Source organism: Dromiciops gliroides, chromosome 4 (assembly GCF_019393635.1).
Source record: "Dromiciops gliroides isolate mDroGli1 chromosome 4, mDroGli1.pri, whole genome shotgun sequence".
In the NCBI taxonomy this organism is placed as follows: domain Eukaryota; kingdom Metazoa; phylum Chordata; class Mammalia; order Microbiotheria; family Microbiotheriidae; genus Dromiciops; species Dromiciops gliroides.
In genome coordinates, this window is record NC_057864.1 from 42,760,162 (window position 1) to 42,832,250 (window position 72,089).

Here is a 72,089-nt window from a genome sequence, read left to right on the forward strand (position 1 = left end):
CCCTCAAGCAATCATTCTGTGTATCTTTCCCCTTTTTCATAGCTGAACTCCCAAGAGAAAAAAACTATCTAAACTTGTTACTTGTTACTTCCATATTGTAACCCCATCTCTACTTTCTAAGTAAGGACACTGTCACCCAAATATGACAACTTTGTCTGAAGTACCATCCCCTAACTATGGGTTAAAGCCTTATCCTCTGTCCTTCCCTCTCGTCTTGTCTCTATATTCATTCATTCATTCATTCTCTCTCTCACTCACTTACTCACTCATTCTCCAATCCTTCTTTCCATCTCCTCCTCCCTCCTTCTCCCCCTCTTTCCCACCCCCCTTATTTATATTAATCACTTTAAGGTTTGTAATGCTCTCCTCATAACAACCATGTGAGGCAAGTTAAAAAAGTCTCTCTTAATTCTCTACTATGTGCCAGGTAATGTGCTAAGTAATATAATGTAATATTTAAAGAATATTATCCCCATATCCCAAACAAGGAAGATACTATAGCATAGTTGATAAAGAGCTTGTTTTGGAGTGGTCAATCCAAACTCTGTGTGAGTCTGAGCAAGTTGCTTATTTAATCCACTGCCCCCAACCAACTCATTAAGCCTATAAATTGTCTCCTCAATTAGATTATGAGCTCCTTGAGGGCAGAGGCTGTATTTTGCCTACTTAGCAGAGTACCTGGCATATAGTAGGCATTTAATGAATGCTTCTTGATTATTGACTGAAATTCTCATTATGTTATCAATGGAAAGAATTTCTATACCAGCAGTTCCTACATTTATGAAATCACAGGTCCAGGTTTTTCAAAAATTGCTGATGAAGAATTAGAGGCCCAGATAATGTTGATTTTCAAATGATAAAATTATTTGTCCATAGATAATAAAGAGCTAGTGTCAGCACCAGGATTTAAATCCCAGTCTCCTAGATCTGAGATTAGGACTCATTTTGAAACACAACATTGCCCATATTTGTAGCATTAATTTCTATCAAATGGTAAAGTTAATATGACAGAGTTATTAAAACTTAATCTATAACAATCATTGAAGCTATTTTTTGTTCCTCACCAACGTTCTCTTTTCAGAAAGATGAGGAATTATGCAAAAAAAATAGGTTAATTAGGTTTCTTTGACTATTGGAACCTTGGGAGTGAGATGGAGTTGATGCACAAACACCCCCAAAGTGTTCAAGAAATCTAATTGAGTTGGGGCAGCTAGATGGTGCAGTGGATAGAGCACCGGCCCTGGAGTCAGGAGGACCTGAGTTCAAATCTGGTCTCAGACACTTAACACTTACTAGCTGTGTGACCCTGGGCAAGTCACTTAACTTTCATTGCCCTGCCCAAAAAAAGGACTAAAATTCCTGCCCTTCCAGGACATAGAATGGCTCTAAAATTGGGCAGGGGTACAGATTTCAGTTGGCCACCCAGTCACAAAATGGGCACAATTGCCATTTTGGGGGAAATTCTGGCAAGTGTAGGTAAGACATGATTGCTTTGCATGGTAAATTCATAGGCTCGGTGAAATAGAACCCGTGATTCTAGATGCCTATCTTTTCAGTGAGCCATGTATATCTCACCAAAGCACCACTTGTTACAACTACAAAATTGCACATAGTTAAGAGATCCAATTATCTTTTCTTCTTCCTAATTAATAACATGTTTTAATGATTTGTTTCTGAAAGGGAATACTAATTGCAACCAGTGACATTGTTAACTTCCCAAAATCAGTATAGGGAAAAGGAATATTGGATATAAATGAATGTGATACTGATTATCTCATGTCTTAATGAGAAAAAATGTGAACAGCATAGGGAGATAGCTAAGTATAGCCATGGTTCCCAGATGTTCTGAATTCTACACCACCATCATCACCAGTTCCTTGATCCTAACCCCTTAAAAATTCATCCTTTCACTAAATATGTATTAAGTACCTACTATGTACATAGAAGCTATTGTCCAATGATCCAAAGTTAATAAACGTGATCTTGGACCTCATGTACAAAAATAGCTATAATACAAAGAAGAATGTTGAGAACCTAAGACAGGTGCAAAATACTCCAAGAGTTCTGAGGAGGGGGAGACACTATTCTTGGGTAGGAGAATAAGAGATATTTGAAGGCAATTCTTCCACTACTTTATTAACTGATTAATGCTAAAAATGCAAATAAAAGGTGGAGAGAGATTAGTCTGATGTTTTTAAGCTCATGTATTCTCGGTTCCTTGGAGTGCTTAGGAAGGCATATATTATGCCTGATTTTATGGAACCAGAGAACTATAACAAAAAAAAAAAGCATGTGTTCACTAATATCCAAACATTTTTTAATTGTATGAAACTGGAGGTAGCTTAGAATAGAAGAGAGACAATGAGAGGCAAAGAGAGATTAGAACTAAAAAGAATTGGGAAAGGGAAGGAAGAAGCAAGAATACTGTCTTTGGGGGGCAGCTAGGTGGCACAGTGGATAAAACACCAGCCCTGGATTGAGGAGGACCTGAGTTTAAATCTGGCCTCAAACACTTGGCACTTACTAGCTGTGTAACCCTGGGCAAGTCACTTAACCCTCATTGCCCCAAAAAGAAAAAAGGGGGGGGGGAAGAATACTGTCTTTTGACACAGTTTCAATGTTTTCTCTACAAAATTGCTTTTATTTTTTTTCAGGGCTTACAAGGGGCCTCCGGAAGCATAGGAGACAGGGGACCTCCTGGAGAACCAGTAAGTTTATCTACAGTTTACTAATCACAGACAGCCTTTCCATTTCATGTACCATGAGGCCCTACTCTTCTGTGGCTGAGTATAATTTATATGCTGTCTTTATCATAGACATTGTGAGCTAATGATCTTATGCAAACATTTCATTATGAATAGAGATTTTAGGGCTTTTCTTACTGTTTTTAGTACAGCCAAGTTTGATATTGTTGTTCTGAAACTACTGATGGTGGATATGCTAGTGTTGAAACAAAGAAAAGTCTGTTGTATTAGATCTCAAAAATTCTTGCTTTGAATAGCTTGCTGTTATTATTATTACACACACACACACACACACACACACACACTTTTATATGGCCAAATTTATAACAAAAGACCACACAGTGAAGTCAGACCCAACATATGACAGGCCCAAAGGGGCAAACATGACAAGAATGCAATTATGTCAACACAAGGAATTACATCATGATTTCATATATGTGAGGGAGTTTACATGGAAAAACTGATTGTGAAAGGGAAAGACCTTGTCAAGCCCACTCGCTTACATTTGGTTCTTTATTGCCCATGAAATCATTCTTCTGGTGAGTCATGTCAAATGTAATTGACTGTAATGTACTTCTGAGGTTTGCGATACAATGTGATCTTTCAAGCCACTGGGCTGATCTTATCCATCAGTTGACACAAAGGTTTATAGGTGGCTTTTGTATAATTCATTCAGTGAGTGACAGTATGTGGAAAAATGCCAGCAGTCGAATAGCTATTCTTACTGAACTCTGAGGTTATTTCCTCCTATACACATTTATAATACATGTTTCAACCGTACAAACCTCACAAACAATAAATCTAGATTTAGCTCTTTGAGTAAAATACTTATTTCCTACTTAGAAGAAACTTTATACATGCAAAAAAAAAGGAAAAAAAGAAGGGAAGTTGTTCAATTTATTTATGCATTTATTGTGAATGATTTTTCACCTTTTGTACCTGCAGTCCGATTCTCTTTCCTTACCAATTCTATTTGAATCAAAATAATGCAGTTTTCTCATAATAGTCTAGGAAATTTACTTCCATTTAACAAAGATGTCTTAAGCACCCAACTTGTTCAAGACATTGAAGATACAGAGATAATATCGACCCAGTCCCTATCTTCCGGGAGTTTATATTCTTCTGAGGAGACAGACATGTGCTTAGATAAATGTAACATAAGGTGGCAAATGAAAAGAGCAAAAGATAGATCCAGAAAACAGTGCTCTGGGAATATATGAGGGGAGAGGGAAATTTTCATCTAGAGGAAAAGCAACTTTCTATATACATTTCACCATTTATAAATGGTGAGGTTAAAGTAGGAGATCTAAAATTCCTTTCTGACTTTGAGAGCACATAACAAGGACATAATTGGTATCTTCAGCATCATCACTGGCATTTAAGCAGGACTTTGATGTACAGAGTGCTTTATATATGTTATCTCATTTTGTCTTCTCAACAACCATGGGAGGTAGGTGCTATTATTAACCCCCGTTTACAATTGTGGAAGCTAAGGCCAGTAGAAGTTAATTGACTTTTCCAGAGTCACACAGCTCATAAATGTCTGGGGTTGGATTTGAACTCAAGTCTTCCAGATTCCAAGCCCAGTTTCTCTAGACTATTAAAAATCATATTGGGTTAAGTTTTAAAATTTAATGTAATTAGGGGCAGCTAGGTGGCGCAGTGGATAGAGCACTGGCCCTGGATTCAGGAGGACCCGAGTTCAAATCCGGCCTCAGACCCTTGACACTTACTAGCTGTGCGACCCTGGGCAAGTCACTTAACACCAATTGCCTCACCCCCCAAAAAAAAAATTTAATGTAATTAAAATTTTAATTAAATAATTAAACTAAACTTAAATTTAAGTTTTAAAAAAGAGTGTATCATGGGAGCTATGGTGACTAGAAAGATGGGAAATGTTTGTAGCTTTACAAAGTTCTAAGTTTTTGAATGACCCAACATCATCCCATGACATATATTCCCCTGTTAGAGTCTTGGAATCCAAAGGTGAGCACTCAAGTTATAAATGCAGGTGCCTGTTTAACAAAACCTCATTTGGCAGATAATGCACATGGGATCACACATTTTGGTTTCTAATTCTAATCATAGAAATTTGGACAATGTTGCCAATCTGAGAGGGAGCCTGAGCTTTCTTGAAAGCACCTAAAGAATGTTTAGCTATATAAGTATACTTTTATTTTAAAAAAACAAGGGTCATTCTAAATCAGCAGCAGAAACCTGAAAGAATTATTTTTTCTGAGAAGAGTCCAAGTCAGCATGGCCATGAGTGTTCAGCAATATCTTTGGCTTGGGGAGCTGACCCTATATAGATGATAGGAATACACTTGTTTCAGTATTATCCTCATTGTCCCAGCTTCCCTGAAAAGAAGTTCTGTACAAGCATGCCTCTAGAATTGTCTTTGCCAAACAATCCGGGGAAATTCCCATGAGGCAAAGTATCCTGGGGCAGCAGGCTACCGTTGTGCCTTCTCCTACTCTAGCAAAGCACAAACAGGATAAGTAACCTTTACAGATCCCTGGGGAAGTGCCTAGCATGCTGTGGTTTCTAAGTATGGATTCATTCATCTATAAAAATTCCATAAAGATGCTTGAGCACATAGCTCCCCCACATCGACAAATAGATCCGTTGATGTGGGCAATTTTAATGTTACTACAATAAGTTAATTATTCACTGTCCATTCACTTCAAAGAATACTGTTTCGTCTTACAGTCTTCCTTTGCCAAAAAAGCCTCAGAATGCATTTAATTACACCTTAGTGTGATTATACTATGTAAATACTATTAAATCCGTAAAATGAACACAGAGAAATCATTCAACTTGATTCTATACCAGACAAGACTATTCACCAAACAGAACACAACTAATTGGGCATAGCTTGATTTGTTTTGTTTTTCTTAGAAGACCACATTGAGATCTTTCTAAAATGTATGCTAATTTATTAGCCATTAGTGAAATGGAATGTAAGTCTTTGAATCGATTAGCCTTCCAATAATTTAACAGGGGTTGCAAGAGAATTTATTATCTCATTGGTCTTAAAAAGATACTATGAAAGAATAAGGATAATGAAAATGGCATACATCTATGTAAAACTTCAAGGTTTGTAAAGTGCTATTGATTACTTCATTTGATCACCCAAACAACTCTGTGGGTAGTTAGGACAGTATGTGTATTATTATCACCAATTGATTGAATGACATTACTGATGAATGCCATGGTTTGGAATATGCTATATGCTATATTTAATATTCTGCATTTATTGAAACTAATATAATATCTGATAGTCAAGGTTTTTACATTTTTTTTAATGTAGGGGGCACGGGGACAACAAGGTGATGCTGGTCTTGTTGGAGAAATGGGTCCTGAGGTAAGTTTCATTAATTTTTTAAAATTATAATATATATATATAATATACATAAATTAAATGTGACATATAACCTACAATCCATTCACTAGATATTTTCAAAATGATAATCATTTATTTTACATAAGGGGAGAACTAAGATTTTTAAATTTCTACCTAGAAAAAAATGAGCATGGTGCTAATTTTCAACTTCTAAACACCTCTTGAGAGGGATTGTAGTGTGATAGAGACTAGGGCTTAATGTTGGAGACCCTGGATTTAGCCCCAGTTTTTGATCCATACTGGCTGTGTGACCCTGGACATACCACTTCCTCTCTCAGTAGCCCCAGGAAGCTCTTTGTTAAGACTACAAATTCTATAGCCATGGCCAATGTGCATCGACAGAAAGAGTTTCCTCTGCAGGGGGCTCACTGCACCAGGGAAATCACAGGTATGGACCCTAAAAACCTCCTTTTATGGCAAATAAATGAACAGAAAGTAAATGATGCTCCCACTTCACAGGAGGAGAGTTGACTTCACTCAACACCTCCCTTCTAGGTTTCATATCTCCTTTAAAAAGGCATAATGTAACAAGCCAAATTGATCAAATAAATAAATAAACCACCCTTACTCCAAGACTAGGGAAAGGTAGGAAGGGAATAAGCATTTATATAACACCTACTATGTGCCAGAGATTGTACACTAAGTGTTTTTATAAGTTTCTCATTTGATCTTCATGACGACCCTAAAAGGTAGGTGCTATTGTTATCCCCATTTTACATTTGAGGAAACTGAGGCAGACAGAGGTTAAATGACATGCCCAGAGTCACACAGCTAGTAAATGTCAGAAGCTAGAGTATAATTCATATCTTCCTGATTCCAGGATCAAGTCTCTAGCCCTTTCAGCTCTACAAAGTAAATACTACAAAGTAAAATCTCGACTATGGTTTTTACATTTTTTTTCTTGAAAACAATAAATTGCCAAAAGGTCTACTTTGGAAGATTAATTGGAGATGACCCTAAGTGCAAACTTGGTCAGGTCCCTATCAAATTGGGAAGTCTGGGTATGACTCAATGCTAGACTTTATGGATGTCTATCATCTTTAGACTACCCTAGTTCAATTCAGAGAGGCTCATCACCAAGTTAGCCACAGACCAGTAAATGTTTTGACTATAGCAACTCCTGAATGCTATTTTCTATGTTATTTTTATTTATTTATTTAGAATTTTATTTTCCCAAATTACATGTAAAAACAAATTTTAACATCTATTTTAAAAACTTTGTGTTCCAAATTCTTTTCCTCCCTCCCTCCCCACCCTCCTTAGGAACTCAAGCAATTCAATATAAGTCATGCATGTGTAGTCATGCAAAACATCTCCACGTTAGTCAGGTTATGAAAGAAAACAGACCAAAAAAACCTTTAGAAAAATGAACTAACAAAAAAATTATGCTTCAGCCTATATCCAGATACCATCAGTTCTTTCTCTGTAGATGGACTGCATTTTTCATAAGTCCTTCATGAATGCTATTTTCTAAGGTAGAGAAGAGATGGGATCTATATTGACTTCTGGAGCTCCCCTTCAAAGTACAGGTCCCTAAATATGTCTGTTTAAGGATAAGTATAAACATTTATACTAGACAAAAAAAGGAATTCTATGGCAAAAGGACATGAAATTTTTATGGACCTTTGTTTAACTAAAAGTCATGAAATTGTTCATGGGATGTGCCATTCTAGCAGCGCCTAAAGGATTTGGGGGCATTACTTTGGGGGTGTATGCTCACTCAGGGGCTCCTCAGATAGGAGGGAAGTATCTTTGCCCTTCCTCTGAAGGCACTCAGAAGACACTGCCTCTCATACTTCTCTCCTGTATTACAGAAGCAAATGTTATACATGATCATTCTTGAATCTTTTAGCTCATAGGCACCATATTCTCTTAGTCAATGGATTATCGTGGTTATTGACAAGAAGCTAATAATTATTTTATAAATAATATGTCAAAATGTCCTCTTTTAGGGACCTCCAGGCATTGAGGGAGAGTCCGGTCTACAAGGAGAGCCAGGTACCAAGGTAACTTTCATCCATTAAGGACTTCTACCCCCTATTGAGTTTCACAGAATTGCAGTGTTTGACTAATATTTAACCAGAAATCTCAAGAAAAGGAGGACAGATGATAGAAGAGGCAAATTGCTTCAGAATTTTACCTCTTTCCCTTATGACATGCTCATCATGACAAGGGAATGTGCTCATCTCAATGATTCAGTACTTTACCATTTTTATTCCACACTTCAGGGAGACCCTGGGCCAACAGGCAGTGTTGGAGCATCTGGGGAACCAGGAATAAGGGTGAGTGTCTAACAAAAATCCATTTGATGCACTAGGTTGTCTATTTTAAAAATGCAAGAGTTGCCAGAATATCTGTTTCAATCAAATAACCTGATAAACCTCTCTGATTTATTGCAGAATAATGCTGGCCATATGTCATAATTTCTAAAAGTATGCTATACGTTGCTAATGCTATCCAGCTGCAATTTAGCAGCTTTTAGAACTCTAGAGATGCATTCAGAACTCTTTTGCCCAATTTAAATAGTGCCTAGGATTTTCCCTAATAGTAGAGGAAAAAGAGTGACATATATACCAACAAAATTAGTTTCATTTATTCATTTGTAAAATTAGGGAGTTCGACTGGACAGCTACTAAGGTTCATTTCAGCTCTACAGTTCTATGATACTGTGATTCTATATTGTTGAGTTTAATTACTGACCAGTCCAATTACAAAATCACAGTAATATAAAATTGGTAAGAACAAAGAATGAGCTTAGAGGCAGCTAGGGGGTGCATTAGCTAGAACATTTAGGTTGGAGCCAGGAAGACTTTAATTCAAATCCAGCCCCAGATACTTCCTAGCTATGTGAACTTAGGCAAAACACAAGTCGCTGACTCAGTTTCCTCATCTGTAAGATGGGGATAACAATAGCACTTACTCCTTCAGAGTGTCTCTAAGAGTCCAATTAGGTAATATTAGTAAAGGGTTTAGCACAGTGCCTGGCACATAGTAGGTGTGTAATAAATGTTGTTTCCTTCCTTGCTTATTCATCATAGCCTTCATTAACTAAATGATGCACCAGAAAACTTTAAGCACATCCTATGGACAATTTCATCATTTCATAGCATTTAGTTCTATTACTTTAAAAGGAGTTCATTTTATCCTCTACTCCTTACCCAAAATATCTTTCAACATTAAAACACCAGCAGTAATAGGAAGCCAGTTATTTCATTTTTGAGATCAGATAGTAGGCTAAACTTAGACTGACCTACTAAACTTTTAATATTAATTTCCCATTAAAGTTGTATCTCCTAGAACACTACTTTCCAGAAAACACATTCCTTTTCTCACATGTCAGCACTATTCAATACAAAACAGATCCTTTTCAGGTCACTGTGAACCCAATTTCTATTCATGTTATCATCCTAAGACAACAAAGCCTCCTATAGAGGTTTGTCTAAGGAAGATTCTAGACTTACTATTTCCAGACTACATAATCATACATAATGTAGCTCCTTGAAAGTAGTTATTGTTCCATTTTTGTCCTAGTATTTCCACCACCCAGCACAGTACCTGCTTCATAGTAGGTACCCGGTAAATGCTTGTTGATTGGTTGCCATTGTGTATTTTGTAAGAATGTCTTAGTTTCTTTTTATCTGTTTAACAGGAAAACAATGTTAGAGCAAATTCAATCTAGTTCATTTTTTATGTTTGATTCCATTTTCCATTTCCTTCCCTCTTCCCTTCTCCTTCCCCTACTCTTTCTATTCTGTTCTTTCTTTTACCTTTGTTAGCTCAGGAAGAAAATATTGATAAATTTGAATTTACCTTTGACTGGCTCAATAAAGGGGAGGAAAAGATCCACCTGTATTTTTTAAATGTAGAATAGCGGATAGAGTATCTGACTTGGAGTCAGGATAAGCTGGATTTTAAGTCCCTTCACAGATGCTTTCTAGCTCTGCAACTCTAAAAAATGTCACAGGACCTCTCTGGGCCTCAGTTTCCCCATATGTAGAATAGGAAGCCTGGATTTGATGGTCACTAAGATCCCTTACAGGTCTAAGTCTATAATATCATGATTCTATGATCTCTGTCTAGGATGTCTTATATACATTTCTGTGAGTCCTGTAGAAAAACCACTTTCTTAAAGAGCTAAGTTTTTTTTAAATTTTCATCCATATTCTGGTTATTCAAGTCATGGGACACAGAAGCATTAAAAATGTAGCATATTGAAGCATTTGATAATAATAACAACAATAACAATAATAGCTAACAATTATACAGTGCTTACTATGTGCCAGGCACTGTGCTTAGAACTATACAATTATTATCTCCATGAAGATGACAGGAGAGTAAGTATAATTATCTGATGTGAGCTTGTGAACAATTAGTTAGTTGTTCAAGGTCCAGGTTCACTAGATAACCTTTAATTGACTAAAGTTTGCTGTTTTGCTAGGATTTGACTATATTTTAGATTTTGCAATATTCTGATTTCTTAAATCAGCCATGGTGAGCAAATTAAACAATTATGATTGTAGCGAGTTTGCTATAGAAATGAAGGAACAAAGGGGATAGAAAGCTTCATAATTAATTCTTTCTTCAAATATCTGGGACATCCAGAGCCAATTTTTTTCAATTAAAATACTCATTTTAGCAATATTAGTAAAGAACTTTTTAAAATGTTTCTATTCTTCACACAAATTAGGGTGAGCCAGGAACTCCTGGAGAAGATGGTCTTCAAGGAAAAGATGGAGCAAAGGTAATAAAATATTTCTGGTGAAGTTAAAACCTAAACTATTATTTCTATTCATCATGTGCCCTGAACAAAGGAATACATCTGTGCAATAAATAACGTAATGCAATGTAACACAGTTATTTCTCTTGGTCCCCACCCTTTGCTTTTATTTTTATGTTTCAGGGTCCCATAGGAGATAGAGGACCCCCTGGAGAGCCTGGAGACCAAGGAGAGACAGGTTTAACAGGAATCATAGGACCTTCTGGTGGACCAGGAACAATTGGCCCTCCGGTGAGTACTGCTGAACTTTCTTCTTCAAATACTCAGTGAGATGATTTCTCTTTTAATGTCTAACAGGTGGAATTGAGGAATTGAAACTAGGAAGAAAGGCTAGAGCACTGCTCTTAGGCCTTTCTTGACCATATAATGAATAATAAATACAGCTGTTGCCATTCTGTAACTTCAGTGGTGTCGGACTCTTTGTGACCCAATTTGATGTTTTCTTAGCAAAGATACTAGAATGGTTTGCCATTTCCATCTCTAGCTCATTTTATAGGTGAGATAACTGAAGCAACAGAGCTAAGTGACTTGCCCAGGGTCACAAAGCTAATAAGTGTCTGATGCCATTTAAACTCAGGTCTTCTTGACTCTTGGCCTGGTGCTCTACCCACTTTGCCACCCATGGAATTATATATCTATCTATATCCATATCTATATCTTTATTTATTTATATATATTTATAATTATATATTTATATATTATTGTATATTAATATATTATATAAAGTTATTTTTATATAAAATTCCCATAGTGTATATATGTATATTGATATGTGTATACATATATGTGCATATACACATATACATATACATTAATTCTTTATTTATATATTATTATATATTTCTATTATATACTAATTGATATATTATATTAATATATAAATTATGTGTGTTGAGTATATATGAATAAAAATGAATGTATGATTATATATGTACGATATATAAATATATATGATTCAGAATATGAGAAATTTAAAAAAAAAACATGAGAAGACTTATATGGACTAACAAAGAAGCCACCAGAATGAGAAAAATACACCTACTCATTCTACATGCCTGCCATGTAACATGTATCCCTCCATCTATGAGGGAATTTTTGAGAAATTTTGTGAAATATGTTTCTGAAATCCAGGTATGGTATATCCTGGTTTGCCAGACTAGTAATTTTCTCCCAAGGTTTCTACAATTTCTACTTCTACAGGTTTCTCTTTATTAGCCAGAACCAGCTCCATTCCTTACTCTACCTTTTAAAAAATAAAAATATCATTAAGGCAAAGTTGCTCTGCTGTTAACATAAAGGCAGCGAATGTCATGGTAGTTAAAGTCCCCAAATAATGACTATAGCCTATCTCTGTGCTAAATATGTTTCTTCCTTCTGTTTGTTTCTATATATTTCGTCCTTCTGTCTAGGTAATCTTTAAACTATTCCCACTCTGGTATTATGTCAATTTCTTCCTCTACTGATCCTGACCCAAATATTCTCTAGCATACTTCTCCCCCCTCCCCCACCCCCAGCTAATAGATTTCCTCAGATGAGTAAACTGGGTTAATATTCACTATTACTTGGGAGCGGCTAGGTGGCGCAGTGGATAAAGCACCGGCCCTGGATTCAGGAGTACCTGAGTTCAAATCTCACCTCAGACACTTGATACTTACTAGCTGTGTGACCCTGGGCAAGTCACTTAACCCCCATTGCCCCACAAAAAAAAAAAAAGATCAATATTCAATATTACTCCATTACCTCTCTAATCTATCCCTTTGGACTAAGGTATATTATATTAATGTGTGTGTATATATATGTATATATATATACACACACTATATATATATGTAGATATACATATACTGTGTATGTATATATACTATATATGTATATGTGTGTGTATGTATATTTGTGTATGTATGTATATATGACCACATTCCCATCATTGATCATACCACAGACATGTGATGCAAAAAATCATTATAATACAAAGTTAAATCAATCTTATCACAGTAACATTTTTAGTTCATTTTTTAAATTAAGCTTTTAAAATTTTCTACTAAAGTGGCATTACCCCTTAAATAGTAGCATAGACCCCAGATAAGATAAGAAACACTCTGAACTTCAAGTGGGCCATTGATATTGAGGCCAAGAATAATTACTGTACTGGCTACTAGATTCTGCTGTGGGGTATAGACAGGAGACAGGAGATGGGAAGAAAGGCTCTGTACGTCTCTGTAGACTTACATGTTTTCCCACCCATGGATGAATGCTGCATTTCTTCACCTGTACAATGAGTGGGTTAGACAGGATTCCTTTGCTAGTTCCTCCCAGCTCTAAAATGATATAGATGGTTTTGTGAATCTGAACATCTGTCCGTTGCCCCAGACATAATCTGTTATACCTTCTCTTCCTCCTCCTACTTATTAAATGTGGGGACTCCCCAAAGTTCCTCTCTCATCTCCTCCCACAGTTTCAACTATTTCTCCTATAAAGATGATTACTAAGTCTACATTTTCTGCTGACCTCTCACCTTCACTCCAGTACTACCTCTCTTCCTGCCCATTAGATCTTTCCACTTATTCCCACATCAGGCTTGGTGTATCTAAAAGCAAATCCACCATTTTATCCCTCCTAAAAATAATTTCCCTTTTCTAAGTCCTTAGTCACTAAAAGTAAAACTTACTTTTTACATCTTGTTCTTTGCCCCCCCCCCCCGGGCCCCCGCCATAGCCAATCAGTTGCCAATTTAATCAGTGACTAAATTGAATAATTGCAAGGATAAAGAACAAATTTTGCAAATAACCCAGAAAAAGTTCTTCAATTAAAAAAAAGAAAAGAAAATGGGGGGGGCAGCTAGATGACGCAGTGGATAGAGTACCGGCCCTAGAGTCAGGAGTACCTGAGTTCAAATCCAGCCTCAGACACTTAACATTTACTAGCTGTGTGACCCTGGGCAAGTCACTTAATCCCAACTGCCTCACTAAAAAACAAAAACAAAAAAAGAAAAGAAAATTTTAATAACCCAAGACTAGATGGTACAGTGGATAGAGTGGAATCCAGATGATACCTCTTCCTGAGTTCAAATCTGGCCTCAAAACTGTGACACCAAGCAAGTCATTTAGCCCTGTTTGCCTTAGTTTCCTCATTTGTAAATGATCTGGAGAAGGAAGTCTCAAAACACACCAGTATCTTTGCCAAGAAAATGCCAAAAGGGATCACAAAGTGTCAGGCATGATTGAAAATGACTAAATAACATTCTGCATCCACTGGAAACCACAAAAAAAAAATGAAATAATATTTTCTGAAAAGCAAAGGCACTCAAGACATCACCCAAAATAGCATACCCTGCAAAAACAAACCTAATCATGAATGAAAGAAAGAAAAAATTCAATAAAAAGAGACATTTGAAGCAGCAGGAATGAGAAAATGATTTAACTCGCAAACACCAAAAACAGAAACATAAGAAAAGTAAACAAGTACAACTCCCAAGGAAATTACAAGTAGCAGCATAACTTGCCCCATCTCTATAGACTGTTCAAAGAAATGGGGGGGGGGGGGAAGCTAGAAAAAGAAAGGCATCTATTGGGTTCTAGAAAGAAGAAAAAACATTGTGACCATGAAGTTTTCTTTCTAAAAACACACAAGGGAATCAAGATGAAAGTAGAACTTAAAGAAACAGGAGAAATAATGGTGGAAGTGCAGACCCGAAGTGACATGGACTGCACCTGCCCTGCAGGTGAATTGTGCGTTTTCTGGGATAAAATTGAATTATGGGAAAATACATAAAAGAGAAGTAAAGTGCAAGATAGAGGTGAAAAAAATGATGTACCCTAATCAAGTCCACAATAAACAACAAAGGGTAGTTTCTTTAATCCTTTGGCAAAAAACAAAGGAATTATGGGAGAATGAGTGAGATGGCAAAGGGGAGTGATTAAAACAGGGAAAATAGAGGAGATTTGGACTCATTGAGATCTGGAATCATGGAGTCCTACTAGAATACTTCCATGGGTAGAGAAATATAGTCAATGTAGACTATACACACACACACACACAAATATATACATATATATTGTATGCATGTGTGTATGTATATATGCAAATTGGGACTTTACAAGGGAGTAAATCCTGATGGGAGACCATTTCCTCTGAAAAAAGTTTGTGGCTCCATAAACAACATCCTTCCTCTGAAGGGAAATTGGAGCTCTCAGGGGAAACCAGTATCCAAAAGGGTAAGAGGGAAGCCAGAGAGGAAATTGCATGACAAATGAGGAAAAAAATAGGGAGGGCAAGGAGTAGCCTTGGATATCATAATTTGCGATGTTGGAGAATTTCTACCATTAGGCAATGCCTCCCTGGTGAAATGGTACTTATACAAGTGAAGCTTAACATAAAAAAATAGGTGAAATTATAATATATTTAAGACAATAACATAGAAATTGGTTAGATGAGAGAATTCAAGCTCAGTACTTTAGAAGCTTTAATTCTAACTATACAGACTATGGATCAAAGAATAAAAGTTTAGAATGACGGGGGAAAGAATTCATGAAGAAAACAAGGTTAAGATATCCTGGGAGAGGGGAAGAGCATAAAAGGAAAAAACTAACAAAATAATTTGGAAGAGAAGAGGAAAAGGATTTTGCATTAGCCATTTAAATGAGAAGGAAAAAAAAAGCGAAAAGGAGAGGGGGATATTAGATCACTAAATAAAATGAAGAAAGAAAAAGAAATCAGTAAGTTAAGTAAAACTCCCCAAAGAGGAAAGGGTAACAAATAAGGAAGAAGAAAGACTGAGGGTAGGGAAAGAAAGTCTGTTGAAATAGGGTTGACTTAAAGTAGATTAAGCAAAACGAAGATGTGTAAGGACAAAGTACTGATGTAAAAGAAACATGCAAATAAAAAATTCTAGTTCAGAAATAAAAAAAGAATTACTAGAGACATAAACAAAGGAAAACAAAACCTAACTCATCATTTAACTTTTAAATGGATTACATAATCTAATAAAATGAGAGTGAGATTACATATGAGAACAAAACCTCACATTCTATTCTTTACAAGAAAGACATTTTAGAAGCAAAGAAGTACATAGAACAGAAATGAGAGGTTCAGACAAATTTATTGTGCATCACTTGACTCCAAAAAAGTAAGAGTTGCAATATGAGTTTGGAGGTAATCAAGCAGAGACTGACACTTGTTTGGTACATTAGTTCTTTTGGGACATGGATTGGTCTAGATGGTTACTAAGTGCCCTTCCACTTCTAAATTTTGTGATTCCATGATGAGATGATATCTTTTTGTCATGAAAGGTGAGGGAGTCAAAAATGATTCTAAGATTGCCAACTTGTATGACTAGAAAGACAGTAGTATCCGATATAACAAAAATAGGAAAGTTAGAAAAAAGTAAGGGTTTAGGGGAGAAGTCAAGTTTTAGTTTGCACATGTTGAGTTTGAGACATTAATCAGTTGTAAATTTCCAATACCCAGGTTGGAAATGTTCAGTAGACAGTTAGTGTTGTATAATTGGTCTTCAGGCTAAAGACCAGGAATGGAAATAAATGCTTGGAAGTCATCTGCATGGAAATAGAAGCTGATGAGCTCACCACGAGAAAAAGTGTACACACATATAAATAGAAAAAGAAAAATTGTAGATAGGGAAAGGAGGTGAGCACAAGGCAGAGCTGTGCAGTACACCCATATGTGGAGAGCGTGGAAGATGACCCAGCAAAGGACACTGAGAACAAGTACCTAGATAAGTAAGAAAAGAACCAAGAGAACAATGTCACAAATACCTAGAGAGGAGAGATCATCCAGGAAGAGGGGGTGCTCAACAGTGTCAGAAGTTTCAGAAAGCTCAAGAAAGATGAGGACTGTCTTCAGAGCCAAGTAAGTTTTATCTGTACTTAGCAAAACTACCACAGTAAGACACAATCTGTAAGGCAAAATAGATGTCTTCTTCAAAGCATCCCTGTGTCTCTGAGGAACACTTGATTGTTCATTGGGAATCCCCAAACATGAGTAGGCCCTGCTTTGCCTTTGGCAGGAGGCCATATTCTGTACCTTTTTTCCATATGAACTCATTTCCCCTTAGGGCATTCACCCTCTTCCATACCAGCATCTGGGCCTTTTGTGAAGAGCTGACTGCATAGCATAATATGACAAGTTCTCTCACCGTAAAACTATCTTCCCTTTGGTTCTATTTGGCTCAGTCCCAATAAGAGTTGCTTTTAACGTTTTTATTGGATTTTTTTGGCAAGAATAAGCACCCTGTTAGCCATCGACAGTGGTGACCAATAAATTTATCAGACTCACTCTAGTCACCTAATACGGCTATGAGAAGATGGGGGCAGGAGTCTGAACCATCCATTCATTCACTCAGCAAACACTCATTAAGTAGCTACTGAATGTAAGGCACTGTGCTCATTGCTGGGGAAGATACAAAATTTAGACAAGATACCATCTTGATCCAACATACAATCTAGGAAGATAAAATAGGATATTGGGAAAACATTGGCCCAGAAAAGGCAGCATAAGGTCCCTATTGCCTCATAAGAAAAGCATCTCCAAAAATTAGGAAGAAAAGAGAAGAGTGGTAGTGAAAAAGAGACAGGGAGAGGCTGATGACAAAACGTTCCAATTTCACAATTTTACTTGACGCTGGCCCGGCTTATCTTAATGTCTTTGGGGTGGGGGAGAAAAGGCGGGTTCAAGCATGTGTTTCTTTCATTCTCTTTTGATGGCGATTCTGGTTGGAATTTTATATGCCCTTAGGCTCAAAAACCCAATAAAAATACCATGACATGTTTTCAAAAAAAAAAAAGTTTTCATAGGCCAAGAAATTGTTGCTTAATCGGGCCTTCAGAAGTTGGAATTGTTTTCACTCATTGAAGTTTTCCTTAGGCTTTTTAGTAAAGAATAAACAATTCAGTTCAATTCATCAAATTTTTATGAAACACCTACTATGAGAAAAGTATTCTGCTAAGCGCTAGGGGAAACATATATAGTTCCTGTCCACAAAGAGCTTACCTTCTAATGGGGTGAGTGCGGGTTGAATGTGACATAAACACAACTATACGTAGATATTTGACATATGCACAAGATGCAATATGATGGACACAAAGGAAAGATCCAGGTAAGACACACAAGGAAAATTTGAGGAGGAAACAAAATATGGGGGGACCAGAGAAAGTTTTGTGAGGAAGGTGCTACCTAAGCTGAGCTTTGAAGGCAAAGCAGAACTCTAAAAGGTAGTGATGAGAAATGAGTACATCTCATACTTGGAAACAAAAGAACGTAGTGCATAGTAAGGAAGATTTGGGTTCAGATCCCACCTCTGATGCTAGCTTTATGAGCACAGACATAATTCTTAACCTCTCTGAGCTTCAGTTTCCTCATTTGTAAAATGTGAACATTAATACTTTCAGTATCTACCTTACAGGATCATTGTTAGGAGAATCACACAATATAATTTTTAAATTTAGCAAATTTTATAACAGAAAAAAATGTCAAGGCACAAGGGAAAGAAACTCTTTGCAAATTCTTGGAGGTAGGAGTTAGCATGACTAGTTTGGATCCAGTTTAGCTGAAACATAGATTTCATAAATGAGAATAATGTGATATAAGGCTGTAAAAAACAGGTTGGAGCCAGTTTATGGAGAGTCATAAATGCCAAGCTAAATCTGTATTTTGTCCCAGAGAGAAAATAGGGAGCCCCAGAAGGTTTTTGAGCAGGGGTATTGCTAAACTTTCAGAGCTGTGTTTTACCAACTACTTGAAAGATGGTTTGAAGAGGAAAGAGTAAGGAGATAGAGATGCTTTTTAGGCTCCTACAATAATGCAGGCAAGAAGTGAACAAAGTGGAAGCCATGTAAATAAAGATAATGAGTACAAGAAATGTTGTGGGGGAAGAATAAACAAGACTTGTCAACTGATTGAATTCAGGGGAAGGGTGCTGTGGGTAAGGAAGAGGAAGATGATACCATTATTTTGTTGTTTTTTTAGTTTATAGAACAAATTTTAAAGCCTTTTAAATGCTGGTGTATGTTATACTTTTAGACTAATCTTTCCTTTTCTTTTTCTTTTTTCCTTCCTTCCTTCCTTCCCTTCTTTCTTTTATGGTTACATTTTAAGTTTCAAACCATGTCCCTCCCTGCCTTCCCACCATACACTAGAGAAGGCCACCATATGAACATCTTGAGGATTGAAGTGTACCTTTGGGCTTGAAAAACACTTCAAACATGGCACCGATATCAAATTTCTCCAGTTTGTCCCAAGTTCCAGAGTCAGACTTCCTCTTAAAAGGAGCAAAAATAGTGCAACCTGCCACCCCCAACCCATACCCAATTTCTGTTTGACTTCTCCATTAAAATGTACAACAACGTCTAAAATGGGTCACACTGGACCAATTACAACAGAAAAGCAACTTGGTTGAGTTCAAAGTTAAATAGAAGTACATGTCTTCTGGGCAACTGGGTGGCACAGTGGAAAGAGTAGGGTCAAAAGGATTCAACTTCCTGAATTCATATCTGGCCTCAGATACTTTTACTAGCTGTGTGACCCTGGACAAGTTACTTAACCCTCATTGCCCTGCAAAAATTAAATTTTAAAAAGAAAGTCATGTGGGGCACTGAGAAGTCAAGTGACTTACCCAGAGTCATATAGCGAATGTGTGTCAAGACAAGACATGAATCCAATCCTTCCTCACTTCAGAAACAACCCAACAGAAACAGGACAGACCAGCTTTCTGTCTACTACTCTATACTACCTCTCAGGCTTAGAATAGACACAGACATAAACATAGACATAGATCTGTATCATTTAGCATTTTTGAAGGAAGGAGGAACAAGCAACAAAAGCAAATAAAAATTGGGGGGTCAGGCATCTCAACTCCCAGGAGGTAAATAATCCCTAATCTTCTCTATACAAGGGCATTGCCAAGCTGTCATTTATCTAGCTTTTTAAGGCTGGTAAAGCACTTTACAAATATCATCTTATTTGATGCTCCCGACTACTCTGTGAAGTAGGTGTTATTATTAACCCCATTTTATAGATGAGATGTGTGAGGCAGAAGCTAATTGATTTACCCCAGGTCACAAAGCTAAGACTACAGCCAGGATTTCAACTCACATCTTCCTAAATCCAGGTCCAGCACTCTTATCCACTGTATCACCTACCCACCTCATTTATATTTCATTAATGCACTATTTATTCAATATTTTTACTGCTCTGGTTACTTTGATGGAGCCATGATCTTCTCAATATGGAAACTCCCTCCCCCATTGCAAATAGCAACTCATTCATGCCTTCTCATCCTGTTCAATTCCTCCATCAGTCCCCTGTTAGAAGGTATATCCACCAATCCAGCTGCCATCTTCTGGATCTTTTACTTTTTATTGGATACCAGCGAAATACCTGAGCTGACCATCTGTTATCTGTTATTCTCACTACTTAATCAGTTTTGAAATATATGTGTTCCTATGGCTATTAATAAAACCTGTTCAATCCCCCAAATGTCCCTAGTTTTTGCTAGTTTTTGAGCCTGCTATTTTAATCTGCAAGTATTCAAATGTCTCACAATGGGTAACACTAAATTTAAACAACCCAACACCTTGGAACAAAGATTGTTCATGAATCACTCAAATAAGCAGAGCAATCAATGAAATAAACAAACCAGCCCAGCTCCATGAATAAAATTGAACCAAGACTAAACAAAGCAAATTATCTCTGGATTTATACACTTTAGCTCTGGCAGACCACCAAAGCCCTTCCTCTCTCCGGCCCCCCACCAGTCTTTTTGTCTCTGTCTCTGTACTCTTTGTGTCTCTCTGTCTCTCTGTCTCTCTGTCTCTCTGTCTCTCTGTCTCTCTCTCTCTCTGTCTGTCTCTCTCTCTCTGTGTCTCTCTCTCTCTCTCTCACACACACACACACACACACACACACACACACATACACACATTTGAGACAGATGACAGAGCTAGATGATAGATGAGATGATAGCAAGAGTGAGATAGAGAGATATATTCCCACATATACATTTAGAAGAAAAATCTCTGCCTCAAGGATCCAAGAGAAACATATTCTCATACCTATGAAAGAATTTAGAAGAGAAATTCTTAGAATTGCTAAACCCTTTTAACCTTAAATTTTTAGTAGGCACATTTCTGGCTTTTTCCTATTTGCCTCAGATCCCCACTGAACTAGATACATCATCTTTTCTGATGGCATTGGAAAAAAATGTAACATTTTAACATTCTCACATATTTTGAATCCAATTTTTGTGTTGGTTTCCTAACTCTATTGCTTACTAGTTGTGTGACCGTAAGTGGAGAAAATAACTTCTTGGAGCCTCAGTTTTCTCATCTACAATGAAGTTTATGATACTCACACTTCCTACCACTATAGAGTATACCAATCCTGGGCTATTTTGCAGTTCAAATGTAGTGAATAGCATATGAGCCGTTATTATAAAAGGGTGAGGGAGGAGGTATAGTATCGTAGAAAGAATGCTAGCCTTGAGAGTCTTCAGACCTGGATTTGAGTTCTGATCTGCTATTTACTAGCTAAATTATGTTGGGCAAGGACCCTCAGGTTTTTTTGTTTGTTTGTTTTTTCATTTCTCAAATGGGCATAATAATCCTGATAAAGCATGCCCTACAGAGACGGTATCAAACCTACGTTTGATAGGGGCTGCTCTATATGTAAGGATCTCTCTGAACCACATGTTGACTTAGTTTTCAAATATAATGTTATCTATGTTTTATTTTATTTTTATTTGTTTTGTTAAATATTTCTCACTTTTATTTTAATCCAATTGGGCTGTTCTCAGAAGTGTGCAGGCTCTACAGGCTGTGTGTTTGATACCTATATCTTACAGAATTGTGAGAACCAAAAGTCCTCACTTATATAAGGCACATCGTAAGCTAAAAACGCCATATAATTGAGTGGTTATTCTTGTTTGGAGGGTCAGTCAAGTCAAAGAGACAAGGAATTATTGAGTTCTAACTATTTCAAATAGATATTTCTTAAGCACTACGTGATATTTCTATCAATATTCCTGAATATGTACACATACCTAAATACATCTGTGTTTATGTGTGTGTGTGATGTTTCAAAGATCTCGGTGCAGTTTTAAGCCATTAAAACTAAAAATGTACACCAAGACTTTTGGAACACCCTGGATAGAGCACCCATATTCATAGTCCCCAAGAGTTTTAGTTGAAGCAGAATTAAAAATCTTATCAAAAAGTCTGTTGGGGGGGGGAGCAGCTAGGTGGCTCAGTGGATAAAGCACCGGCCCTGGATTCAGGAGGACCTGAGTTCAAATTTGGCCTCGGACACTTGACACTTACTAGCTGTGTGACCCTAAGCAAGTCACTTAACCCCCCTTGCCCCACCAAAAAAACAAACCAAAAAAAAGTCTGTTGGAGGAGCACAGGATAATTCTAAAGTAAGTGCAATCATCCTTCCAGATTTTAAATTCAGTTGGACCTCCAGCGATAGAGTTTAACTCATTTGTCCCCTAAATTCAAGAGCCCACGGAGGGTCTGGCTAGCCAAGCTCAGATGTTTAGGATGTGAGTCAGTTCCTTCTGTATCGGTTCATTCATTCAAAAACTATTTATTGAGTGCCTATTATGTACAAAACACAGTAGTAAACCCTGACTTATTTCTTTTCTAGACCTCTCTGGAGCTTGTCAGTCTTTGAATGACAAATGTGAATTTCCATCCTTGTTTCTAAACAATGAAATGGATATAGTAGAGAATGATTTCTTTTATGCTGTTTTAGAACTTTCAGCCTGGATAGCATGTACTTTATTTACCCAAGCCATGATTTATGTCTTGACTTATCACTCCATAAATGTAGGTCTCCCCCGAGGTTCTGTCTTCTTTTCTTTCTGGATCCTCTCATTCTCAGTGATCTCATCCAACTCACACATTTTGACTAACAAGTCTAAATGGTTAACTCCCACCTATGTATCTCCAATCCTGATGTCTCTCCTAAGCTGCAGCCCAGGGTTTCCGACTGTCAACTCTTCATCTCCATGTAAATAGTTCTCTTCTATCCCCAAACTTGTAATTCTTCAATGAATTCGTGATCTTGTCAATGTGACAACTTCCCTCCAGTGCTAACAATGAAAAACCCTATTTCATATCTATGAATTCTGTGCAACTTTTCTCCTTGTTCTACCGTAAATTTCACACAGAGGCCCCACCCAAATTACTGGGAACCTTCCTCACTTTCTCATGAAACTGTAGGAAACCAATGAATATACAGGCTCAGGTTCCCCCACCAGAGGAGCAACCCACATTTGATGATGTCCTTTATAATACTTCCCTCAGAATCACAGAATTTTAGAAATCAAAGGGAATTCAGCCAGCATTTACTTCAAATGATATCCCAACTGTAACTTACACCATAAGTCATCATCCAGACTCTGCTTGAAGATCTTCATTGAGGAAAAACTCATCACGTTTTGAAGCTGGGTATTCCACTTTTGGACTGTTCTGTCTGTTAGTAGGTTTTCCTGACATCTAGCCCAAATTTTCCTCTTTACGAATTCCACTCATTCTTTCAGATTTCCACTCTCTGGGATTAAAAAAAAGAACCAATCTAACCCTTCCTCCAATTGACAGTCCTTCAAATGCTTGAAAACAACTATCATGTCCCTCCACTCCCCAAGTCTTCCCTTCTCCAGGCTGAATGTGTCCAATTCCATCAACTGATTCGACTTAAAGCCCTTCACCAACTTGGTTACCTTCTACTCAATACCATCTAGTTTATCCATAGGGCCTAGAACTGAATGCCATACTCCAGGCATTCTGATAAGGGCTGAGTATGATGAGACCATCACCTCCCTGCCCCTGGAAGCTAAATTTCTCTTAATGTAGCCCAAGATCACATGAGCTTTTTAAAGTGGTGCTGACACTGCTGACTCTAACTTTACTTCCAGTCTACTAAAACCCCTAGATCTTTTTTTCAGTAGTCTATCCATGCCTCCCCCATCTTGAATTTGTAAATTTGATTTTTTTGTGTACCCACATGCAAGACATTAAACTTATCAGTACTGAATTTCATCTTCTTATATTCAGTCCAATGCTATCAAGATCCTTTGGAGCTTGTCCTTTCTTATGTTAGCCATCCCTCTCAGCTTTGCCTCACTTACAAATCTCATGAGCATATGATCCATGCCTTTTTTAAGCCTTTGATAAAGATGTTAGACCACACAAGGTCAAATATAGATCCCTGGAGTAGACATTGAACCATTAATGATTCTGAATCTGGCCAACTCTTGATCCATCTGATTTAAGTATTCTCATAGAAACTGTATATCTTCATCTATTCCATAAGAATAATGCAAGATACTTTATAAACAGCTTTACTAAAATCTAGATAAATGACAACCATGACATCTCCATTATCTAAGAGACTGTCAGAAAAAGAAATGAGCTTAGCCTGGGATGCCATGACCTGTTTTGAATAAAGTTATGCTGCCTCTTTCTGATCACTGGTTCTTTTTCTAGATGTTTACCAATCATTTCTTTAATGGTTCATTATAGAATTTCCCCAAGGATTGAAATCAAACTCACTAGCCTAGAGTTTGTATGTACCAGTCTCTTCCTTTTTTTGAAAATGGAAGCATTTGCTTTTCCCCTTCACAATGCTTTCTTGGTGACTTGTTGCAGTCTGTTCATGGCCTCCATGTTCCTCTTTTTTTTGTCCCTCCAGTTGTCATTGACTTTGGTTCTTTGCACATTTTATGCCTCACAGCTATACTACAGCCCTAGAAAAGTATTACTGTTGAAAAGTTGAGTCCTTGTTTCCATGACAAACTTGGTGTCACTTAAAGTATTTTGTAATTTTCTGAAGACAGTCTAGTCTGTTCTCCATCTATTTCATTCTGGACCTGATACATTGTCCACTGAGTGATCTGTCCAGTGTGTGTGTGTGTGTGTGTGTGTGTGTGTGTGTGTGTGTGTGTGTGTTCTCTAGGTTGTCCATTTAACCACAAGTCATGGTCTGCATTCTTCATCCACTTGTTTTTTTCCTACATGGATAATTAAACCAAAATCTTTTGATTGATAATGGATCTCATTCAGATGTCTTTGGAATGTGCCTGAATTTTATATACAGTACTAGGTCATCTACCAATAAGAGCAACTGGCTATCTATAGCTGGGGTACTTAAACTTTTGTTTGTTTGTTTCAGGGAGCCTTTTGGCAGCTTGATAAAACCCATAGACACCTTCTCAGAATGATTTTTAGGGAACCATAAAGGAGATTTGGGGAATTTTTCTCTAATGCTATAATCCCCGATCAGCTGTGTTCTCCCCATTCTTAGATGCCAGTACCTGGTATCTCAGTTCTATTTAAACACTTTTCATCAATTATGTTTTACAAAGAGAGATTTAATGTGAAGATATAGCAAGAAAGAGGCAGATAGGTGGTGCAGTAGATAAAGTTTCGGCCCTGGATTCAGGAGGACCCAAGTTCAAATTCGGCCTCAGCCACTTGACACTTACTAGTTGTGTGACCCTGGGCAAGTCACTTAACCCTCATTGCTCCTCAAAGAAGGAGGAGGAGAAGGAGGAGGAGGAGGAAGAAGAAGAAGGAAGAAGGAAGAAGAAGAGGAAAGAAGAAGGAAGAAGGAAGAAGAAGAAGAAGAAGAAGATGATGATGATGATGATGATGATGATGATGATGATGATGATGATGATGATGATGATGATGATGATGATGATATAGCAAGAACACCCATACAAATAATCTCCCCAAATTCCTCAGGGACACACTCTTAACTCAGTTCCTACATAACACTGATCACTCTTTGTCAGGAGATGAGCAACATGTTTTATGTTCACTCTTTGGGGCTAGTGGTTTACCATTGCATTGATCAAAGTTCTAAAGTCTTTTAAAGTTTTCTTTCTATAATGTTATCATTGTATAATTGTTCTCCTTGTTTTGCTTGCTTCATTCTGTATCAGTTCATAGAAGTCTTCCAAAGCTATCTATTTCATAATTTCTTATGGCACAGTATTATTCCATTGAGCAGCTAAGTAGCACAGTAGATAGTGTACCAGGCTTGAAGTCAGAAAGACTCTTCTTCATGAGTTCAAATCCAGCCCCAGACACTTAATAGCTGTTTGACCTTGGGCAAGTCACCTAACCTTGTTTGCCTCATTTTCCTCATCTGTGAAATGAGCTGGAGAAGGAAATAGAAAACCACTCTAGTATCTTTTCTAAGAAAACCCCAAATGAGGTCATGAAGAGTTGGACATGACTAAAAATATGACTCAACAGCAACAATTATTCCATTACATTGATATATGATAATTTGTTTAGTCATTCCCTTCTATGACTCTCCACCAATTATTTTATATTGGTATCGCCTATATTTATTTGTATATAAGTTGTTTCCACACAACATAGAATAGAACCTCCTTGTGTGTGGGAACTTTTTTTGTTTAATTTTTATCTTCAGTGTCTTCCCCAATGCTATAATAAATAGTTGTTGAATTGAATTGTTTGTTGAATTCCGGTTTCATTTATAGAAAATGCTAAGATGAACACAATTAACTTTCTTCAGTGGTACGTCTACTCATTATTCATTGGACAACGATCACACATTTAGAATATCAATAGCTAAATTAATTTTGAGAAGTAGTCCAAGAAAACTCTCTAACTCAGTGTTTTCTTCCTCTGTTTCTGATGCTCTTGTCACCATCATTTTGGAAGTAGAAGACTGCACAGGATTAGGTGCCATTTTGTATTTTTCTTTGAACCAAGCACAGCAATGACCAAATAATTATTTAATAAGTTGCCAGCCAACTGGTGATAAGTTGCTCTGTACTCTATCTGGCATAGTCCTTGGATAGTAGCTACAGTCTGTTGCCACAATGGCACTTCAAATTTAACATGTCCAAAAAATGAATTTATTCTCTTCCCCCCTCCTTGAAGCCTTGTTACTGACTCTACCACTCAGCTGAAACTACTCTTTCCACAATTACCAATGATCGATCTCTCTCTCTCTCTCTCTCTCTCTCTCTCTCTCTCTCTCTCTCTCTCTCTCTCTGTGGGGGGGGGGGGCAGGGCAATGAGGGTTGTTAAGTGACTTGCCCAGGTCACACAGCTAGTAAGTGTCAAGTGTCTGGGGCCAGATTTGAACTCAGGTCCTCCTGAATCCAGGACTGGTGCTTTATCTACTGTGCCACCTAGATGCCCCACAATGATCTCTTAATTGCCAAATCTAATGCCCCTTTTTATGCTTCATCCTTCCAAATCTCTCTGTAGCATCTGACGCTACAGACTACTCTATTCTCCAAAATACTCTCTCTTTCCTTCACTTTCTTGACACTGCTTTCTCTTCCCCTCTTACCTGTCTGGACTCTCCTTCCAAGTCTCATTTTCTGAATTATAATCTAGGTCCCACTTGCTAACTGTGAGTAAATCTATGGTTCTGTCCTGAGATCTCTTCTTTTCTCTCTTTATACTTTCTCTCACTTAGTAATCTCATTAGTTCCCTTGGGCTTAGTTATCATCCCCATGTAAATGGCTCCCAGATCTACTTATTTAACCTCTAGTCTCTCTCTCTTGAGCTTTAGACCTCCATTACCAATTCCCTACTGGACATTCCCAACTAGATAGGTTTCTCAAATTGTCAATCTGTCTGCTCTCAGACATTAGCTGCCTCAGACACAAGTCACTTAACCTCTGTTTGCCTTAATCCACTGTAGAAAGAAATGGCAAACCACTCCAATATCTTTGCCAAGAAAACTCCATGGATAGTACTGGTGTGCTGTGGTCCATGGGATCACAGAGTCAGATATGACTGAATAAATAATGTTCAAACTTGTGCCTTAAGTCCAAATACGACAGGAGATTTAAATCCAAGTGAAATTCAGGTCAGTCAATTCCCTACCTGCAAATGGCTATAGAAAACAATTTAAATTTCTAGTGAGATTTTAAGGTATTTGACAGCAGAGTCCAGAAATAATAGTTCTTCAATAATCCTAGTACATTTAGCACTATACTGAGTGCATAGTAGTTTCTCAGTGAAGGCATTGAATTAAATTGGATTGCCCTCAATTGAATTAAATTACAATCTCCCTAATTAAAATGTGTGTCCTAAAAATAAAATTTATTTTCTCCCCAAGCTAAAGATAGTATCATTGCTTTTATCTGGATCATTTTTTAATCTGTGACTCTCAATCCTCTGCTCATTATGCCATCTGTTTAAATTGCTCTTGTAACTTGTACAAGGATTATAATATTGAAAAGTTTCCAAGTTTCATTGAAATGTGAACACTTCATAAGGATTTTCTAATATCAGAAATAGTGCAAAAACTCCATGTAGCCTCTTTTCTTAATTCTATGTTTCTTCTCTCATAAATAACCAGGGGCCAGAAGGAGCTGTGGGAAATCCAGGTCAAAGGGGTCGCCCAGGAAAAAAGGTAATGTCTCACCTCTATAGGGACACTTCCTCTGAATTTTCTTTGTCTCCCTGCTCTTTTGACAAGCCCAAAGTTCCACAAGATGGTGCCATTTTCTGTAGCTACACTACAAAGACAGTCTTCTGACTCTTGGCCCGAGGACATGCATTAGTTAAGAACTCTCTCTAGAGCAAAAGTTTAAATGGAAAATGCACACTTGGATAAATAAAGCCTTCCTTTCAATTGGACTATACAACCATGCCTTTTAAAATTTGTGGGTGATCCTGGCCCTTTGCTACAGCTCCTTCTCATTCTGACCTTCTTTCGATGCCTCTTTTGAACTCACATGTCCTGGGCAGCAAAAGAAATGAGTGAAAATCAAGTCAAGCTGCTTTCGCTCGGTGTTAATGGCCCTAGGAAAGGACTTAGTGGGAGAATTCTATTGATTCAAATTACCTTTGAATTATCTGTGGATTTCAATTCCCCATTATTTCACTGGCCTCAAATTGCAAGGTTAAGGATTAACTGTGTTCTTTACCGAAATGTGCTGAAAGTGTGTGCTTTCTATTGCAAGCCCATGCAGTGTTTTCCTAGTAAGAAAAGTGGATATGCTTGTTTAATTATTATAGCGTGCTGCAATGGAAAATTCATCTCAGAGTAGAATCGAGAGTTTTAGACTTTTGATTAATATAAAGAAATGTTTTTATAAATCTGTTACTGGACCATGTCCATCCCAGAAATATATTTAACTTTAGCCTACACCATATGTCCAGTTTTTAAAAGACTGAATTCTAGAACTTCTGCCAATATACATCTAGTCCATCTGCCCTATAATCTTTGCTGGAATAGAGAAATGAAAGAAAAGAGAAAGAAACAATCCCCATGACTGTTCTGGAACATGAAAATAATACCAGCCATGGGCTTTCTTTTCACCATCCATAACCATTGGTCCTAAAATCAGCACTAAGAATTAAAAATAAGTAGGACAACCTTGTAACTAGAGACTAAACTCCTGGGAAAAGACAATAAAACTTCATCGGTGTCCAAAATGGATCACAGATACCATACATTTCCTTTCTGGCTATGGCCAAAGGTTAGATTTCCTTTGCATCCATTTCACTTTCCAGAAAGTGATTAATGACATTTATGTGTGTCTAAGAGCAGACCTGTTCTCAGGCCAGGTCAGTCAGTATTATGGAAAACACAAGGTAGATTTCAAAGAGGTTTAAAATTACATGATACATACTTTTAGAAAGTAGTCAGCAGAAGCCTTCATCACACCATTCTGTTTCATTTTACCCAATAATGGATGAGCCTGAGAACACACAATTGAAGATCTCTGGTCATCTTTGCATTCAGTAGATTTCAAAAACTTTGAAGAGTTCAGCTTTCCCAGAGCAAAGATTTTCCTAAAGAAAAAGGTTTAATTCAAAAATGAACAGAAGACATTCCTGGCTTGTTTTACCAAAATGAGCTTTCATTTTACCCTTCAAAGAATGTTTTTAATGTAATACTAAGTTAAAGCAAAGGTTCTATTTTGAGAATTCTTCTGGGGTCATTTAGGTATGTGATCAAAACCATGACTTTTATAAAATATGAATTTGTTCTTTCTCTTTTTTCAATTCCTAATGATACAAACAGGGAGAAAAGGGACAACTGGGACCAACAGGAGAAATTGGAAGCACAGGTGCTCCTGGCCAAATTGGGGAAATTGGTCCTAAAGGTGCCAGAGGAACCAGAGGTCCTGTGGTTAGTACTTGTTTATTTTCCAGGTCCATGTATCTATAACCACAAGTGGAAAAGAAAATGTGTGAGTCTGTCTCCCTCAAGCCTCATCCCTTGATGGACTTTACAGGGATGGCAGCCTTTCCATTGAAAATAATCTGCCTCTACGGCACAGGGAGCATTGTGAACATTCCACAATACTTCCATGGCTTAGTGGTTTCTGGATGTGAGGAATTGAGGAAAAAAGTCCCCCAACTAAAACAAGAAATAAATTATGAAGTAAGGTAAAACGAGAGCAGATTGTAATTCGCAACCTAGGTACGTATGTTTACCTGCCTAGCATTGAAAGCCTATTCTCTAGAATTAAGAATTCAGAAAATTATGTTGCCATTGTAGAAGAAATGCTATGAAAATAATGTGCAATTGGCATTGGGGTTTCCCAACATCCTCTGGTTATTTTGTTTAATGACATGATAAATCTTCCTAAGAATGCAAGCCCATCACTCATCTTTTTCATGAATCTCCATTAGGATGAAAACAGGTGTAGCACACTTCACTCAGCCCCATCACAATGAAAAGAATAGTGCCAACACATTTGGATGAACTCCCAAAATCACAGTGTGGTTGAGAAGAAAAAAAAATCTCAATGAGATTATACTAAATCATCTTCTATTTCAGAAACTTCCTAAAAAGAATTGCAGTGTTTTGTTTCAGTTCCATTTAAATGGCATAAATATTAGACCTTTCACTAAGATGTTTGGAGAATACTGTATAATACAGCACTTCTTATGGTATTGAGAGCTAAGAACCTTTAGCTCCATAAAGAGACATAAAAAATAATCTTCTCTGTCTTATGATTCTTTGTAAATGTCATGTTGATAATGTTTGAAAATGAACAGTTAAATCTAATGCATGTCATTCACTGAAGGCACATCTAATTCTCCATAAGTTAAGAAAGAACTAATTATATAAAATGTTTCTACGTATGTATCTCAGATCAGAATTGGATCCTAACTGAATTGTTCTGAGTCTGATGCTCTGCTGGTGAAATTTCAAGGCACCATAATGAAGTGAGGCAACCCAGTCTAGTAGAAAGACCCCTCGACATTAGAAATCACCTAGCGACTTCTCCCGTCACCTCACCCCACCCCACCTGACCTCCAGATATAAGAAAAGCCAAGACAGCTAAAGTGACTTGTTAAAAGTCATTCAGATACCAAGTAGAGGGACCAAGATTCGAACCCAGATCTTCTAACTCCAAATCCTATACTATGTCATTACAGCATACTACTTACCATCAGAAGATTTACTAAGATCCATCTTAAATTTGGATTCCTTAATTCCATCTGATTACTCTTGATTTTTATTCATTTTATCTGTTACCAATATTTCTTGATGTTTAGCCTAACTGGGGAGGGATGTGAGTGATTTTTTAAAATAAACCTCCCAACACTTGTGTTTTTAAATAACCATTGTCCCCTTCAAAGGATTCTCTTAGTAAGGATATATGTGTATATATTAATGTATATATAATATTTATAGATGCAAATATATTTATACACACATGTATCTGTTTCAATATAGCCATATTACTATTTCAGTCTACCTTTATTCAAAATCATTTTGAAACTCTTCTGAGATTGCCTTCAAAGTCTGTATCTCATGCAGTCAGTGAAGGCATATGTTCATTCTTTGAGGCTGATTTTTACTTATATGTAACCAAACATTACCTGGTACCAGGTCTGTTGAATTCAAAGGCAGATCAAGTTCATTACTACTATTTTGGGTAAAAAAGAAAATAAGAAGTATGATTATAAATTCAAGAAGTCTGTCCACTGCCTCTGAACATATTTTCACAAAAAGAAGTTCCAAAAGTCGTTAGTAGTTACAATAGGTAACTTGGAACGACAGCATTCCTATTGAAATATAATGATATTTTGTGTGTGTTAGTCCTATTAGTTTATAATCACACCTTGTATAGAGAATGTTAGAGCTGAAAGGGGCCTTAAAGTTAGTCTAAAGAGTCCAACCCCCTCCTTTTAAAAAAAATGAGGAAACTGAGGCTTAGAAAGAATCATTTGGTTGCCCAAAGTCACACAGTTAGCAAACAACGTAGCGAAGGGTGTAACCCAAGTGTTCTGATCTCTTACCCAGTGTTCTTGTCACTTACCATACACCTGTCAAAGCTAAAGGCAGCTAGGTGATGCAGTGGCTAGGACACTGGATTGGAATCTGGAAGACTTGAATTCAAATTTTGTTTTAGACACTTACTATGTGACTACGGGCAAATCACTTAACCTTTTTGAGCCTGTTTTCTCATCTGTAAAGTGAATAGGTTGGACTCCATGGTTTGGTTTCTAAGGCCCATAAAGATCTAAACCTATAATCTTGGGATATATGTTTTCTTCAGGTAAATTTACATTGGTAAAGTAACTTACTTTGGTTCCTCACTGTTTCCTCACAAGTCAGAATAGTATGTACTGTATGCAAAGAAAGAATATATATTTTTGCTTTTACTTATTACACTTGTATATCTATAAAAATGCACAGCTAAATTTATGAGGAAAATAGCATCCCTTTCCTTGTCTCTTTTTCCTTTTTCCATTGTCACTTATTTTGAAGAACAAAACATTTAGAATTACTTGGCAACCTCGAAGATCTTTAGCTCCATAAAAGGACTTCTAAAAAAATCTTCTTTATCTTGAAGAATGTCATGTCAATAATGTTTGAAATTAAATAGTTAAAGCTAATGCTTGTCATTCACAGAAGTCACATCTAATTTCCCATTTGAGAAATAATTTATTTTATAATATGTTCCTGCTTATAAACCTCAGATCAGAATTGGATGCTAACCGAATAATTCTCAGTCAGATGCTCTCCTGGTGAAATTTTAGGACATCATCGTGCAATGAGGCAATGCTGTCCAGTCTATTACCCTGGACTAGAAGCCAAGATCTCTAGGTTCTAGTGTGTCTGGTTCCAAAATTGACAAATTCTTCAAACTTAACAAATCCTTGAAGGTTCTGAATCTTAGTTTACTCCTTTGTAAAATGGTGATAATCATACCTGTCCCACCCACAACTCAGGTGAGCTGTGGTAAATTCAAATAAGGTAATCCATATAAAAGCGGTCTAACAACTTAAAATTAATAAAAACAATTCAAAATAGTATTCCCTGGTAGCCCAAGCAATACTTCCAGTAGGAGAATAGCCTATTAATGCAATCCACAGGATTGGACTAGCACAGTGCTTTGCACATAATAATCATTTAGCAAGTACTGGTTGGATTGGATGGAATTGGAATAGAAAACCACTAAGAGCTCTTCCAACCTTAAGACTCAGTGATTTGTCTTCCTTTAAATCAACCACCATGAAAGAATGGCTACCCATATCTACATAAACAAAATGGATCAGAAATTCAGTCAGATGTGTTTGAATATACTCTAAGGAGGCTTGTTTTCATTTACCCTGACAAATAACTGCAGACTCACAAGAGCAATAATTGACAATCTTTACATTCCAAATGTTTAACCTTTTGCTATGGTAATTTTCTTTTATTTTGAACTTAACAATTAACAAAAATAAGCATTCCAGTATACAAAAAAAAAAACCATGAGTTTAAAAAACTTAACTTGTTATATACAGTTTGTCTCTTAACTGGGTGAGTGAATGATTTAACAGGGCAGTCACAAAACTGTACTATGTATACATATATCCTGCACTTTTTCATTTTCTTTACATTTTTAGAAATGCTTTGTTTGTGCTTTTTTCACCTATATCAGTAGCCACTAACCTACCACCACCCCAAAGAGAAGAACTCTCTTGTAATAAATATATTTAGCACCACAATATTCAGTATTATACAAATGCCTACTGAAAACTTAGACCTTAAAAAAATACTTTTAAAAACTTTTCCAAGGTTTCTCTTGGGCACCATAGAAATCCCACAACTTACAGTATTCCTGCTAATATAACTAAGGGTACTAATACACATACTAAGAAGGAAACTAAAAGCATATTTTTTCACTTCTCCAAGTACAGAAAAATAGTTTGAATGAAAGTAAGAATAAAGCATTATGTTTTGCTTTCAGATTAGATATTGTGAAACACACACACATCTGTAAGGAACCACTAGCAGAATAACATTTAGAGGACTCATGGAGTTGGCTATATTTACTATCATTGACTTTTCACTTTGTTTTACAGGGAAATGTAGGATTAATGGGACCTGAAGGAGAACCAGGAATTCCAGGATATGTGGTAAGGATTTCCATTATGAAACATGAGTCCATTTGTTTATAAGTATGTTTATGTTTGATAGATGGCATTGCCAAGGGGAACATGCATACAGAATCCCCCGGGCATACTCTAATGACATAGTGAAACCCCACCACCCTGCATAGCAAATCCCTTCTCTGTCTGGGATGAATGGAAGACCCAATGACATGGGCATGAAACTGAGTCAGACAAAGCACTTGGTAGCAAAGTATGACATCTCCTTTTCAGTGGTTTTCTTTTTCTTAGGGCCATCAAGGTCAACCAGGACCTCCGGGATTGCCAGGACCTAAAGGAGAAAAGGTGGGTTCACTGGATTTTTGTTTCTTCTTATCTTTTAAATGCTTAGGGTAAAACATTTAATTTATGGATCCCCACCCCCCACCACCAAAATAAAAAATCAGAAACTTTCTCGAAGAATTAAAGAAGAAACTGTATTCATACTAGGAAGGAGCTAACATACCCTCTAACATACTCCCTTACCGCCATATACTCAAAGCCACTTCCTACAAACCAGTTATTGTTTAGGTCCAGACTCTGGGTCCATTGGTGCTTGCCCTCTCTTTTCTTCTCCTGAGACCACTAGAGCTTTAAAACTGTGCTGATCACATAGCTCCATCTACTAGGGCTCTCTCCTCATTGCTTCCCCATTGCGGATATTAATCCTTGGGAACTGGCATCAGAACCCTGGATCCAGCTACAAAGGCAGGGGTTACTTTGCACTACCTGGTGCTACTCCTTACACCCCCCAAAAATGCTATTCGTTAAGAGATCCTCCTTTCAGGGAATCCTCTCTTCATTCCTTCAATTCAGTCAACAGTATTAAACACCCACTGTATACTTAAAACACTTTTTCTAACCTTCCTTTTCCTTCCACTCAACTTCACTCATGAAGTAACTGTTCAACACTGTCACAGACACCTTTAGGAGCCAGATCTTTCCACAGCCATACCCCAAATGATGACATGGTATGGGAGTAGGGAGGGGAGGGTCATAGGAGGAGGTAATTGATGATTGAGGACTGTTTAGAGAATAGAGAATAAGGATGAAGAATTTTCCCCACAGAGATGTGTATCTTTCCCTAGGATTCTCAGTCTTAACAAAAAAGCAACTTCCGAAAATTTTAAAATAATAAACTCATCCTATTGTTAACTCATATATTATAGGTCAATTTTTGAAGGGGTACTTATATTTTAGGACTTAGTCTTGGAAGAGATCTTAAAAGATATCCAGTCTACCCTCATCAGTTTACAGACAAGAAAACAGTTATTCTGGTTTGGGGGTACCTGAGCAGGCTTAGAATCTAGCCAAGGACTCAAGTCTCACCTCTTACATTTTCTGGCTTCATGACCCAAGACAAGTCACTTACCCTCACATTCCTCTAAGACTAACTTTTAGAAAAAGTACCAACCTGTATTGGTAGAGGAAGTGTCTTCCTTTGGTGGTTCTCCATACTATTGAAATCACAGTTCCAGTCCCAAGCTCTATCCTCTGTGCTCCAATTTTTAGGATCAGAGACATTTCCTAATCTCTTTTAGGTCCATTAATGTCCCTTTCAAAGCCTATCAAAATAATTTCTACAAGTAAACATTCATTCCATAAACATATGTTGTGTCTCTTGTATAAATGACACTGTGCTGGTCCCTGGAAGTGTTACTGAGATTAGATAAGGCCTTTACACACCTGAATGTTCAAGCTAATAGAGAGAAAGCACAGACAAGCAATTAGGATATTTGACATCTTTATTTGTGGGATGATGATTCATATCATTAATTATGGTACATGTGTATCAAAGATTTCTGGTGACTTAGGAATAACCACTAGAGAGGTTGATGTCATGGGAAACCTTATATTTGACTCTCAATATTACCATGTTGCTTTCTATGTAATTGACCCAGATGAGTGTTTTAAATATGAAACATATGCACATTGAAATTACATACAAAATAATACGCACTTCTCTTCTTTGCTGAGAATTTTGCTTTAAAGACAAAACCAGGTGATATCACTCCTGGGACATAATACCCAAATGATTAGATTTTCTTGGGTGTTGGGGGTGTCTTTTTTCACAGTTGTGGAAGGATTGGTGTGTTATTTTCATCTTTCTATGTAATCATTTTTTTTCATTTTAGGGTTATCCAGGAGAAGATAACAAAGTTCTAGGACCACCAGGGCCCCTAGGTGAACCAGTAGGTCTTTTTCTAAATACTATTTTCATGTTTCAGAATAAAAGAAGATTTACCACATTGACAGCATATTTTGATAGTGTCTCATTTTCTCAGCTTTATACATAATGGTTTGATCATAATGAGGAAGCTAAGTGGTACAGAGAATAGAGCCCAGATCTTGGAGCTAAATTAAAATCCTACCTTAGCTACTTACTAGCTGTGTGACCCTGGGCAAGTCACTTAATCTCTCTCAGCCTCTATTTCTTCATGTGTAAAGTGTTGATAATAGTACTTACCTGGTAAGGTTGTTTTGTGTATGTGAAAAAATGCTAGAAAAATGCTAATTATTTTTCCAATCAACTTGTTTATTTTTATTGTTAATCTCTTTTTAAAAATTACACAAATATCAAGATTATGAGTTAAGAACTCTTTGCAGTGGGTATTTTATTCAGAGTACTAGTAAAATGGATAAACTTAGGAGAAAGATATGGGGGAATTTAGATAATATAAAAAGAAATCAATTTAAATTTATTTGGGAAAATAATCCACAAAAATGGACATTTATGTAACAAGACAAAAACATTATAATAATATTCCATTTTAATGGCATTTATCAAGGAAGAAACTTCTTTTAGAAAATTTCTTAAACTTTTGAGAAATCTTTCATAATCAACAAATTTAATTTTTTTTACTGTTCTCAGAAGTCTGCTCTATAGCTTCCTTATGGTTTCTAACCCACCCAGTGTCAAAACGGTGCCATAATCATTCTGACCACTGGCTGGGATCATAGATTGACCATTGGAAGGGCCTTTAATGGCCATCCAACCCAACCTTATCATTTTTCAGATTAGGAAACTGAGGCCCAGAGAAATTAAATGGGCTTGCCCAGGGTCACATAGGTAGTAAGTTATCAAGACAGAATTTGAACCCCAGCCCACAGGTCCAATGACAATTCAGTTTCTATTGTACCATGTTACTACTCAAAAACCAAGACTTTGTGGAAGTCTGTTCTGTATAGTCTTCCCTGTGGGCTGTTTAAAGACTGACTGAATAACAGTAGTTTACATTTATTAGCTATTTACAGTTTACTACAATAACTTCCTATTTTGTTCCTTCCTTTAAATCTCTCTCCACTCTATTTCATCCTCCACACAGTCACCAAAGTGATTTTCCTAAAGCATACATCTGACCATGCCAACCCCTACTCTATAAACTTCAGTGGTTCCCACTTACCTCTAGGATCAAATATAAACTCCTCTATTTGGCATTTAAAGCATTTCACAAACTGGCCCATTCCTACTTCCTCACTCTTCTGACACATTTACACTCTACAGTTCAGCTTTTACCATCCTGCTTACCATTCCTCAGACATGATGCCCCATCTCCTCCCATTGTTCCTTCTTTCTGGTGGTCCCCCTTTTCCTTCCTTGCCTCTACCTCTTGGAATCCCTTGTTTTCTTTAAAACTCCAATCAAGTACCACTTTTGAAGAAGTCATTTTCCTATGTCTCCCCTCCTCCCCATTCTACCTCCCCTCTAAGTCGGTACAATTAGTACCTTTCCATCCAAGATTACCTTGTGTCTGCTTTGGATGTATCTTATAGATGATCATATAGGTGTCTGTTGTCTCCCCTGGCTAGACTTATAAGTTCCTTGAAAGCAAGGGTTTTCTGGATCCTTAGCACTCAGCACAGTGCCTACTATGTAGTAAGCACTTAAGAGTTTACAGAGCATTTCTCTCACCCTTGCCCCATGAGTTAGATAATGCAAGTATGATCTTCTCTTACAATCAATGTGACTCAAGTTCTACCCATATGAGGATCAGTTAAAGGAACTGGGAATTTTGAGCCTGAAGGAGAAAAGACTTGGAAATGTCTTCATGTATTTGTAGGATTGTAATGTGAAAAGGGGATCCAATTTGTTTTGTTTGGTCTGCAGGGCGGAACTAAGAGCAATGGGTGCAACTTTCAAAAGCCAAATTTAGACTCAGTATCAGGACAAAATTCCTAATTCAGTTCCATGCAGCCAATATTTCTTAAGTACATACTAGCCTGATGGAACCTAGTCTGCGGGGTTGCATAATGCACAAAGCTTTGCACTTGAAGTCAGGGAGACCTTGGTCACATATGGTAATAGCACTGGCAAAATTAGGCAACTTATTGGATGTGAGTGGGGAGACGGGAAGACATGTGTAAGAGGGAAGAGTCCAGAAAGATTTCAAGGGTGGGAACCTGGATAACTGGAAGGACGGAGGGACCTTCAGCAAAAACAGGAATTGAGAGGGAATAATAGATTTGGAAAGAAATTAAGATTTCTATATTGAACCTGTTGAATTTGAGATACCAGTGGGATCCCAAGTGGAGATGTCTAGTTGGTGATTGGGGAAAGGAAAGACATTAGAATTAAGTATTTAAATTTAAGGGTCTAGAGATGGATGGATGGATAAAACATTTATTAAGCACTTACTATGTGCCAGGCACAGTAATAAGCAATGGAAATGTAAGCAAGAGAGACCATCCTTATCCTCAAATTCTAATAAAGGAAGACTACATTTAAGAAAGCTGCAAAGCAAGCTGGAGAATGGGGGAGGAAGGGTACTCATTCGGGGCTATGCAGCTGACAAAGAGAGGGAAGAGTAAAGAATAGAGAGTTGAGGCGAGAGGTATGTGAAGCACAGCTGAGGTCTTTCCCAGAATAGTGGTTAAAGAGAGAAAGTTACCAATAAGAAAAAGAAATACTTAGTGAGGAGCTTTTCCAGGGTGGTAATTCAGGGGACAATCAAGGTGAGAGTGAGATAAAGCATGGCTGGGATTTTTCCCCAAATGGTGGTAATTGAAATTGTGGAACTAAAGAGATCATTAACTGATGTGGTATAGAGAGAAGGTCTTAAGAAAATCCACACTCAAAGGTTGAAAATGGATAACACAGAGCAAAGAGGACCCAATTGAGATAGTAGATTATAATGAACTCAATTGACCTGGTTGAATGACTCTTCAATAGCATTCAGCAGCACATCAGTAGAAGTGGAAAAGCAGAATGGTAAAGGTAACCCAGTGTTCGGACTTGACAAGTTGTGATTTGGGATATGACAAAAAGGCAAGAAATTTAAGGGTCAATGATAACATATGGTCAAACTGGTTCATCATATAGGGTCAAAACTGTAAAAAGGATCCAAGTGAGGAGGAAAACAGAGACGGATAGAAGAGATAATACGTTTGGGAGGACTGAGGCAGAAAAAATAGAAGGGTAGGAGAGTATGATCAGAGAAAGGAGTTTCAGAGTTCTGGATCATGCAGAGAGTAGTTAAGGGTAACAATGACATAAACGTGATGATGATTTCAATAGCTAATGTGGAATCAAGATGTAAATCATATATATGTGTCTGTGTATATATATATATATATATATATATGTCCCTGAATATTAGATCAGATGTTGGAGAGGAGAGGAAAGGTAATGAAATCCTTAAGAAAGAAAGGACAGGGGGCAGCTAGGTGGCGCAATGGATAGAGCACCAGCCCTGGAGTCAGGAGTACCTGAGTTCAAATCCAACCTCAGACACTTAACACTTACTAGCTGTGTGACCCTGGGCAAGTCACTTAACCCCAATTGCCTCACTTAAAAAAAAAAAATCTTAAAAAAAAAAAGAAAGAAAGGACAATAATTTGGGAGGAAAATGACAAAGTTGAAGAAAGTACTTCATAAGGAAGTAGGTTCTCCTCACTAGACATGATCAGGTAAAAGCCGAATGGTCACTTGTTGAGTATGTTATAAAGGAGATTCTTGGTCCCATATGGGTTTGACCATATGGCCCATAATTGAATCCAATCCTCTCATGAGAAAAAGCATAGGATTTAGAGTTAGAAGGGATTTTAATGTCATCTAATCAAACCCCCTAACTTAATATGTAAGAAAACTTGAGTCCCAGAAAGTTTTTATAAGGTTACATGGTAGTTAATAACAGAATCAAGATTCAAATCCAGGTGTTCTGACTCTAAATTCAATGTTTCTTTCCTATTCCATATAAGTAACTGACACATTTTTTGATTTGTCTATAAAATATGTTCTGACTTCTCTAAAACACTTGTCTAAATAGAACTGGTTAAAAAAACAAATGGAGTAAAACCATTAAAAATGCTACTTGTTGGGGGCAGCTGGGTGGTGCAGTGGATAAAGCGCCAGCCATGGATTCAGGAGGACCTGAGTCCGCCTGGCCTCAGATACTTGATGGTTACTAGCTCTGTGACTCTGGACAAGTCACTTAACCCTCATTTTGCCTTGCCAAAAAAATGCTACTTGTTATTACTGAGATTTGGATGGACCCAAAATCAAATTGTGTCCCTAGAAATATGATAATTCTCTATAACAATAATCTAATATAATAACTAGCCTTTAGTCAGGTTGTAATCTTGATTCCTAAACCCAGTGTTACCACTGGGCCTGTTAAGAGGCAGATGTAATTCCTGGCTCAAGAATATCCATGATAACTGATGACCATCATCTTCATAGCAGAGTGAGTTTTAAAATATCAGCTTAGTTTCAGATATTAGTTGTGTGTTTTGAAATCTGGTTTCAACTTGAGTATCAACACACAATTTAGGTAACCAATAAATACTAACATATTTGAATAGATGTTTAAATAAATTTTATAGCAAATTATGAGGACAGCTCGTAGTATCAAAGGTATATGTTCTCTCAAAGGAATGTTTGAAACATTTTTATAAGCACAATGTTTGCTTGGTTGGTTTCTGCCTGGAGGGTTTAGGATTGGTGTTTGTCTATAGAATTTCCCATAAATTTAAGAGTAAACAAATGCATTTCTGGGTAAGAATGACAAAGAAAAATGAACTGCAATGTACCCTTTAAAATACCTTAAAGTAGCCATGAGGAGCTAATAGATTTCATTATTTTAGTCATTTAACAAAATTCTGTTTGTTTCCTTTCCACTTACTGTGATGTCATTTAAAAAGCATATAATATGCTTCCAGGGTCAGACAATTTACTCATCTGACAATGCAGACTGTTTAGTTGAGCTTCATTTCCTCAAGTTTTTTCCCAGGCCAGTCATTCCACAACCCCTTTCTTCCTTAAGGCTTTGTGTAAATTTGTTACTTCCCACAGTTGGAAGATCTTGGTCTCATTGAAATCCATTCTCTTCATATAGGTCCTTCTTTTTGAGTGGGATTAAATAAGCTATTCAACATTTGACTTAAGTGTTTCTTCATAATTTTTGGCAAAAGTAAAAGCTATACTAATTATGTCAAATGAGTTCAGGAATACTTGAGTTCAGCTGTAAAACTGATTCTTGCATGTGTGTGGTCTCTATAGGGTCCAATAGGCAATCGAGGAGAAAGAGGAGAATCTGGAACTGAAGGCTATAAGGTAATAACTAAGGGACAAATGTCTCCTTTCAAACTTTATAAAAATATGACCTTCTTGGCTTTACTTAGTTTAAAATTGCAAATGATTTCTCCTTTTGTTAGAGACATGGGGAACTATGAGTACAGAATGCTTTATACATTATCAGATGCAAATCTGTTTTATGTAATGTTATTCTTTGTTAACCAAAGTATGGATTGGGAAAATGTTGACATAAAAATAAAAGGTATTGACACTTGCGAAGATAAAATGAGATCATATTTGTAAAGTGTTTAAAGTGCTTTATAACTGCTATTTATCATATCATTATTATTATCATCATCATTATGAAATGTAGCAAATATGTGGAAAAGGATTAGGTGTGAGAAAAGACGATCTGATTTGGCAATTAAGAAATCATTGGTAACTTTGAACGAAGAATTTCAGTTGAGTGATGAGGTTGGAAGCTGAATTGGATGGGAGTGAGGGATAAGAAAAGAGTAAATGAAAGCAGTGTAAAAAACTTGTCCAAAGATTTTGACTGATCAAAAAGTAGAGATGTAGACTTTCAACTATTAACCATTTTTGTTCTATGTTTCTCAGACCAAATACAATACTCCTTGGCAGAGAAAACATAAATAAAAGTCAAGAAGTTTTTTCTCTTTATTCTCTATTACCATCATCCTATTCTCCCTAAGAAGTAGTCCTACCCTCTTCTTTCTCCTACTCCCTGCAATCTAAAACATCCCTTTCTGTTGTCCTTAGAAGTCATTGCTAGCCTCAATTTATGTTGTACTTTTTAAGGGCCCTTGTTACTTTTTCTTTAACCACAGTTATTTTCCCAATATACTCCTTCCCTCAGTAGAACCTGGCCTTGAACCAAAGAAAACAGTTAAGCAAAACTGGCACCATGTCCACATCTGACAGCATATGCAAGATTCCACACCCAAAGTCTTCCATCTCCCTACCATGTGGAGAGAAGGATGTTTCATAATCTATCCTCTGGGATCAACCAATTAAATTAAATTAAACAAACATTTATGGCACTGAATCTGAGATCAGTTCCTTTTTAGCTTGGGGCACATTTACATTATTGGAGTCATATATATTCTTCTAAAAGATCTGCTTTCTTGTCCCTGCACCTATCCATTTGCATGTTTCTTTAAATATTTCATGTTAACCTTTCCTTATGGCATGACAATATTCTACTGTATGTATTTACTGAAATTTGTTCAGCCATTTCCCAATCACTGGGTGCCTGTTTTATTTCCAGGTTTTTGCTATCACAAAAGTGCTGTGATTGCTGTGTTTGGGGCCTTTGACCCCCTTGAAGCATATGCCTAGGATTAGGATACCTAGACCTAAGAAGATTAATAGTGGATAAAATCGCTAGTGGCTTTTCTCACATAGTTTCAAATTGTTTTCCAGATTTACTGGATTAATTTATAGCTCCAATACATTTTAGTATATTAGTGTTACTGACTTACCACAGTAACTCAAATATTGACTTTTCCCATCTTTTATCATTGTTGTCAACTTTTATACTTTTCTAACAGGACCATGCTACACTTTAATATTTATTCTCAGTTTTCCATCTTTATTTCTTTCCTTACATTTTCATGTGTACATGTCTTGTGACCCTAAATAGTAATGTACATTTCAAAATAAGAACTGTGTCTCATTCTTTTAATATTCCACAGTGCCTAGCACCAAAGCTTGCTCAACTGAATATATTATTGACAGGAGGAATTGATTCACTTGACCTTTTTTCCCATGGTAAAATTTCAGCAACCATATGTGGAAGTGAAACTCAGATTAGCCAAACTGGTTGACAGATGTAGATTATTGATATTTTGGTTTTCTTGAGACAAAGAAATGTTGACTCCTTATAATTTCTTTTCTGAAAAATAAATTTTTCACCCTATTCAAAGTACAAATTGAAGGCAGTTCTAAATAACTCCAATTTCTGTTCTGATGATAGCCATTTTATTTTCAGACTTTTTAGGGAAGACCTGTCAAGAATATAAAAAATGAATGTCAATTTGTTTTACATGTCATTTATATCAGCTGCTATTATTTTAATGCAAGAAGCCCTAAGGGCTTTTTCTGAAGTTTTGTGAGATTTTTTTCTATGCTATGTGATGCCAATTGGTTCCCACATATGTTGAAGCCCACGATTCCATCTTAGTCTTTTCTGTGCATAACTTCCCAACATATCCAGTAGGAAATCCAGTTTTAGTAATAACCTCCTTTATTCTCTGCCAGTTAAACTGCATGGTGTGGCCAAGTCAAAACTAAATCAATCTATTGGCTGCCAAATGAAGAGTTTACTACCCTAATGTGAGATGAAAGGCTTCATTTCACCTATAACCAGCTAGCTAAAACCAGATCCCCATTACTTCCCAGACTCCAGACAGTCTGGCATTCTTCAGTAGGACCTACCAAGTGAAGATTGTTTCCACTGGACTCACACTATGGCCTCTCCTTCCTATTTCCGCATTCCTCCTTCTATTTCTCTCCTGATGGGGTTTCAACATTGGCTGCTTCCATGTGTTTCATGAACTTGTTTCATCAACAAATCCCTTCCTCCCTTCTTTCCTCATTCCCTCTCATTTGGTTCTGTAGCCCATTTTATTCTGTTTACTGATTGCTCCACTTTAAGCAGTCAGCTAACCAAGGCCAGCCAACCTGCTGATTTTATTGTTCTGACATTTCAAAGTCATGAAGCATGCACAGCCTCTCCCTGTCAAATTTCACAAAGTAGAACTCTGATTCATATGAGAAGAACCAAGTTTTGTTGGAAGTTGTATTATCCCATCATAGCCTCCAGACCTTCATGGGTAGTCTTCCAAGATGTATGCTTTTCTCTTTGGACATTATATGCTAACTAATTTCCCCAATGTGAACCTGATTATTATTATTATTATCATCAGACATTTTGTGATATATTTTATAATCATAGACAATTCACAATTAGCCATGCTATTAGGTGGGAGCAGTAACATAGATGATCCAAAACGATGGATAATGCAAATATTATTTGTGTTTGTCCTTGAAAAGCATTTGGCTATTGTTCTTCGTCATTGCTGACCATGATAGGGGCAAGTAAGAGGTTCGGTGGATAGAGCACTGGGCCTGGAGTAAGGAAGCCCTGAGTTCAAATCTGACTTCAGACACTTACTAGGTGTGTGACCCTGGGCAAGTCATTAACCCTGCTTGCCTCAGTTTCCTCATCTGTAAAATGGGCTGTAGAAGGAAATGGCATACTACCACTATATCTAAGAAAACCTCAAAAAGGTCCATGAGGAGTCAGACACAACTGAAAACAGCTAAAACAACTATGATAACCATCTTCTAAGAAAAGTTAGTATTCTGTTTTGGATACACAAAAAAAAAGGAGGTGCACACGGGTTGGATTTTGCTCATTGACTATGTGCCTTCTTGTATCTGATGTGCTCTTTTGTAGAGTATAAAACAAAATGACAGATTCAACCCCTTCCATCTAAGTATTTATAGCCTATGACAGACTAATCATTTAGGATATTATGTCTTTTAATTCTATAAGTATTTATTAAGTGACTACTACATGCAAGGTATTGTGTCAGATTCTGAGAGTCCTAGATTTAGAGTTAGAAGGGACCCCAAAAGTCATTGAATCCACACCCATTATTTTACTGATGAAGAGAATGAGATCTAGAGGAGTTAAGTGATTCACCCAAGGTAACAGGCAAGATTCAAACACACTGATTCCAGGTCAGGGCTCTGTCTTCTGCTTTATACCACCCTACTTCCCTACAAACACAAAAACAAAAGAATACCAATACCCCCAGGAGATTATATTTTACTGGGGGAGGGAGGTAAAATGTAAATATTAAATCAATATAAGAATACATAGTAAAGTACCTGGAGCCTTTGGTCAAATCAGTGTGATCCACATAAGGATATTTTAAGTAAGAGAGAAATGGGGAAATCAAGGCTAAGTGTATAATTGATATTAATACCCAGCAAAGCATCTGTGTCTCTCCTGGGCAGGATGAGGAATAAATATTCCCTCATCAGTCTGGAAAGGCTTCCTGAATGTCATACAGCCAGTGTAATCACAGAGCCATGATTAGAAATCACAGGCTTGAGTTCCCACAATTTTGGACATTTCTCTGCTTCTCTCTAGTGAAAGTTTGATTTGCCAGAGATCAGGACTTCAGAGACTCCTCTTGTTTGAATTGATTCTGTTATGTTCTGAACACTCTTCTTTCTCTCTTCCATCAGAATCATATATAGTTAGCTGTCTTGAGTCAAACTATATCCCATAGGCTTTTCACATTGAAATTTCCTTTTTTAAGGGGACAGCTAGATGGTGCAGTGGATAAAGCACCGGCCCTGGATTCAGGAGTACCTGAGTTCAAATCTGGCCTCAGACACTTGACACTTACTTGCTGTGTGACCCTGGGCAAGTCCCCATTGCCCCGTGAAAGAAAGAAAGAAAGAAAGAAAGAAAGAAAGAAAGAAAGAAAGAAAGAAAGAAAGAAAGAAAGAAAGAAAGAAAGAAAGAGGGAAAGAAAGAAGGAAAGAGGGAAAGAAAGAAGGAAAGAGGGAAAGAAAGAAGGAAAGAAGGAAGGAAAGAAGGAAAGAAAGAAGGAAAGAAAAGAAAGAAGGAAAGAAAGAAGGAAAGAAAAGAAAGAAGGAAAGAAAGAGAAGGAAAGAAAGAGAAAGAAAGAAAGAAAGAAAGAAAGAAAGAAAGAAAGAAAGAAAGAAAGAAAGAAAGAAAGAAAGAAAGAAAGAAAGATCCTTTTTTTAGGCACTCAAAAGAGTTCTTTATCACAGAGTTGGAATTTGGTGTCAGAGGCACATATTTGCTTCCCAGAAAGCAAAACTGTCAGGTCTTCTAATGAAAATATCCAAAACTTATCCCCATGTATTCTGTTCATACTGCTCTTAGCTCAGAGAGACGAGACAAATCCAGGAAACTTTATTTTCTCCCCTAAAATCAATTGTCTTTTTGGACATGAGAAGTGGGAAGAAAGGAATCTGAGGCGACAAGGACAGTGGGAGAAGGTTCTGGGGAGTGCCCATTTGTGAAATACTTGCTGTTCAAATCTTACCTGATTTATTCCTGGATGCCGGCTTCTTTTTGTTTACACATTTTGCAAAGGAAACATGGCAACTTGACATTCCTTCTTATGAGAAACAGGATGATGGCAGATTCCTGAATGCCGAAGTAATTTGTTATTTCTAAACATTGTGCACAGTAATTGCTCCCATTCTTCAATGCAGCAAATCTACTATCCAAACATCTATGTCCTTGGCACGTCAGGTTGGAAGCCATGGTACACCCCCACTGTGGGAATAGGTTCAGTAAAATGGGTTCCTTCTCATCTACTTTATTGCCTTAGTTTGGTAGAGGTCACAGAGCTACGTGTAGGAAAAAAAGAAGACAGTATCTGCCCTTCATCATAGCATTAGTCATTATGTTCTTTAATATTTCTGACAATCATAATCTTTGTGATAATTAAATTGAATTTTGTAACATCTCCCTATTAGCTTAAGTAACACCTGTCTATTCTTCATTGCCTCAGCTGCTGTGATTTTTTTTGATCATGGGTACCTAATCCAATAACATTTATTGCAACCCTCTTTTTTGCCTTAGTAGAAGTTTCACAAATTGTTTTTGCCAAAAAAATTCATTACGTGACATCGAACTTCTAGTAATATGACTCTATAGTTTCATCTCGGATGATTCATTCATGATGACCCATCACAAACCTGCTTAGAAAAATGCCAGAATTTGTGCTTCCTTTCAATTAGTACTAGCCTTCAAAAAGCCTCACAATGCTAAGATTCTAGTGAAAAAAACCCTATTCATAAGATCATAATTTGTGTACTGAAAGGAAGTTCAATCATATCATACTCTAGCTGGGGAAACTGAGGCACAGAAAAGTAACACTTGCTTTGTAAAAAGTCATATTTGTCTAATGGTGGGTGAGAACCTAACCCTCTAACTCCCAAAACAATGTTCTTTCCATGATGCTATTGTTGCCCTTCCCCAAACTCACTAAAATATTATTGTATTCTCTATTCCAAGGGTCATGTAGGTATACCCGGACCAAGAGGAGCCATTGGGCAACAAGGGGTCCCAGTAAGTTTTAACAACACTTGTTATTCTTTTGGCATTTTTAAAAGATCATTTCTAGGAACCCATTTTCATGTGTGTTTTTTGTTTTGGTTCCTGACAAAGGGTGAACCAGGTGAAATGGGTGAACCAGGACCTAAAGGAGAAAGAGGATCTGAAGTAAGTAGAATTCATTGAAAACAATTTCAAATTTGTCTTTTTTTTTCCTTTTGAAGGGGAAAGAGGTTAAGAGTAGGCTTTATACTATTATTTGCCATTCAAAAATCATTGAAAATACCTGAATTCATGCATAACCTATATCTAATTGCATACTGCCTCAGGGAGGGTTGGAGGGTAGGGAGGGAAAGGAGGGATAAAATTTTGAACTAGAAACTTTAAATAAAAATATTTATTATTTTTTTTTTTAAAAAAGAGGGGGCAGTTAGGTGGTGCAGTGGATAAAGCACTGGCCCTGGACTCAAGAGGACCTGAGTTCAAATGCAGCCTCAGACACTTGGCACTTACTAGCTGTGTGACCCTGGGCAAGTCACTTAACTCTCATTGCCCAAGGAAGGGAAAGGGAAAGGGAAAGGAAAAGGGAAAGGAAAGGAAAGGAAAGACAAGACCTGAATTGCATGTGAGTCAACAGTTAGGCCAAAGCATAAATGTATTCTTTTCTACCATTTATGCTGAAAACTAGAATTTCCTTGACCTTATACAGAAAATAAGCGATTAATCCTTTAAATAAATGTTTTCCCTATTTAGCTAAGTATTATTGGCACTATCTCATCTCTTCACTTTTTCATCTCTGCTTTCCTCAGTTTCCTCATCTGTAAAATGAGAACAGTAATAGTACTTACCTCCCAACGTTGTTTAAGGACAAAATGAAATATTTATGAAGTGCTTTGCAAACCTTAGAGTACTATATGAATGCTAGCTATTATTGTTGTATTGTTGTATTCATCCGAGATGAAACTATAGAGTCATATTACTAGAAGTTCGATGTCACGTAATAAGATAAAAATTCAGAAACAAAATGATATTAAAAACTTACTTTGACCCAAAACAATTTGATATATAGTCTTGGTGCATGCCAAAGTATTTTCTACCCAGTAGTTCTCAGTTTGGTTTTTTTGTGTTTTGCTCAGTGTCAATGAAATGGGACCTGTCTACTTAGCACAAGGAGAGGTGGCAATTTCTGGTCTATCTAGAACTCCATAAGCAGTAAATTCTATCATTTAATTGAAAAAATTACCTAGAATAATTATTTACATTGAACAAGTCCACCAAATCACTATCAAATTTCCTTTTAACTTATTTTGTACAACTCTTGATATAACAGGGCTTAATTATATCGGTGTTTGTCTAAAAATAATCCCTAAAAAGGTTGGCATGAAAATTTCTATCCTCTCAGTCCTTTTGAGTTTGGCCCACATCATTCTTCTGTTGGAGGCTCACTATTATTTGATCTAATCCTATAGGCAGAAATTGAACTTTTTGTCTCCCCAGCCTACATAACAACCTGACTCCTTAAAAGGATGTATAGGCGATGGGTGCGAGGAAGCCATAATATAGACCACTTTAGAAGAACAACATTTTAGGAGCTCTATTTCTCCTTTTCATTCTTCAGTGGTGGCACAGGAGGGCACACAGGAAGCAAAAAGCACAGACAGCATTTCCCCAAAGGCATGGGCACCGTACTCTACATGGTTGACTTTTGTTATTTGTTGTTCAATTTTTTTCAGATTTGTTTGACTCTTCATAACCCTGTGGACCTCTGTCCATGGGACTGTCTTGGAAAAGATACTAGAATGGTTAGCCATTTTTTTCTCCAGTGACAAATAGAGGTTACATAATTTGCCCAAAATCACATAGCTAGGAAGTTTCTGAGGCTGGATTTGAACTCAGGTATTCCTGACTCCAAGCACAGCACTTTATCCACTACACCAACTAACTGATCCAATGGTTTATTGATTGTGCCTTATTTTCAGCCACAATAAACACATTTCCCTTCTTGGTGTTGCATATAACTCATTAATTCTTTCCTCAAGAATAGAAAGAAAAATGGATTTCTTTACATTACTTGTCTATACTGTTGCATAATTACTTGCATTTGGGAAGTGGTTGGGCTGCTAAGGGGACAGGATCCAAGAACTATATGCATTGTGCCTTTCCCCATGCTGTTTCTTTTGTCACAAGGACATGTGAGACACTCATGAAGAAAGGGACACAGTCTTACCTACAGTGCCATCAATAGGTTGCTTGCCTACTCTTACCATCTCTGGCCAAATCAGGACCAGGTTTGACAAAGGTTTCCTAAAGTTAGGGAAAGAATCCCCAGAAAGGATAATGGTGGTAACACAGAAGGAATAGATGCACGGATTATAATAAATTCAGTCTCTGTCTTGGGCTCATCCTCTGATTAAGGAAATAAAAGTAATCACTTTCATTGCTGAACTTGAAGTATGATAAGAATTTTGGGTGCCATATCTTAGGAGGAACGTTGGCAAATGGGAACATCTCCAGAGAAGGGGACCCAGGATAGTGTGCTGATTGAAAACCATGTCAGACAAGGATCACTTGGAGGAAGTAGAGCTATTTATCTTAGAAGAGAGAGGCTTGGGGGAGGAAGGGAGATATGTTTTTTGTTGTTTTTTTTTAGTGAGGCAATTGGGGTTAAGTGGCCTGCCCAGGGTCACACAGCTAGTAATTGTTAAGTGTCTGAGGCCGGATTTGAACCCAGGTACTCCTGACTCCAGGGCCGGTGCTCTATTCACTGCACCACCTAGCTGCCCCTAGGAAGGGAGATATGATTACTGTTTTAAAATATCCAAAGTGTTATCACATAGAAAAGGAGTAGGATTCCTTCTGCTTTACCCCAGGATATAGGTTTAGGAACAATGGATGGAAGGAAGTTGCAATGAAGCAAATTTCTCGGAAAAAAACTAATTAGAACTATTAAAAATGGAATAAGGTGCCTCAAGAGGTAATATGATTTTCCTCTTACTACAGGGTTTTGAGTGGAATCTGGATGATGACTCACGGGCAATACTATAGAAGGAATTGTTGGTCATGTGCAAGATAGACTATGCAACTTCTGAGATCTCTTCCATCTCTGAAATTCTGTGAATATGATTGGCTAGCTAACTATGTGACCATGGTCAACTGGAGTACACTCTTTAGGCCTTCTTTTTCCCACTTCAGATGTTAGAATAAACCATCATATTTCCTTATTTCTATAGTTGAAATGCCATATAAATCAAAGCATCCTACTTTTTATGGGCTTCAGGCAGTGATTGATGACACCCATGGTTTTTCCATCTGAGCAACACATTGACTTCTCAGTATAACTGAAGATATACTTTTTAGCAATATTGTCCAAATTGTGGTTTGGCTGGGGATTCTGGTAGCCCTTTCAATAACCGACCTCATCCTTCTGCAGCTACGTGTTGCCCTTCTGAAGCACGCATCATTGGATGCCAGAATTAGAGAATTTGTCCTTTAAAAGGCCCATCTAGAGCAGCATCCTCCTTCTTCAATGAGAAAAGAGAAGCCTAAATAGGTTCAGTAACTTTCTTAAGGGAATTAGGATCCATTATAGAGGATGAATGAGGAAATAATGAGAGAGGGGGGGGGAAAAATTAACACCTTCAAGGTAAGCACATAGAAACGACATTAGAATTTCCAAAGAATACACAGTATAGTTTTTGTAGACAATTATATGCTAAGCATATACATACATACATACATACACACACACACACACACACACACACACACACACACACATAAATAGTCATCCTGCCTCTGCCCAAAGATTCCCATAGAGATGGAACCCACCACCTTTCCATTCATCTTTGGACAGCTCTAATTGTTAGGAAACTTTTCTAGGCATCAAGTCTACATTCACCTCTTTACACCATCCACCCATTACTCCTGGTTCTGTCCTCTGAGGCCTGAGTAAATCTAACTCCTCCCCTATTTGACAGCCCAGCCATCCTTCCCCTCCTCCCTTGAGTCTTCTCTTCTGCAGGATGAGTATGCCTAGGTCCTTCAACTGATTCTCAAATGTCTTGGAACAAAAGCCTTTTGCCTTCCTGGTTACCCAATACTTGATACTCTACAGTTTACCAATATCCTTCTTAAACCATAGGTCCCAGAACTGAACATAGTACTCTGGATGAGGTCAGATGAGGGCACAGTAGAAACATCACGTTTTAATGAAGTACAAAATTGCATTAGCTCTTTTTTGGGAGGTCATGGAGAAAGGGTACAAGCATTTATTAAGCACTTACTATCTGCCAGGCACTGCATGAAGCCCCTTATTACTATTATACCATTTGATTGTGGTTGCAACAACATATCGCTGATTAATATTGAGACTGCAGTCTACTAGAACCCCAAAATCTTTTTTCAGGACAAGTGCTATTGAGCCATGCCTCCCCCACCTTATACTTGTGAAGCTGATTTTTTGTACCCAAGTGTAAGACTATATTGATCTCTATTGGATTTTATCTTATTTGCTTCAGCTCATCAAAATCCTTTTGGATCCTGACCCTCTCTTCCAACGTATTAGCTATCCTTCTCAGCTTTGTGTCATCTGCACATCATCTATACATTTATCTAAGGTATTGATAAAAGTATTGAACAGTTCAAGACCAGTAAAAGATCTATTGAGTACTCCATCGTGTCCAAATTTTTGCTTCCTTTGGAAACACAACATAAATTCCACTAACTCTTTTATTTGCTTCTACAAGGAGGACCTGAGAGTTTCCATTTGGATACAATTTCCTTTTATATTCAGATTACATTTTTATGAGAATTTCAACGTCGAAATGATTCTGTTTGTCCAGTCATTCATTGCCTTGCTGAGCAATGATCTCCCATTTAGAATGACAATATTTTTTTTTTTGGTGGGGCAATGGGGGTTAAGTGACTTGCCCAGGGTCACACAGCTAGCAAGTGTCAAGTGTCTGAGGCTGGATTTGAACTCAGGTACTCCTGAATTCAGGGCCAGTGCTCTATCCACTGCGCCACCTAGCTGCCCCAGAATGACAATATTTAAAGAAATATTTTTAAATGAATAAAAAGCCTATGTGATTCTTACTACCTTCTGCCACCTTTCCTGCTACTCTGTCTCTGTCACTATTCAACCTGAAGGACACATAGGACTTGGGGATAGTTCATAATTTTCTTTTTCATGGGTTGCCATGACCAAAAAAATTCATCACCTAGAATCTAGCCTATTTATGAAGAGTCTTTCTATACTTTCTAGGCTATTCCTCAGGTAGCTAACATTCTTTTAAAAAAATAGTATTATATATTCCTTTTCAGCATGGTTTATCAAACCAGAGCTTTGTGCTCCAGTGGTATAGTCTTGTAGAACCCAAAGTCACCTCCATGTCATGATTAGGCATAAAAGTATGACTTTTAGGGACACTATGGGGATGGGGAGGGAGACAAAATATCTAAATTCCTGATTTGTGGCTATGGTCAAATATCTACCATACATTAGACACAGGACTAAGACAATAGCCCCCTATCATTTACATTGTGCAGCCTCTATACTATGTAATCTATAAAGTTTTGGATATGCTACTATTCTATAAGTTAGACTTTGTATCCTTTCTAACCTTTCCTACAGTTAATATAAGCTACATTACCAGGGCTGAGCATATGGTAAGTGAGGGTGTGTCAGATTCACTGCTATCCTTTAAATGCCTGACAACCACAGGAATGAATGGGATAGAAAACGACTAGAATCTTGCAATGACCTAATATTAAAAATATGTGTTGTTGGGGAGCCGGTAGATCATTTTTTACCTCAAATGTTATAAATCTCTTTGGGAAAAAAAAAACTTTTCCTTCTATGAAATGGCTTAAATAATATTCATGTTTATCCATCAAACAGAAACCCACTTAACATACTCTTCCTGGAAAAACATTCAGGAGTTGACTTTATTTTAATGAAGTGATGTGTATAAATGGACATAGAATCCTTATAGGGTTACACAGATTTTGAATTGGATCTTATCCATGAATGTGTACTGCATCTCTTGCTCTTTAAAATAAATACTTGGAAATTTGGAACCTACATCAAAATAATGGGAGAATAATGAGACTACAAGCCACCAAACATCAGCTACAACAATCTCTCAAAACCAGAATGAATGTCTGTTTCATTGGCATTCTTTATGTTGCTAAAAGTCTCTTTCTACTTGGTAGATAGCCTTCCCTGATCTTCTAGATTTGGGGGTTTTTCTCCTGTGAATATGGTTCCAAATGTTATTAAATTTTTTAATGGAACAACCAGTACTTATTTGTTATAATGAATTGCTAATATGTTGTTCATTGCACACAGTAGATTCTTAATAAATGTTTGTTGAGTGAATGACTCATTTATGGATACCTGCTTACTTTCAGATTAAACGCTTGTATCTAACAATGGCCTGATGAACCCTGACCTGATAGGAATTAGGTCTGCTCTCTTAAGCTCACTGTTTTCACCTCAGAAAATTTCAAAATATTTTTAGAATAACGTAATTTTAAAGCTAGGGCAACTAGGTGGCACAGTGGAAAGAGTGCCAGGCCTGGAGTCAGGAAGATTTATCTTCCCAAATGCTTCAGGCATTTATTAGCTGTGTGATCCTGGGCAAGTCACTTAGCCCTGTTTGCCTCAGTTTTCTCATCTATAAAATGAACTGGAAAAGGAAAGAGCAAACCACTCCAGGGTCTTTTCCAAGAAAACCCCAAATGGTGTCACAGAGTCAGACATGACTGAAACAGCTAAACAATAACAATTTTAAAGGTGGAAGAAAACTTACTTTTCTATCCCTCCATCCCTTGATTTACAGGTTAGAAAACCAAGGCCCAAAGTGTTTCAGTGACTTACTCAAGGTAACCCAGATAGTGTTTGAACCAAAATGATAAATGCAGGTATTCTGATTTCCATTGTTGTATTCAAGTTTGCTAAGTTTTAGTTGTGGATTTGAATATAAATAAAAACTAAATATTCATTCTACTCAGACAAATCACTCATTCAGTTACCACTTAGTATGTGAGTATCTGAGAAGGAAGAATGAGAGCAATTCAAAACCAATTGCAAGATCAACACATTTGGAAAGAGCATCAAAATTCAATGGTTTCCCTGAATCTAAAACTGTGGTTTTGAGTATGTTAAAAAAAAAAAAGATTTAATAAATTATTTTTATTTTTTGTGCCCTGCCTTTTTTCCTTAAAAACTATGAATTTGAGGAAACCAAAATTCATTAAAGCAGAAAGACTTGTTGTGATTTTTCTGCATTGGTGTTCGACTTTCTTATAGCTTCCCTTAAGAAGTCTGATAGAATTAATATATAATTGAGACAACAGAATTGCCATCTACCAATCCTGTGAGGTTAATCAAAAGAAAAAGACTACATAAATCCAAAAGTACCAGATAAATGTGAACTGTTATTACAGTTCTCCTTTAGAACCAACCAAAAAAGAGTAGGAGAAAGGGATAGAAAGGCATACAAATATTATTTGAGGTAATCAAAACAATGAGATTGCTTTGTGCACAGAGAAATGGCATTATGATAGTAAATTGTCCCACTTTTAAAAATATGACTTTAAGTTTTCCTATTTTTATAAAGTCCATGATCTGTGATAAATTTTTCAAAGTTAGCTATGTAAAATAAGAAGCATAATTCTATATACTAATAATTATTATCAATTATAATATTAATGAGAAAATAAAGAGGTGCCCCCTGATACATGGAGTGTTCCACTTTTAATAAAAATACATGAAGAAAGCAGTTTAAAAGTAGCATAGAAGGTTTCAAGCGAAGGTTATTTTAATTTTTTTGTAGTAGTTGAGCAATAGCTTGTATATTTCCAGTGACAGCAATCCAATCGATCTTCTTCTAACACTTCATATAGCAATAAATTTTCTTCTCATTTTGCTGGATTTGAAATGGACTGGCAAATAGATCAGTTCTACCCAGTATTAAATTTTAATTCAGTTTAATAAAGTTCAGCTGTTAGCTTAGCTAATGGGGAAGAGAATTACAAAGAGGCAGAAAACATGGATTCTAGGTCAGGGCTCTACTTTTCCAATCCATATAATACACTTAACTCTCAATGTTTTCTTACTTGAAAAAAAAAAGATAGGATAAAACTTACACTTCGTAACTTAGAAAAGAACTGTGAAAACTATACAGATATGAGTTATTGTTATTGAGTTTTATGAGTCTGTGTAGTTCTTAAAGCCTTAGTTAGCATCACTATGTCTTCTTTCCTAGTTGATTTGTTCCTTGGTTGTTGTTGAGTCATTTTTTAGTCATGTCTGACTCTTCATGACCCTATTTGGGGTTTTCTTGGCAGAAATACTGGAGTGATTTACCATTTTCTTCTCCAGCTCATTTTATGGATAAGGAAACTGAGGTTTTATGGATAAGGAAACTGACCCAGAACTCTATTATGCCACTTCCTACTAAATTAATTAATTAATTTATTTATTTTGGTTGAGGCAATTGGGGTTAAGTGACTTGCCCAGGGTCACACAGCTAATAAGTGGTAAATGTCTTAGGCCAGATTTGAACTCAGGTCCTCCTGACTCCAGGGCCGGTGCTCTATCCACTGCGCCACCTAGCTGCCCCTACTTCCTACTTAATTTAAAAGAAGGTATGGGGGCAACTAGATGGCACAGTGGATAAAGCACCAGCCCTGGATTCAGGAGGACCTGAGTTCAAATGCGGCTTCAGACACTTGACATTTACTAGCTGTGTGACCCTGGGCAAGTCATTTAACCCTCATTGCCTCCCCCCCCAAAATTAAAAGAAGGTATGGGGAGGGAGACAAAGCACAGGATTCAAACTCAGGATATCTGGCTTTGTCATTTACTACCTCTTTGACATTTTGCAAAGCAAAAGCAAGCAAGCAGTAGCCAATTATTAAGTGTCTTCTATGTTCCAGGCACTCATTTTGAGCTCATCATCCAATAAAACCAGACGCACTTCTATCTGGCCGTGCCTTCCCTATCCTGTAGTGGAGCCTGACTTTTTGAGCCCAAATATAATGCTTTGTAATTAGCCATTTTTGTTTCTTTTTTTCAAATATTTCATTAAAGTCTGGGTAAGCTATATTAACATTATTCCATTGATCTGCCAGTTTAATAGCAATATCCCAAAAAATGGAAGTGAGGTTCATCTGGAATCGATTAGGGAGTGTAATGGATAAAGCTCTGGACTTGGCATTAGAAAGATTTGAGGTCAAGGACTACCTCAGACACTTATTTACCAAACTTAGATCTTTGAACATGGGCAAGTTATTGCTTTCTGCCTCAGTTTCCTCATCTGTAAAAGAGGAATGATAATAGCATCTACCTCCCAGGGTTGTTGTGAGAATAAAATGAGATCATATTTATAAAGTGTTTAGCACAGTGCCTGGCACATAGTAAGCATTTAATAAATGCGTGTGTGTTTGTTTCTGTTCTTCCCTCTTTCCTTCCTTCCTTTTCTCACAAGGTTATGAGGGTTGAGTGATATAATACACACGTAATGCACTTTGTAAGCCTTAAAGTGCTACATTAATACTACCTATTGTCATTATTATTATTGATGAAGCAATGCCATCTCTTTGTAATCACTGCTTACTTTTCTTGAGGTTTATCAATTATCCATTTACTAATCTATTTTACAACTGCTCACAGTCATAAAATTTAGAAGAAAAAGGGACCCTCAAGATTACTAGACTGAAGCTCAATGTAGCTGAGTGACTGTTCAAAGTTACATGGCTATTTATATAATGAGAGAACAAGCATTCGAACCCAAGTTTCTTCATTCCTGGTGCAGTGCTCTTCCCACCCCTCTAGGATGGTCCTGAGTGTTTTTGACAAGCACTCAGAGAAATACCATTGAAATAGCCGTGCGTCCCACATTTTTCTTTTTTTAAAAAACACAAGAATGTCATCAGAATGATGGCGTGCTTTGGGAGGGTAGACCAAGTCCTTAGCTATCTTGACAGACCAGCTGCTGCTGAAACCATTTTAATTAGAAGCCTCCTACCATTCAAAGAGAAGGAGAGAGTTTTATGGGTAATTAAGATCTTTTTTCTTGGCCTGTTGAATACAAGAAAAAAGGAATGGAAAAGGGCAAAACATCCACCTGCTTTTGGAGGCTAAGGCTAGGAATGGGAAAGAAATCCAGCATAAAATCATGCATATAAAATAATCTGTTCAACGTCCTTTTGACTGAATTTCTTAGGATCACAGAATGTCTTTTATTTTACAGACAAGGAAACTGAAGTCAAACAAGGAAGTGGCTTGGGGCAGCTAGGTGGCGCAGTGGATAAAGCACCGGCCCTGGATTCAGGAGTTCCTGAGTTCAAATCCGGCCTCAGACACTTGACACTTACTAGCTGTGTGACCTTGGGCAAGTCACTTAACCCCCACTGCCCCGCAAAAAACAAAAACAAAAACAAAAAAAAAACAAGGAAGTGGCTTGCCCTTGTGAGTTAGGAATAGAGAAGAGAAGCCAGTTCTTCTGAAGCCCTGTGCAAAGCTCTTCAAAGCTTTTGATTCAATTATCCTTATTTTAACCAACTGATCATTTTACTTGACATGTTTAGGGTTCAAAGGGGAAGAAAGGAGCATCGGGTCCATCTGGGAAACCTGGGATTCCTGTAAGTAGCAAGTCTCTCTCACTGATCTCTTGTTTCCAAATAAAGTTGATAACTTCAGAATAGCAGAAAACTTTAACATCAACTATGACAATAATCCTTTCTGTAATTAAGCTATGAGGAAAGTATGTGGGTCAAAATCCAGAGGGGTCAACCAATGACCTCCTAGCCTAGAAAAATGGTCTCCTCTTTGAAAATGGAAGCTTGACCTTTGAACACAAGGACCATAATCCCAAGGACTCAATTGTCACCCGAAGGCTAACTTACCTTAGGACCACATAGTATACTAACTAGAGGAAATCCATAAGCTAAATGACAGAAAGTCTATAGGAAGCATCCTTTGAAAAAGAATAAGGACCAGGCCGGGGGAAGATAATAACCTTCTAGGGAGCAACAGGGTAAAGGGCAGGAGGGCTGATTTTTTAAATAAAACTTTTTCTATAAATGCATATATTTTATACAGTAAAAAATTCTGCTCTCTGGCATGTACCCATTTATTTTGTATTAAGTCATCTCATGTGTAAGCACACTGAAGGACAATAACACCCAAGGGCACAATTTTTTAACCTTGCCTAGACTACATAAGTGCCTTGTCCTTACTCTGCCTTCAAAGCAGAGAACTTAGAACTATGGCCAGGTTAGGGGAAGAGCTGAGATGGGGGCAGGGAGTCAAGACCAGAGATTTCTTCATGGTACTAAATAACAAAAGTGTCTGGTAATAACATGCTGGAGACACAAGATGGATTTTGAATTTGAGGTCTCAACTTCTTGTTTCCCCAGAAAATAAGACAGAGTGGGCTAGGACATAAATTCCTTCCATTTTCTAATCTTCCCTCACAAGGCAAAGATGATTTTCACATTAACCGCCAATAACCTCAGCTGGCCAAACAGATGTGTATTGACTGGCTCAATAAAGACTTTCTACTCATCTGCCCTAGCCAAAGGCTAGATGTAGCCGTAGATTGTCCCTTGAAAGGATATGTAGGAAAGTATTTAAGTAAAGAAAAATAAACAGATCCAAAAATGAATAGGCCATATTGGATAGAACTACAGAGATAGTGACGTTGATAGGCCATTGCTTTAGTCTTTTAATCTGTCTGATCCCAAAGGACAGTAAGAAAAAGGCCAGATTTCTAATTCTGAGAATTATAGGAACAGCACCACAAGGAATCGTTTCTGAAGATGAAGAATTCAATCCAGTTCAGCAAATATTTCTGAAGTACTATGCTAGATGCTAAAGATATAAAGATGAAAGTATCATAGTTCCTGATCTCAAAGAGCTTTCATTACTTTGGAAGAGTGGGCCCGAAGGTGAAAGTCCAATATGTACACAGATACATATGATATAAGGACACAAGGGCAGGAGGGAGCATGGGGCAGGGAGCCAGAAAGGAAAGATACCAAAGAGGTCTGAGAAAAATTGATGAAGGAAAGAATCTTTTCAACTGAGAGAACCAGGGAAATTTTCACAGTAGAGAAGGATCCTGAAGGATAGAAATGAAAGATTCTTCTAGGAATGGGGGAAGAATGCCTCTTGACAGATGTCTCAGCTCAGCTATAACATGTAACCATTATGTCCTCCACAGGAAGTTAAAACACGGATTTGGGACAAGTAGAATTATTAGGCAAACAGTAACAAAGCTGAAAGAGTTAAATAAACACTGATGACTTGCATAACATGAGGTTTGGAAAACCTCAGGACAGAAACTTGGTCTTTTGGATTCATTCCATAATTTTCCAATTCATTACTAGCTCTCTGGAAAGGTTTGGCATTTGTCATGGGACAGATCTGTTCAAATAAACTCCACTCATTGATGAATAGAGAATATAGGCATCTAGTCATCTGTACTGTATATGTATAACCTGTCTAATTATTTGATTTTTCAAGGGACTCATGGGCCCACCAGGACAAAAAGGTGAGCCAGGATACCGTGGAGCAGAAGGCATCCTTGGAAACTCTGGAAAAGTTGGGCTACCAGGAAGACCAGGACTTCCTGTGAGTCATTTAGCTATCACTTTATCCTTTTAAAAATATATTATTAAAACTTATGTATAAGGGTTCCATTACTAAAACATGAACATATTGTCTATATGTCTTTGCTTTGGCACTATCTCAGATTAAACTAATCAATCTTTTAATAGTTATTTCTGGACATCTAGCTGGGGTGATGTCAAGTTAATTTCTAGAGAAGGTCAGAGAGAGCATTATCCTGGGTATACTACTACATAATACCCTCACACATAGTCCCCCTCACCACCATGTAAATAACTTAAGCCATTTGGCCCATATAAAAATTTTTAGTCAGAATGCTAAAATAACAAATTAATAGGCAACTCAACCTGTGTTGGGCTTTATCTACTTGGACTATTTATGGAACATTTTGGTTTGAGGCAAAAATTCAAAATAAGTTCTGCCAAAAATCATTTTCCTTTAATTTTCATAGTTTTGGTACTGTTCAAGGACTGTGCAAAGATTTCCTCAATATTCATTCAATTTTGGTGTAATAACATAGCTTCCTTCTTTCTTCCCAACATTTTCCTTTCTGTATTCCAACTAAGATAATATTTCATGTACATTTGTTTTAGCAAAAACCAATAATCATACCATTTCCATAAGCTTTCTGGTTTTGCTCTACTTCTCTGTTAATTTCTTAGAATTTTCCTGATGAGTATGCAAATTGTTACTCTTGTTAACTCTTCTTAGTTTGTGATTCAGTGTTAACTAGAAGGAAGGCCTCCCGTGGAAAGCCCTGGGAATTCATCCTTGGCTCTTAGTTGCATAACATTTTTATCAGTGGCTTGGACCAAGGCATAGATGGCATGCTTTTCAAATTTTTATGACATAAATTTCATAGATAATGCAAAACTTGGGGGGATCGCAGATACATTGGATTCAGAGTTCAAATCAAAAAGAGCTTAGTAGGTTAGAATGATAGACCAAATATAATAATATGAAATTAGATTGAGATAGGTGTAAAGTCCCACACATGAATTCAAAAAATCAACTTAGCAAATACAAGATGGGGCAGAGCACAGAGAAGTGTGGCTGTAGAAGTTTAAAAGATATGAACATTTTAGTGGCCTACAAACTCAAGTGAGTTCATATGTGATATGGCAGCCAAGAAAATCTTAATATCATTCTAGTTTGCATCAAGAGAGATATAATACCCAGAACATAGGAGAGGATCATCCTGCTGTTGCAAAGTATTATATCCAGTCCTTGGCATCAGGTTTTTTTTAAAGACATTGATAATCTGGTGAGCATCCAGAGGACAGTGAAGTCCCTAATTGAGACCATGTCTTATAAGGATCCATGGAAAGACTGGAATATTTACACTGGATAAGAGAAGACTTGGTGTGGGGGTCAGGGGAGGAAAACAGTTGGCAGAGGGCACCATGATAATTCTCTTCAATTATTTGGAGGTCTGTCAAGTAAGAGAAGGATTAGACTTTTTCTGTTTGGCCACAGAGGGCTAAACTAAGATCAATGGTTAGAAATTGAAGAGAGGAATATTTTAATTAAATGTAAAGAAAAAATCATCAAACAATTAGAGCTATCCAAAATAAAATGATTTGGGGAGGTAGGAATCCCTCCACTAGAGATAACCATTTCCTTGAGAAATTATCAAGAGGGGGGTCACCATATAGATAATGGAAGACTCAAATGGCCTCTCAGATCCTTTCCAACTGTGAGATTTTGTGCTCTATTCCACATGTCAGAAAGATGGGTTGTTTGTTATTTTAGTCAGGCAGTCAACAAATCTTTGGGTATCTAATACTGCCCCAAACTTCAAAAAACTAACCTCAAACTCTAAAGGAATTTTCTTTTTTCCCTGTGTTGAATTGCCTAATTTGCCCAAGGAAGAGGGTCCAAATAATTAGAATACTCCAGATGTAAATGCTCCAGAATCTGATTCTAAAAGTGTCTCCATTTTGATAGGGTTTTTTTTTTTTTACTAGTCTTTATATAGTCTTCAATCTCTTTCAATCCATGTGTGGGAAACTGCTACTGTCTAGTAATAATATTAATGTTATTTTAAAAGACGTTCCCTTGAAATGCTACACACATATGGAGATACAACATAGGTAACTTGTCTTCAGGTCCCATGTAATTGGGAAACATTAGAATAAAACCATCTTCAAATTTATTGTTTGGGCATTTCTGGTAATAAGTTCCTTCGAACAGAAGCCAAAATGCACCCAGCCTATATACTCAATTATAAGCTCTGGTGAGTGATCTTAGAGTGAGGCCATTTTCTTGTGTATTATTAATTTTAAGTTTCTTTTATATGATTTGGATTAGTGAAGCAAGGAAAAGCCCAGTCTTCCCAGAATCATTGTGCTTTCTTGTTATCAGACAAGTAAAGAAATGGTATGTTCATGTAGTTGTTGAATAGTAGTTCATGAAACTGAATAGGGAATCAGAAATATTAGTAATAGCAAATAAATACATTTCTCCACCAGGAATAGGAAATGGTTCATATTCCAACTGGGGTACAGACAGTACATTCCAGATATGCACAATAGAAACCAGCGTGGTGTATTTACATGCATTTTATGTGCTGAAGAAGAATTTCAGCTATTTGGTATATGGGATACTCATCAGAACATTAGCCACACATCAGGGTAGTAAATTACTTACCACATTAGGTCATTCAAAAGTTCAATGTGACAAACAGCTTCTTCTTGGCAGTAGATGATACCTGGAGGCTCCCACAAGAAGGATGAAAAATTTCTAAGTAAAGAGAACATTGAGTTGGCTTATGAAATCTAAAACATTTGCTCTTGCATAAAAGCAGCCATGTGGCAACTCATTGTCAGATGCTAGCTCCTAGCAGGATCCATCAACAGAACTGCCCTAACAACCCTGGATCCACGCTCAGCAACCTAGCAGTTTATAAAAGGGACATAATCAGAAGGTGATTTATAGCCCAGAGAAAAATATTCAGGAAGGTATTTAGGAGGGTGGATCACTTCTGGAGCCACATCAAAACTGGAAGGTCTCTCTTCAGTTTGCTTTATTGAGAAGAGCAAACCAAACTTCTTGAGCTAAGCTCAGAATAGACCAGAATGTAACAAAGCTAAGAACAGACACTTCTGTCCACCTGTAGCCTCAGTCACCACACCATACAGCTAGCACTAAGAAGATGGGAACTTGTCACACTGCCTTCAGAACAAATCTCAGCTGTTTCACATGACAATATCATCCTATAGGGAAGAGCCACTTAACCTTTATCCTAATTCTGACCTGTTCTGAAGGCAGAAAAGATGACAAGGCATCCCTGATGGTCAACCCTGAATAGTAGCCAGGTTTGCCTTTGTTTAATTCCGCTTCTCATTAAGTCAACTGGGGACCCAGCTGGCAGAGTATAAATAAGCCTGGTCTTATAGTCAAAGGAAGGTTTTCGGTTTGAATCCTGTTTCAGACACATACTGGCTACATGACCATAGCCAAGTCACTTAAGCTAAGGAAGTCAGCTGCTGTGTCATCCGACATGACAGTACCATAGACAAGAGTTGGCACTTTGAACCTAGAAAAGACCTTAAAAATTATATTTTCCAACATCCTCATTTTATAGATGAGAAAACTGTGGGTTGAAGCAACATGAACAAAGCCACAGAGGTAATGAGTAGCGATGCCAACATTCAAACCCAGTTCTTCTGTTCCAAAGCCAATGTTCTTGCCACTGTACCATCTACTCCTCCAAAATGTATAATTCTCTGACAGTCTATTAAGGACATCATGTAGAAATTTCTTTACAAACCACAGGTACTTCAACTTATCCCACAAATAAGTAGATAAGATCTTTAAAGTTGTTTTTAAATTTTTAATTCTTACATACCAACTAGTATTTTCCCATTGGCTTACAATAATCATTTCTTCAACATCACCTGAATAAATATTGAAGCAATTGACTGTATCATTTCAGCGATGCCTATGCCAATTGACCTTTCCTGGCAGTAACCCCTAAAACAACTAAACATTTCTTTGCCCATTATTTAGGCCATGAATTAATAACCTAGAAATATTTAAATTTTGGAGAAGCTGCTCTTGAAAGGAATCCTGGAAATAAATGCCTTTATAACTGGAAAAATCAATAGTAATTAATCTGATTTTTTTTAACTAAAGAGAGGGATTGAACATCAGACTTTTGAAGGTTGAAATCTATTACTGACATTCCATTCCTCAACTATTCCTTAACCCTAGTACTGACCACCAGTCATTTGTTTTCTTATATGACAAATTCTGGGCAATATGTCCTTTTACAGATGCTTTGAACAGTAAATTCATTGACTGAAGGAGACTGTAAATTACTTAATATAAAATGTCTATTTGCATTAACTTCCTTATGGGATCCTTAAGCTGACCCTCATCTAGAATATTTATTTTTATGTGGCAAGTTGGATTAACTTTACACTCAGGATTAGTAGTTCATTGTATTGCTCTGAATACTGATGTGTTTGCATCCAGTAGAACAAAAGATTCATGAAATGTTTTCTTGGGGAGTTTGGTCTAAACCCAAGCCCTGAATGAGGTGTTGATCATTGTGAATAGAGAACTTTTTTTCTATAGATAGCTGTCTTTATGCAAATGAGACAATAACTGTAAAGCATTTAGCGCAGTGCCTGGCACATAGTAAACACTATTTAAATGTTAGTTGTTATTAATAATATTAATTATCAAAAATTAATAATATTAATAATTACATATTATTAAGCATAAAACTACAGTGACTGTATTTGGGCCTGAAAAGGCGTTTAAAAATTACTCTGTAGCCCATTTGGAATTAGGTAGCTGAACAAGCCTTTAACGAAACTCAGTTTACCTGAAATGATATCCTGAAGCTTCTAAGGTAAAGAAAGTACAAATAAACAGGAGGTTGAACAAAGTCTATGACTGAAACCAAGTTCCCTGGAATACATGTGGCTGGGTAAGGGCACTGTTCCATTGGTTCTTTTTTAAAGCATGGTGCCACAGTGTTTCTTGGCTTACCTTTAAACACCCTGCTGAGTTTTTCCACTGAGAAAAATATTTATTCTGGGGTTTCTAGCCTTATGCAACTGCTTGATTTTCCTAAACAATGTTCTGCCCCTTTTAGATGAAGCCAACAAAGTTAAAGCATCCCTGGCATGATCACCTTGTTATTTTAATCTTTTTACAACATCAGATGAATGCAACTGGAGGATAACATTGAGTAGGACCGCCATTGCCTGGTGTGTATTTCCTTCCTCACAGGCGTTTTAAGTCTGAGCCGTCAACTTAGCACATCTGTAGTAAATGAGTCTACCATGCTGTTTTCATTGAGCTGGACTCCTTTTTCACATGCGTACCATCTCAATCATTAATGAAAAGGAAAACAACATTTCCCTGCAAAAGACCATAAATCTATTCATCATGCAAAATGAAGGCTTACCAGGTTTTTTATTGCTATGAATAATAAAACTTTTTTTGTTGTTGGGGAGAGGAAAGAAAGTTAACTCTTTGTGATGTTAAGACTTTTTTGCAGGCTAAAAACTTAAGTGTTTTCTAGGATATGATGTTCATCCAAAAAAAGACACTGAAAATTTTGAGGTTTTCATTTGGGGTGTGCTTCCATCATGAGGGGAAAAAAACAGCCTCAGCCTATTCAAACTTGGCACCCTGTGAACAGAAAGCAATAGGACCACCATGCAAGCCCACATTGTGAACACAAGAAACCCTGCATCCCAGCTGGGTTCTGTGTGTCCTCTGGCCCATGAGCTGGAATCAAGCTATGGCAACTTTTATTTGCATGTAGTTTTTATTTGTAATGTAGCCTTTTTCTTAGGAGAAAAGCTGGAAATGAAACATATTTACTTTGGCAAAATATGTGTTACATAAATTTAGTCAACTCTTAATTATCCAGGGGCTGATTAACTGGTTATGGATAATCCAGATTTTTTTTGGTCCATTTTCCTACTTTAGTTTATGATTTGGCTATTTTCCTGTTCATTAGAATATCTTCCAGAGAAAAATAGCCTCAAATCAATCAATCTGTCTACCAAGTAGGATGAAAAATTTGGCTAGGGAGAAAGATAAAAGTATTGGCTGAAATGGTAGTTTAGTTTTACCCATGGTTTTCAAGGACTAATGTTGCCCCTTTTCCCAATTAAACATGAATTATTATATGAATGGCAGTGAATAGTTTTTCTGTTTCCACCAAAAATAGGGAAGGAGGAAATGAAAAAATATGGAAATAGGGGTTAAACATAAAAAAATGTCCCTAACTTTAGGATCATCTTATTTTCATTAATAAGTAAACTTTAATAATATATTTCAGTATCTGGTGAAACAGAAAAAATATAGGAGTAGGTTAAGAAAACTGAATTGTAATTCCTATTCTCTTGTTAGTGGCATGACCTTAATCAACATATTTAATAAAGATGGTGTTTTAATAGATGTCACTATATCACATACTCACAAACTCCAAGCTACATGGAATGAAAAGCTTTCAAAATATAGAGACCTCACAAAGGAGCTCAAAATCATATGGGAACAGAAAGGAGCATATATCATCCCTATTACCCTGTCCAATAGTGAAGTTGTACCAAAGCTAGTTATCTAAAACCTACAGTGGATAAACATCTATCCTACTATTTTGATTTAACTATAAAAAGCAGTTATTTAATCCACATATTCGATAAGCTGTATAAAATTTAACTATAAAAAAAAATTAGAAGAAGAGCAAATTGTCCCTATACCTTTCCTATCTGAATCCCACTGAAAAGATGAGAACAAGGTAATGATGATAATAATTATCCCTTCAAAGCCCAACCCATCATCCATATCATAAAGGAAAGATAATTGGAAATTTGAGGAATGGCAGCCACAATGTTCAATTCCATCTTGTGTGGCCTTAGACTACCAAATTAATTGCAAGAGACCTAACTTGACATCTGAAATGTTGGCCAATTGGGCTATTGTGATATCACTGATTGGGTGAGCACCCCACCCAGTGATTTATAATTATTCTAGGAATCTAAGTAATAGATGTGAAGACATAGGGCTGTCTGGTCCAACTCAAAACTGTCAGGATGATCAACTCAAAAGGGAGTTCAAGAGAGTGAGTGGCACTCTGGGACAGAATGAATCAGAAACAGCAGGCCTCCACCTGCTGGAATCCTTCTCTCAGATGTTGTCACCACTAAAGCAAAAAAAAAAAAAAAAAAAAAAGGTTGTTCAGGAGATAGACTGAATGTCATTATTGTGTGCCAATATCATCTCATTAAAATTAGAAACAGATCTTATGAATTATAGACAAGTACTGTCTTTAAGAAAAGGGTATGCAATTACATTATCAGGTTGGTGTAAGCACAGTCCTAACCAAGAACAAGAGATGGGCTAGATAACCTCAAGAGATCCCTGCCAATTTTGAGATTCTATGATAATTAAGACCTGACGGTTTCCCATTTCGTAAATTTTCCAAATCTTGCCTAGTTACTGTGGCAGTAAATTTCTCTGCCTAGTGTGTAGGTCTCACAAATTTTCAGGATGTATCTCTGTTGTTCCAGTGAGAGAGAGAAAAAAAAAAAGTATTTCAGTGGAGTAATAAAAATGACCATGGGGGCAGCTAGGTGGCGCAGTGGATAAAGCACCAGCCCTGGATTCAGGAGGACTTGAGTTCAAATCTTCCCTCAGACACCTGACACTAGCTGTGTGACCCTGGGCAAGTCACTTAACCCTCATTGCCCCAGGGGGAAAAAAACAACCCCACCATCTCATCCCTTGAACCACCTCCAAATACTCCACTCTTTATCCCCAACTCCTACTTATAATAAATACCAAGTTGTTGGGTGACATTTGGACTGGATTTTCCCCCATCTCCACATCCCCCTGAATCTAACTTTAGAGCCTTATAATCATAAAGTATCCCCACCTGCGGTCAGGAATGCTACTAGCCTTGATTTGGATGTGTAATGATTGGAATGATGCCACCTACCGGAGACTTGCTGTGGGAAAGCTCCGCCATGGGGAAAATGCCTCAGAGGGCAAGGCCATGTGGCTTTTCCTTGGCGTCAGGAAGTGATGTTTGCTCATGGGTGCTGTCTATCAAGGCTACCAGCCAATCAACTTGAGGAACCTCCTATTTTCTGGGAGGAGACAGGAAGGAGGAAAGAGAGCCTGCGTGGAGAGCTCTCTCTTTTTAGGCTCCTGACTTGATGGTGGTGGTGGCAGAGGACTTCACAGGAAATTTGAGGAAAGATAGGAATGCCAGGCTGTTGGAATTCTGTTCTCAATCTTTTTCTTTCTATTTTTCAAGAAACCCTTAAAAACCTAAACTCGTTTTATCAGTGATTTTAGTCAGTTTCCCCCAAAACTGGGGGAACAGATTAGAATCCACATTTAGAATCTTAAATTACATAGATGTCACTAGATATGTTTCAGCTGCAACATTTGCACTATCAGATATTGATGATCACTGGAAGAGGAAGGAAAGAAAGGGGAATTCCCAAAATTACCATAACTGCTTTATTTACATAAAATGTAGCTTTGTAAATAAGCACCAAATATTTACTTAACCACATTTTTTCAAATCAATCTTTCTCCGAGGAAGTTTACCTCCAGGAAAAAAAATAAAATGAGCATTCTTTACTACTTATCAGGTATACATTTCCACTTGCCTGAGGTAAGGGAAGCAAAGGACAACTTTTACAACCTACTGGTTCAAAATAGACTAAAATATAAAACCAGTACTAAGAGAGCCCTGCACTATTGATGAGGAAAGGGGAATAGGCTGTGGATACTCACTTCTAACACTGTAGCTCACAATGGTTCACCAATGTGCTTTTCATTAACAATCAGCCAGGAGATGCAATTTGTTCTTAGCAAAGACATTGATTTACTAAGATGGCGTAGTAAGTAGCTATACAACATTTCCTTGCATAAACCTGGGCACATTCTCCCACAAATACACTGAGCATTTATGGAAAGAATGGGGACAATCTTAAAGTGCAATGGTAGGGAGGCAGACATCTAGGGAGCACCAAGGCAACTCCTAATTTTGTTACAGTGCTCCAAAGTCATTGCTCTCTTCATGGATTCCACACACAGCTTTACCCTGGCCATGGAAATCTCTAATGGGAATATCCCTCAGTTAGGCTCCCAGGGTCTGCTACTCTTCACAGCCTAACATTTGAACACCAAGGCTTGATCTTTCATGAATTCACATGTGGCTCCATCTAAAAGCTTTTTAATCCTCTTAGGGACTGTATCTCTGTACCTGTGTCTTTTGGTAGTATGTGTACTCTTACTAGATATATCAAGTACGTTGCCTTCAAAGTTACTTGGCCAATGGCGGTTCAAGGGCAGGGAGAGGGAGAGAGAAATTCCTTTATTCCATCCCTGAAATGGTTTCTTCCCCCATGCAGCTCCTGGCATGCCTGCCCATAAACTGCTGAATTCATCCAGGACTTTGCTTTATAAAGTCTTGCAAAGATATATCTAATTTTTGCTTGTCCAGTGGTTTTTCTTTTAATTCTATCAGAGAAAGGTATTCATACTTTATAAAGGCATCAATGGATGTTTACAGATACAAAAGAGTCCTAAGGGACAATAATATTTCAATGAACATTAAGTGGCTACAATTGGCAAGGCATTGTGCTAAACACTACAAGAGTGTTCGTCCTAATAACTTATTCTTGAGAAATGTTTGTTCTTTGTTGTATATGACATTGTGTGATTTTTGTTTAATACTTGGCTACTTTTCCTCAATTTTCCTTCATTAGTGAAAAACTAACATTAGTAGCAAATGTTTTGGAACATATATTGTGCCGAATGATAATAGCAGACATACACACACATTCACAGACACAGTGTGAGTATTTAAGGGAGGTCAAATACAGGAAGGGAATAGTTACAAGCAAAAGAAATGTCAGCTTTAGAAGATAGCTCTTAAAGGAGGAGCCAAAAAGACATAAATGAGGTATAAATATTATAGATCAGGGTCTCAGATTGGTGATGAAAGGAAGGATAGAGGAATGGGAACAGACCACTTCAATTACAAAATACTAGAACTGAGCAGATTCCTCCTTTCTACACCTCTTTCTGCTTTGCAAAGAGGGGAGGGAGGCATGATAGAAAAAAGTATAAGACACAATAATAGATAAAAACACACAATTAACAGCCATCAGTGTGAATGTAAATGATATTAGCTCACCCATAAAATGAATGGCAGTGGAATGAATTAGAAAGCAGAATTCAACATTGTGTTATATACAAGAAACACACATGAAACCTAATGGTTCACATAACTAAAAGAAAGGATCAGAGCAAAATTTATTATGTCTTTATTATGCTTCAGGAACATTTGAAAAAAAATCAGGGGTAGCAATCATGACAGCACAAGATGATTTAAAAAGACAATTAAAAGAGATAAGCAACTAATTGCATCATTTAAAGGCACCATAAATAATGAAATAATAGCAATTTTCAACATATATATATTTACTAAATGTTATAGGCATCAAAACAGTTAAAAGAAAAATTAGCTAAATTATGAGGAAAAATGGACAGACAATAATAGTTGGGAATATTGACATATCCCTTTCAGAACTAAGCAAATTAACAAAAATATAAATAAGAAAGACATTATGGACCTAAAAGTAGATTTTATAAAATATGAAATATGACAGATTTCTGGGAATTGTGAAATAGGAATCAAAAGGAATATATGGATTTCTGAGCTTTGCATAGTAGCTTTACAAAAATGCATCCTATAACATACAAACCTCATAAACAAATTGAAAAAAGCAGAAATATTAAACTCAGTCGTCAGTGACCACAATGTAATAAAAAAATATTTTTAAAATGGACACTTGAAAAAAGACCAGATCTCTACAATTTCTTTCGACTTCGGGGCCCATCTGCTCTGGACCAAACCATGCTCAGTTCTAGAAAGAACCTGGCCTCTAATGAAGAGGGGGTTAGACTGCTTTTGGTCATTCTCTTCAGCTCATATACCCCAGTCAGCATGTTAGAGACAATTTAATTAATACTCTTTGACTCACGTCTAGGGTCTTCCCAAAAGGAGAGTAGATGGGACGAGGTGTCTGTTTCCTATACATGAGAGAAATACAGTAAGGTTGCATAATGGATTGAGTGTTAGACATGAAGTCAGGAAAACCTGAGTTCAAGTATGACCTAAAACATTTACTAATTGTTTGATCCTGGGCAATCACTTACCCTCTTTCTGCCTCAATTTCCTCATTTGCGAAATAAGCATAACTTCCAGGATTATTGGGAGAAAATGAGATATGATATATGTAATTTTCAAGCCTTAAAGCACTATATAAATGCTATCTACTAAGTGATAAACATAAAACACTCACAAGTACATATTAACAGAAACACCTAAGCTAAACAAGTAGGAGTACTAACTCTTGTTATACTCTGAGACAAACTTCATCAGAATATAAAGCAGTTTGGGGGACAGCTGAATAGATGCAGTTATAT